Here is a 72,089-nt window from a genome sequence, read left to right on the forward strand (position 1 = left end):
TATAAAAAAACACTCACAAAATTTGAGTTTGCTATTCACAAGAAGCATTGCCTGATGTGAACCATGCCTCGAACAAAAGAGATCTCAGAAGACCTAAGCATAAGAATTGTTGACCTGCATAAAGCTGGAAAGGGTCATAAATGTATCTCTAAAAGCCTTGATGTTCATCAGTCCACGGTAAGACAAATTATCTTTAAATGGAGAAAGTTCAGCACTGTTGCTACTCTCCCTAGGAGTGGCCGTCCTGGCAAAATATGTGGACAGATGAAACTAAAGTTGAGTTGTTTGGAAGGAAGGAACACAACAATATGTGTGGAGAAAAAAAGGAACAGCACACCAACATCAGAACCTCATCCCAACTGTAAAGTATGGTGGAGGGAGCATCATAGTTTGGGGCTGCTTTGGTGCCTCAGGGCCTGGACAGCTTGCTATCCTCGACGGAAAAATGAATGACCAAGTTTGTCAATACATTTTGCAGAAGATTGTAAGGCTATCTGTTCGATCAACAGAAGTTGGGTGATGCAACAGGACAATGACCCAATACACAGAAGTAAATCAACAACATAATGGCTTCTACAGAAGAAAATACGCCTTCTGGAGTGGCCCAGTCAGAGACCTCGAGAGTGGTTCACAACAGACATCCCAAGAATATTGCTGAACTGAAACCGTTTTTTAAAGAGGAATGGTCCAAAGTTCCTCCTGACTGTTGTGCAGATCTGATCCACAACTATAGAAACGGTTTGGTTGAGGTTATTGCTGCCAAATGATGGTCAACCAGTTAGGGTTCACATACTTTTTTCACCCTGCAGTGTGCATTTTTACACAGTGTGTTCAATAAAGACATGAAAACATATATTTTTTGGTTGTGATATTAGTTTAAGCAGACTGTTTGTTTATTGTTGAGACTTAGATAAAGATAAGATCACATTTTATGACCAATTTATGCAGAAATCTAGGTAATTCTAAAGGGTTCTCGTACTTTGTCTTGCCACTGTATATCACAAACCCCAGAGGTTTATTATTGCTATTATAAACTAGTTAAGAATGTAATTAGAGTAGTAAAAACAAATGCTTTGTCATACCCGTGGTATACAGTCTGATATGCCACGGCTGTCAGCCAATCAGCATTCAGGGCTCAAACCACCCAGTTTATAATAAAAGTTAGCACATGGAATAGTGTAGTGCATAAGGGCAGTACAAAAACAGCTTGATATAGGGGAAGTGCATGCAAGCAGTTGAAGACATTTGACTAGGATGGAAGAAATTAGTAAAACCTGCAAAAGAGTGAATGTAAATCAGGGGAAAAACACACTGTCCAGTACAAAAACACAAAACCAAGCTGATTGATAGATAGGTAGTTCAAATCAAATTTTATTAGTCACATGCACCGAATACAACAGGTGTACAATGAAATGCTTACTTACGAGCCCCTAACCAACAATGCAGTTTTAAAAAATCCGGATAAGAATAAGAAACAAAAGTAACAAGTAATTAAAGATCAGCAGTAAAATAACAATAGCGAGACCATATACAGGGGGGTACCGGTACAGAGTCAATGTGCAGGGGCACCGGTTAGTCGAGGTAATATGTACATGTAGGTATAGTTATTAAAGTGACTATGAATAGATGATAACAACAGAGAGTAGCAGTGGTGTAAATGAGGGGGTGGGCAATGCAAATAGTCTAGGTAGCCATTTGATTAGATGTTCAGGAGTCTTATGGTTTGGGGGGTAGAAGCTGTTTAGAGGCCTCTTGCACCTAGACTTGGCGCTCTGGTACTGCTTGCCGTGCGGTATCAGACAAACCCATCCCCAAAGCACAAAAAGTGAATTACGATCTGTCCCTTTGGAGACTGAATGATTCTTGGACAGAACAAATTACCTTCAGGCTTAATTCAGTAAGATTAAAAAATAGATGTCTTTAGACTAGATTAATAAAAGGTAGACCCAAACAAATGGTGTAAAAGCTCAAGCAATACAATTCAGAAAATCAGTTCAACAACGCATCTGTATGGTGTCCCAGCAGTAGGCTTAATCAGAAACAAAACCAATCATTATGGTATCATGCTCGAGTACTGGTCTCTGTCTATGGCGGAGGTGACTGGCTAAGGTTAGCTAGCTAGCTTGTTCAAAACGTTTTTTTTTTCTTCCCATTATACAGCTACACGCAGCAGGTCTTCAGAATACAGCAATAGTCATAGCAGTCTGCCATAGACTGTTTTGAACAGCATTTTTCAGTCAATTTCAATTGTTGATATAGAATTTCGTTAGAACCTTAAGTCATTATTTAGAATAATGCTGTGTGTGTGTATATGTGTGTGTTTTTGCGCACGGCATTGGAAGAATTGTAAATCCATTGTGAAAGACTATGGAGTTTGTGTTGCAAACTATTCAGGTGAAAACTGTCCTCATACTGGTCTTTTAGACCACCTATTGGTTCTAATAGCTGGATGCCGTATTTGTCTATGGCAGAGCGGAGTTGAGCACTGTGTAATTTTGACAGCAAATGACCTCACTGTATCCTATACTGTTTATTTTCTATAAAGCATCTAAAATTGATTCAGAGATGTTTTGAACAATAAAACAAGATATTTCAATATATTTTAGAATATCTAATGAAGGGAAATACATTTCAATTGATTCAAGTTTAATTTAGTGCATTTTCTATTGCTGAAAAGGTCCCTGTTCCACGATTCAGGGGAAGTGGGACCTTACTATAAATCTGATTTTCATAAAATATATAGTAACTGTTTACAAGAATGGTTATTATATTTTAAAACACTACCAATAACTAGTTATGTTAACACCAAAAGCTAGATTGTGGAATTGCAATTGACAGAAGGAAAGCTTTATCATTCTAGAGCAAGGTGTCATTGGTACGGTGGTTTTTTATGCGTTTTAACGGGTCACCCCATCTAGGAAATCTAACCACACACACTACAATGTCCCACTAACCAAAACCATTTTTTTCATGCACCGAACACATTCAGCAACAACCCAATAACTTTTGTTGTGATTGGGTTGCAAAATTGCCAAAATACAGTAGTACCCTCAAACACAAATGTACCACTACAGCAGATGTCCCACATGCTGACATCGCCCTATCTATATCAGAACAGCAATGATGAAATGCTCTAATACATTTACAGAACTTCTGATCATTTTCTTGCCTTAGCACCTGACTTGCATATCTTAGAACACATTTAGCAACACTTTAAATACATAATGTCATCAGTGGATACAGAAGGAGAATGTGATGCAATTGTGTTCACTTTCTCTGAAATCAGGAAATACTACTGCTCAGAATTCTAAATTGCCCCATCAGTGTCATACCATGTACAATATACTGTATTTAAAGATCTAGGAAATGGGGACCTCCTAATTGTTAGGACTTTTTACAATATTTTGGACATGCAGAGAATGAAGTGGGGGTTACTTCTAAGTAACCTTTGGTTACTCCTAAGTCATCATCTTCAACATTGTGACCTTCAATTATAGAGCTTTGCTTTGGTGTGAATTAAGGCCTAAACTCGTAGAAAAAATGTGCTACAGTAGAACCTTAAGGGTTCTTTGGTCTTCCACATAGGAGAACCCTTTGAAGAACCCTTTTTGGTTACAGGTAGAACCCTTTTAAGTTCCATGTAGAACCCTTTACACAGAGGGTTCTTCATTGAACCAAAAAGAGTTCTACCTGGAACCAAAAAGGGTTCTTCAAAGGGTTCTCCAATGATGACAGCCGAAGAACCCTTCTTTTTTTTTTCTTTCTTTTTTCCCCTTCTATTATTATTATTATTTAAACGATACAAAACATACACATTCAAATGTCAACATACAGACACACAAAACATTCACAAAATCACCACAGCCCAGACCCACCTGTTCACACCCCCATCTCCCGCATCACTCACACTTTCAACATGAAGATAATAAAACATTTTGACCTTTCCATTGTGTTAACGGTGGAGAATTGGTTGATTTCCAGTTTCTAAGTATACGTTTTTTCAAGATGATTGACGAGAAAAGTATCGTCCAACCCATCGCGTATCTCACTGCACCCTCATATGCCATGTCTTGTAATATGCAGACAGATGGATTAAATGTTTGTTCTTTTTTTTACAAATGTTTGTTATTTAGCAGACGGTGTTATTCAGGAGAGAAATTAACATGAAGTGCCTTGCTCAAGGGCACATAGACAGATTTAATGGTAAACATAACATAAACTAAATTTCTTTGCAGATGATCTCCTAATATACCTGACCAATTGAAAACTAAATCCCCCCCTGTACCCCTTGTGCCCCTTTCCAAAGCATTATTTGTGTATATTTTTTGCTTTGGGTCATTTTGTAAATATTGTTATTAAATCTATTATTTCAGCTATAAATTGAATCCAATACGCAAAAAAAAACAAGATACAGATTTATCAATAATGGTTGTTGATATCAAAACAGCTTTTGACCATCTTGAATGGAATGTTCTCATCAAACCTTCAGAAGCTTGTAATTGTATTTGTTTGTAGATAGGAGAACCCTTAATTAACCCCCTGTTTAAGTGATATGTATTAAGTCTGATTGTTGTTATTTTATTATCACACTTTATTAAACTTATGGGTCTATAATCAACAGAGGACTCTCCAGATTTTCCTGGTTTTAATATAACCCTTTTTTTCCTGTGTAAACATTCATATCGGTTGTGTTCCTCCATTGTATTCACCTTTCCTTATTTCTATTGTGTTTTTGTGCACCAATGCAACGTCTACAAAACAATGAGCGAACCAGCCTTTGTATTGGAGACATGGAATTGGATTGTAATGACACCGGTGAATGAATCCTGCACACAATGTGCTTATTAAAAAATATATATAATATCAGGAGTAATATTTGATTTGATGTATGAAATTGTTTTTTGCGAAATATCAATAAAAGGAGAGTAATTGCCTATAATTCTGCACCTTTGGACAGTTGTACTTCCAATTTGGATAATCGTGAATTAGTGGCTGCAAAGAAAATATGTTGGTCTACTGGGATTTTTAAAAGACAGACTAACGTTCTGTTTTGTCTGCTTGGACTCGAGATAAGTATGGCTGTGTTAATCTTTTTTGCTCTTTTGATGAATGTATTTATGATTTGAGAAAGCAAATCTTTTTTTTTAAAGCATTTCCTATTTTGAATAAGGCAACATTGTTCCCAATTTTTTTTTTAAGTGATTTAGAAAATCTGTAATTTTTGGGGATCCTGTGCTGTTGTAAATCAACCAAATACACATGAACACCAAATGTTTTTTCAATTTCAACTTATTTTATGTAGCAGCAATCGTGAATCATGCAAGGGTGCCAATATATTCCGCCTGGTCTCATAGACCAGACGTAACATAGTAAATGTAAATCGGGGACACTCAAATTAGTATGATATGTTACTTTGGTATGATTACATAAGACAGATGGTTACTTAAAGTAGGGTAGTTGGTCGGTGTGAATGGGTGAATGTACAAGGCTAATGTCTAACAACCCAAAGGTTGTCAGTTTGGATCTCATCACAGACAACTTTAGCATTTTAACAAATGAGCACTTTTTCAACTACTTACTACTTTTTTGCTACTTTGCAACTACTTAGCATGTTAGCTAACCCTTCCCCTAACCCCAATCTTAACCCTTTTAGCTAACCCTTCCCCTAACCCTAACCTTAACCCTTTAACCTAACTCCTAAACTTAACCCTAACCTCTAGCCTAGCTAACTTTAGCCAGCTAGCTAACGTTAACAACCTAGCTAGAATTCGTAGCATATCATACTTTATGCAAAGTCGTAACATATAGTACATTTTGCTAATTCATAACATATTGCACGTTTTGCAAATTCGTAACATATCATACTAATTGTAAATCGTAACGTATCACAGGAAATTAATGATGGACATCCACAAATTAATACATACCATACTAAATGTAACATATCACACTAAATGGAGTGTCTCATATTTACATATAGAATTTCCTGGATGACCCCAGTGATGTACTAGGCCGTACGCACTACCCACCGCAAGTCACTACAGAGGGTAGAGCGTATGGCCCAGTACATCACTGGGGCCAAACTTCCTGCCATCCAGGACCTCTATACCAGTCGGTGTCAGAGGAAAACCCTAAAAATGGTCAAAGACTCCAGCCACCCTAGTCATAGACTCTCTCTGCTACCACATGGCAAGCGGTACCGGAGTGCCAAGTCTAGGTCCAAAAGGCTTCTGAACAGCTACTACCCCCAACTCATAAGACTCCCGAACAGCTAATCAAATGGCTACCCAGACTATTTGCATTGCCCCCCTCTTTTACACTGCTGCTATTCTCTGTTATTATTTGGTATTTTATTAGGATCCCCATTAGCTGTTGCATAAGCAGCAGCTACTCTTCCTGGGGTCCACACAAAACATGAAACTTAATACAGAATAACATAATACAGAACATCAATAGACGTGAACAGCTCAAGGACAGAACTTCATAAAACATTTTTGAAAGGCACACGTAGCCTACATATCACTGCATGCACAAAAACGATCTAGGTCTAATAGGGGAGAGGGGTTGTGTGCCACGAGGTGTTGCTTTATCTGTTTTTGAAACCAGATTTGCTGTTTATTTTAGCAATATGAGATGGAAGGAAGTTCCATGCAGTAAGGGCTCTATATAATACTGTGAGCTTTCTTGAATTTGTTCTGGATTTGGGGACTGTGAACAGACCCCTGGTGGCATGTCTGGTGGGATAAGTGTGTGTGTCAGAGCTGTGTGTAAGTTGACTATGCAAACATTTAGGGATTTTCAACACATTAATGTTTCTTATAAAAAAGAAGTGATGCAGTCAGCCTTTCCTCAACTCTTATTCAAGAGGGACTGGCTTGCATAGTATTTACATCAGCCTTCTGATTCCAATAAGAGCAAAACGTGCCACTCTGTTCTAGGCCAGCTGCAGCATAACTAGGTCTTTCCTTGCAGCACTGGACAACACGACTGGACAAGAATCAAGATTAGACAAAACTAGAGCCTGCAGAACTTGCTTTTTGGAGTGTGGTGTTAAAAACGCAGAGCATCTCTTTATTATGGCCAGACTTCTCCCCATCTTTACAACCATTGAATATATATGTTTTGACCATGACAGTTTACAATCTAAGGTAACGCCAAGTAATTTTAGTCTCCTCAATGTGTTCAACAGCCACACCATTCATTACCAGATTTAGCTGTGGTCTAGAACTTAAGGAATGATTTGTACCAAATACAATGCTCCTATTTTTAGACTGCAACTCTTTGTTAAGGGTTTCAGTGACTTCATTAGCTGTGTTTGCTGATGCGTATATGGTTGAATCATCAGCATACATGGACATACATGCTTTGTTTAATGCCAGTGGCAGGTCATGGGTAAAAATAGAAAATAGTTGAGGGCCTAGAGAGCTGCCCTGTGGTACACCACACTTTACATGTTTGACATTAGAGAACTTCCATTAAAGAAAACTATTTGAGTTCTATTAGATAGATAGCTCTGAATCCAAGATATGGCTGAGGTTGAAAAGCCATAACGCATACCGGTACCCCCTGTATACAGCCTCGCCATTGTTATTTTACTGCTGCTCTTCAATTATTTGTTACTTATATTTCTTATTTTTTACTTATCTATTTTTTTTACTTAACACTTATTTTTCTTCTACATTGTTGGTTAAGGGCTTGTAAGTAAGCATTTTACTCTATGGTGAACAACTGTTGTATTTGTCGCATGTGACAAACACGCTCTGATTTGATTTGAACAATACGAAACGCTCTGAGACAAGATTGATATATTGTGTGTGTGTGAGAGAGAGAGAGAGAGAGAGAGAGAGAGAGAGAGAGAGAGAGAAGAGAGAGAGAGAGACAAAGAGAGAGACAAAGAGAGAGAGAGAGAGAGGGAGAGGCTGAGATAAAGAGAAAGAGCATTTTAAATTCTACTCTATAGTATATACAGTACACTACTCTTACCCCATGACCCCATCAGAGAAATGTAGATAGAAAGCCTAGTGGAATAGAACTATGAATGGAACCCATTAGCGATCAATGAGCCCAAAGCATCGATTCCTCTTGTTGCTTTCCTCACGTGAAGCACGTTTATGTGGCCTTGTCGGACCTTGAAATCAATGTGGTATAATTTCTTCCCACCCAATTGAATATCTCCCTACCAGTTTCAAAGAGTTGTAAATTCCCACTATTCAAATAATTGTGTTTTTGCATTGATTGCTGATGTGACAGTACCCCTTTGGCTGGCCAATGGTTAGCCATGACCACAGCTTTTTCACAGGAAGAATGAACAGTATTATTCACTTCCTGCTATGAACTCTCCTCTAGTAACCTCTACCAGTCTCTCTCAGGTCCTATTTGTCAGGTTATTTTTCAGGTCATTTTCACGTGTCCTCATACTCCCTTTCATCACAGTGGAATTATTGCAGTGTTAAACTTGTTTGAATTAGCTACGGGTACAACATACTGGAGTCATATCCCTCCCAGCCCAAATGTCCTAAGATATATCAAAAGATAATATAGAAAAATTATGAACATAAGCATCTGAATTATAAGGCTTTGATTATTATTAATTACCCTTAAACCATGCCAATTTCACTAATTAGGTCAATGGTATCATTAAATGTTCATCTAGGCCAGAGTGAAACGACCTGAATATTACCCTCTACTACTTCAAGTATCATACGCTGACTGAATGTATTGTTTTCTATTGAGATTTAACAGGACTTTGTTGACCACCTCCCTCAAGCACACCATATCTTCTAACTTCTTGGTGAGAACCATCTTACAGCGATGTCAATAAGAGATAAAAGTCTGGGAGTCAACAACTCAGAGGTCGACTAAAAAAAGCCTGACTCCCATTTCCCAGCAGCTCCAGACTAGATTACAGCTTCTAGCAAATCTGCTCTCCGTGAGGAGCGCTGGTGCTCTGCTCTGGTTGCCATTTTTAGATGAGGATATGCTCTCACTTCACATCGGGGTTACCAGTGTCTGTTGTTGGCATGCTACGCAGCACTTGTGATCACAGCCTGGAGGTCAAGAACTCTAAGGCATGGGTGGTAGAGCACACACGGGTGGTCCCGCAGAGTTGATGGTTCAAGCCCTGCCCCAGGTGCTTTTCCACTACCTTATTATGTTTACATAATTTGATAAATAAGAATAAGAATACCTTGTCTAAATTACTCTGTAGCCTACCTTTTATGAAATATTATCCCACAATCTGGCTATTAGGTTATGATATAAGATAAAAAAGGACTTAAATAAACGTTATTCCGCATGTTTGCATAGCCTATACCATTACATAATCTACGTCTATTGAATTTCATTATTCAGCTTATATGAACAAGTGGTGTAAAGTACTTACGTAAAAATACTTTAAAGTAATATTTAAGTAGTTTTTTTGAGTATCTGTACTTTACATAACTATAGATTACATATTAACTTCTGACTACTTTTACTTCACTACATTCCTAAAGAAAACATTGTACTTTTTACTCCATACATTTTCCCTGACAACCAAAAGTACTAGTTGGCTGGCCTGGCGGACTGACTAAACACAAATGCTTCTTCTGTAAATAATGTCTAAGGGTTTTGCAGGAATTTGAAATTATTTATAATTTTACTTGTGATACTTAAGTATATTTAACCAATTACATGTACTTTTGATACTTAAGTATATTTTAAACCAAACACTTCTAGAATTTTACTCAAGTATTATTGTACTGGCTGACTTTCACTTTTACTTGAGTAACTTTCTATTAAGGTATCTACACTTTTACTCAAGTATGACAATTGGGTACTTTTTCCACCACTGATATTAACTACTTATTAATAGTAATTAACAGCCTATAAACTATTTGCTTAACACCGACATTTTTACAAAGGTCTCTTTTACAAGGAAGCACTGCAATGTACAAATACAACATAATACAAATGTATACAATATTTCAAACACATTCAACAGAAAGAGTTAGGCTACATTCCTCAGTAAAGAGATCCCCAATCAATCATTTGAATTGTACGAAATTCTTCCATTCTTGAAGAGGCGTTCATTATGACCATGCGGAGTTATCATACTGGGCGCTCTGGATTCTGCGAGAGGGGAGTGGATCGTTGATGTATGTATCAGTGCGAGTGCTAATCTGCTACATTAGGGATCCGCTCTTTGTCAAAAAGTCAGTCAGTTGTTATTTGGCGTAAACAGACACCGCTGCGACGATTTCAGCAACGTGAATGCCCCGGCTTCTAAATCGTTATGTAAAGGGCACAATTTTACGGAGGACATCCACAAAATGAAGGCTCAGGTGGTAGGCTTTTTGAAACTCTTTTGGAAAGATGGAAGTTATGGGAGAAAATAGACCTCTCGCCTACTGCTACTGTATCATGCTCCTAGTCTATTCTACTCTACTGTTTAAATAGTTTCGGCTCTATCTTTATGACAATGGGTTGGGTGATGGATTTAAAGATTATAATGTGAAGAGTGCACAGCCGTCAGTCTTTTTAAATCATAGAGCGCATCTGTTCCCACAGTGCAAAAAAACTGGTTGAGTCAATGTTGTTACCACGTAATTTCAACAACAAAGATCATATGTGATGAAGTTGAATCAACGTGGAAAACTGAGTCATCGGCATTATAGAATTTCCCTCAAGAAATTCCCCCAACTTGTAACCTAAATCAATTTTTTTGGGTGATTTTACGTTGAATTCACGGTAATTGACAACTCAACCAAATGTAAATCAAAACTAGACTGAACTGACATCTGTTCACAGTGGGTTGATTTGAGTGGTGGATTAGAGAATTGAATTGTGATTACAGAAAGAAGAGATGTGATATTATGTGTCATCTCACAACCATTATCATAAGCTGCTAACAGAGTTTTATAGTTCTAATTTGTCATTATATTCTAGAATAGAAATACTATACATAATTTATTATAGCTTACTGCAGATATAGGCTAATTTAGTTTTTTTTGCATATTTTATAAACCGGTTGAATATCTCATGATATAGCCTATTTTACCAATTTTCTCCTTATTATAGCGCCGTGGGGTTATCGTCATTATAGTTATTACCATGGGTACCAGTCTCATGGTTGTGTACAACAACAGCTTCACGGACACGTCAGGGACAGCGTATCCCACGGATGCTGCTGCTACTGGGCCGCAAATGGATAAACCCAGGAAAGCGCAGCCTAAACCAGGAAGAGCCCTGTCATCAACCCTACAGGGCTACACTGGAGTCATCGATCAAAAGGTAAGCGGTATACTGACTATAAGAACTCAACATCTGTAGAAATGTGTCAAGACATTTAAAACATGTATGGACAACCAATGCTGTCAACCAACAGTGGTTGTTTCCTGTGTCATTTATTCAAAAGGCTTTTTTAGATATTTATTCCAAAGGCTTTGTAGATATTTTGAAATTGTAAGTAGGTATTCGGCAAAAGTCTACAGTGTATTCCAAAGTACCATCAACAGCACTATCACTAGACTTTTCAATAACCCAAATGCCTTTGTTGCCACATATCTTCAGTCTGTCGCTTAAGGTTCAATCGTTTAGAACTAAGATGAGGGTTAATCGATTCAATGTCTTGTGAGTGTAATTGTAATCAGTGGCCACAGCCAATATGTTGGACATTAAGCACCTGAGAGGCACATTGACTGCTCTAGTGATGTTGTGCATGAATAACACGAGCTGCACCTCCTGATCTGTGTCCAGCTGTTATTCAGGTAAAGCTGACCGGCCAGCTCACAGACAAATATCCCAGGTAGGCTACACTCGAAGTGGCTTATTGATATAGCTCGGGAGATTTCTTCTTGAAACCACACGAGTGGGTGGGACTGAAATTGGCAACCGTTTGCAGTACCTTTGAATCCCTGTTCCAAAGACTGCAGCCAGTGAGGTTCCCAGGCAAGTTGATGGAAAGAGAGATAGGTAGTTGAAATCAAATCACATTTTATTTGTCACACGCTCCGAATACAACAGGTGTAGTAGACCTTACAGTGAAATGCTTTACTTGCAAGCCCTTAACCAACAATAAAGTTTTAAGAAAAATAACAACATTTTGTATTTATTTTTAAGTAACAAATAATGAAAGAGCAGCAGTAAAATAACAGGGGGTAACGGTATGGAGTCAATGTGCTGGGGTATCGGTTAGTTGAGGTAATTGAGGTAATATGTACATGTAGGTCGAGTTATTAAAGTGACATAGATATGCATAGATAATAACAGAGAGTAGCAGCAGCGTAATGGAAGGGGGGCAATGCAATTAGACTGGGTTGCCATTTGATTAGATGTTCAGGAGTCTTATGACTTGGGGGGTTGATTAGAAGCTGATTAGAAGCCTCTTGGACCTAGACATGGCGCTCCGGTACCGCTTTCCGTGCGGTAGCAGAGAGAGCAGTTGTTTTGGTACCTTTGAGATTTTGTTGGTTGTTATTCCTAAATAAGAGACACACACAGCGTGCTGGCTTCTGTATGGGCTGACTTTAGCAGCATGGCTCCAGAGTGGGAGAGATACGGGAGTAGAGAGCGGCAGCGTGGAAGGACACTGCGTCTCTCAGGTGGCACCGGACAAGAGAGGCCACAACGGAGAGGAGTTGAGAACAGGATTATATGGGGGTCTGTGTCTGGAGCGGTTCTGTTCACTGCTCACTGTTTAAAGACTATTAAAAGCGTCAGAGAGTTGTGTGATTTGTGGCCATTGTACTGTACATGCTCAGCACAACGAAGTTGTTTGTTCTTGCCCAGAACCAACCTTTTCAATAGATTCAGCAGCAATTTGAAGTCCCCTTCCAGCCAACAGCTAGAATATGATGATGAAAGAACTTAGTAACTCGGACCAAACAGGACACAAAGAGGTCTTTCTTTGTGTCCTATTTGGTCCCAGTCCAAGAAAAGGCAGCACAATGAACACATCTGGATTATATTTCCGTTCTCACCCCGTCCCCTGATATGAATCTTCTCTCCAGTCGTTCCCTGCCATCGTATTACTTCATTAATCCGCAAACTGCCCCATCTCAGGTCTGCTCTCCACCGTAGGGACTCTAAAGTACCGCTGTAGTGTAGCTGCCATTACACCCTGAAAATCACGATCTGGACTATCTGAATTCACAGACCATCCCAGTCAGTTGGTATCGGCTTTAGCTGCGGGGCCTCTTGACTCTGATCACTTAACATACACAAAGCATTCATGCATGCACGCCCCCCATGCACACACACACACACACACACACACACACACACACACACACACACACACACACACACACACACACACACACACACACACACCACCGTATTTACAGTATTTACTGCGCCTGAAGGATTCTGATTATGCCCCCCATTAACTTATGTGCATAACTTTCTCTTTCATGGACCATGATTCCACTGAGCTGGGTGTTGGACCTGTGAGTACCACCACTACTCCTCTAGCTGCTTTATGGCTCATACTGGGGGCTGAGAAAGGCCACACATTAATCATGGAGAATACACAGGAAAGGTCTGCCTCCACCTACATGCCATAAAAGGTTATTTGTTTGCTCACAAGCTACCCAAAGCAAACCCTTTCTACTTCGATACCTGGGAACATGTATCTCTTTCTAGTTTCATCTCAGCATTTGTGAATTGGGATGAGACATAAGATATACAGTACCTGACTGGTGGCCTTTGAATATTTCAGGACAAATCATTTATGTTAGCTGAAACGCTGCTGATACATGTAGCATAAAAGGAAATATATAAAAAAGGAAATAGGTGTATCTTAGATGTAATCATAGAATTTAGAATTAATCAGTGTGTCTCCCCCTTTGTGTTACTTTCTCCACTGTCCGTCACGGTGGTTTCTTTTCTGAGAATGTCCCTCCTCTATGGCTTTCTCACTTTTGACAATCTGATTACAGCTGCAGTCACACGCACGCGCGCGCACACGCACGCACGCACACACACACACACACACACACACACACACACACACACACACACACACACACACACACACACACACACACACACACACACACACACACACACACACACACACACACACACACACACACACACACGCCTGGTGGACTAGGTACAGTTAGTGACAATCCCCCCTCCTCTTATCCTTTACCGATTCCTATTAAAGAGATGTTGACCTTTAACACATGGCCATCAGCATCAATATGCACTGGCCTTTACACATGGTAATCACAAATCATGTATGTTCTGTAAATCTCCTCACTAAATATGTGTGTTTTCGCACCAGTGCTGAAATCCACCACTTTGCTTTCAAAGCCTTGCTTTTTGATGTAATCTCTGATGATTAGTTGGAACTAGAAATGAAAATGTAGATAACCGGAGAAAGTCACAAGTGCAGAAATGAGTTATTTGTGAGACTCCCTCTTTAATGATGCCCTTTACAAATCCCAGTTGTACAGAACACCGGACAAAGGATCCAGAAATCCCTTAAAAAAAACGACAACCTAAGACGAGAATCAGTGCATTCCTCCCGAACATCTAATATCTTTACCAGTATAGGCCTAGACAGAGACTAGAAGAACAACGCTTAACCGAACCACGGCTAACCTTATTGGACATCATCCTCTGGATGTCATTAACATAAGTAGCCCATTCGCTGTGCACCCACCGCACTTCCTCCTCACTGAGAGAACTTCTTCTAAAGGATCCAAGTCCTCATTAATCCAAGAGGACCTACTCCCTCATAAACGGATAGATAGACAGGGCTAATCAGAGCCTTGAGGAAAGCTGACAGGAAGCAATGAATATCATCATTTTGTAAGAGGCAGCTGTTGACTCCATCTTGGATCTAAGTAAGGAATTGACGGTTTTTAGATTTCACTGTTAAAGACGAACTTTGACATTTTTTAAAGAACAAAATGGCAGTGATATATACAGAAAATATTGCAGAGCTGTGAGAAGAATGCTGGTGCCCTCATCATTAAAAAGCAGTTGTAAATCAAACAAATACACGTGTGAACACCAAAGATGATTTCAATTTCTACTTATTTGAGAAGAAATTGTGAAAAGTGCAACGCTGCCAATATATTTGACCGCATCTGTTAATACAGTAACCCCCCCCCCCCAAGACAATTCCCCCATGTCCCTCAAATGCCTCAACACCCTCAATTCTGACATTTCCTCTGATATGTTGGCCTACTGTCTCTAGTCATCATAAAGGAAGGGCTCTGTGCGCCTGGTCTCACTGTCAAACCGTTGTTTTTGAAATATTACATTTACCAGAACTGCGAGACATGAAATCGAGGCTACTGTCCGCCTTGGGTGATGTGAGTATTCTGGGAGGTAGCTAGAGAGAAGCTGAATGGACGCGGCTGTCCTCAAAAGCAATTATGATCCTGCTTTCCTCTGGGGAGGAGTCTAAGCAGGATGATAGTGATGCGTCTGGAGATGCTGTGTGAATGGCGTAATTGACTGGGTTGAGGCACTACTCATAACTGTGTGTTGTGCTGTGAGCTCTGTGGTCTGTTTATCATGGCTCAGCTAATCTAATCTACTTCACATTAGAGGTCAATGAAGTCTGAACCTGCCAACGCGCCATTACTATACTAACTCTGGGACTACGTCCCAAATGGCACCGTCCCAAATGGCATTCCCTACATAGAGCCCTTTGGGCCCTGGTCAATAGTGGTGCAATGTATAGGGAGTAGGGTGCCATTTGGGATGCACAGTTTGAGTGGAATATGTATATTTTCGGTTTATGAATGATTTATGACACGGTGAGTCGTATTAGTCAAGTTCCTACTGCATAGGTAGGTGTGCTCATATTGAAATGAGTTCATAATAATATAAAACTATCAAACTATTTGGGTACAGGTGGATCCATGAAGACCTCTACCACAGACTACTTTCAAATGCATAGGCCTAATAAGGATCCTCCCAGTTATTATTGCTTTCAAGCAGGTCGCTTCCATAATGATGGAATATGTAATAACATGTGATTCAATTATGTGTTATTTGAGAATCCGTTTTGACAAGGGTTCTCCCCTAAAAGACTCGGTTTCAACCTTTTCCTCAAAATGAAGGTCGATAAGTCATTGCTATTTCTGCCTAGAAAGAAGCATTGAGCTGACAGAAGCTCTGGGCTCTGTCAAAGACAATTTAGTCTTCCTGTCAAAAACACTTATTACTGGTACTGGGAGAATTTCCCTGGTGCTCTAGGCCACAAGGAGGATCCAATAATAAAGTTGAAAGTTATTGCTTGGGTTCTAGGTCCGCGTTTTGCTGAGCGTTTTTTCAATTCCAAATATCAATCTTATCTCTTGACTCGTTAAAGGGGAAACGAATGTGCCGAGAAAATGTTCCCAGACAAACATAGTCCGTTCGGGTAAGAAAGCAGCAGAGATGAAAAGGAAAGAGCAAAATCTTCCAGGAATTAAACACCTGCAGTTCATTAGAAGAGACAGGCATGAAGACTAGCCAATAGAGGAAATGCAGAAACAAAACCGGCATGGTTTTCTTTTCTTGTATCGAACTGCATTAAGTAGGAAGTAGTAAGAAGAGCGGTTCGTATTGCCATGGGGAGTATGTGTTCCATATCTGCAGAAACGTAAAGAATACGAAAAATAAATAAGATTTATGTCCTCGCTAGGTATTTTTCGTAGCCTGGCAGGGGATTGTGTATAATCGTGGCGTGTCATTTTTTTCCTTGTCTACTTGTAGGATGTCTGGCTCGCGCGAGCAATTGACATATCCACACTATGTCGATGAAAGATGCTGTAGTTTGAAGTCGGGAAATTCAAAATTCTCAACCTGCTACCATGACGGAAGAACCCGGATCACTCATCACACACACTTCCCACACCGTGCCCATTCCCTTCTCCGTTTCCTGGCAGCTTCCCTTGTTAATTCATCTGTGTGTAATTACAGAGATTACAGGAAGACACATGTGAACAGTAGAGCGGGATCATGAGGCAGTGAAGTCTGTAATCTCACCCGTATGCACAGTATGTATTTGTGCACAGGCCACACGGGCCACAGTCAAGCATGAAGCTAAGAGTACAGCTCTGAATGCCAATGGGCCTCTGCATTAAGCCTTGGAATAATTCATGAGAGGGTCTCAGGATTTTCATTATTAGATATAGATGCCCTTTTGCCTGGCCTTCTACTCTATGCTGTAGCGGGTATTGATTGTGCTGTTGAATTTTGGGGAACACAGTTTTCCTCTTGGCAGGGAGATCTGAATCTGGTGCCATGGATCTCAACTCTCCGTGTGCCCATTGACATCGATGAGAGAGAGGGAGGATTACATTCTTTTTAAATGTTTTTACTTGTTTTGTTAACCTTTTACTTAGCGGGCTAAGTCAGGGTCACACATTCTTGGTAGTCTTAAACACATCGACTTTGAAACAAAAGTATACACCTGACACACATGGTTATAGGTTTAAACAAAATAAAACACCTGTACCATGTCAGATATAGAGTTGAAATGTGTTCAATTTTGAGTGTGCATCCTAATATTACACTTTATATAACTCACAGGAGACTGAAACATAACAAAACCGTTTGACATAGAAACCGGATTCTCGGCGTGTTATTGACGTAATGTTTATTAATGATGAAATTATGAAAAATATGAATAACATTCCACCCATGAGGCCACTAGGTCATTTGACTGCAGGAAAGGGCTACAGGCATCGTTACATACTCCAAAATGAATATGTGAATATGTCTCATATTTTATTGAATGATAATGGGTTGTGTGATTCCTGTAGAAGACCCTTTGGGCTTCAGTCAGCCCCAGAGAGCGCAGACTCTGTTTGAAAACTTCAAACATGCATCCTTCTTTCTTTTCTGCCTTCCGATAGGCTTGAGCAATGTGGTGGGTACCGTGGTTTCACTTGTCCAATGCTGTTAGCTACAGGTAACTGCCAAAATAAAGGAATAACCAACTTAAAGTGTCACATCCCTTTCCTACAGTCAATGACCAAAAGCACCCTCTTTGGCCTCATGGGTAGAATGTTTTTCATATTTTTAATTATTTCGTAATTAATAAAGATTATTCATAAAAAAATAGACAAAAATCCTGAATCAAACCTGATTTAGCCCACTGCAGTGTACGGTTGATAGGGTGTTGGGCCACCACAAGCCGCCAGAACCAGAACAGCTTCAATGCACCTTGGCATAGATTCTACAAGTGTCTGAAAGTCTATTGGAGGGATGCGACACCATTCTTCCACAGGACATTCCATAATTTGGTATTTTGTTGATGGTGGTGTAAAACGCTGTCTCAGGCATCGCTCTATAAGTATTCCATTGGGTTGAGATTTGGTGACTGAGACGGCTATGGCATATGGTTTACATAATTTTCCTTCTCATAAAACCATTTATTGACCATTCGTGCACTGTGGATGGGGGCATTGCCATACTTGAAAAGACCACAGACTAGAGGCCTTCATAGGTTAAAAAAGTTGGACCCGTTCCGCAATGGACCTGGGGCTTTCCCATCCGGACCCAATATGCATAAATCCATTTTTTAAATATAGAGATCCGTTTCAAACGTACCCGAGAACAACTAGACCAATTCCGTATAGAGCTGGTCGGATCCAGACCCGATCCAATCCGAGTGGGGGAAGCAGCAGAGAAGTACATTTTCAAGCTACTTTATTATCTGGAGCTGATAAAGCGCAAGGGAGATGAAGTAGAGAGAGGTAATACTCTAGCATAGGCCATGCTGTGTGTGTAGGCTACTGTGAGTGAGCAAGTGACACGGAACAGGGAGGTGGGCGGAAGAGATGAGAGACAGCAACCAACTAAGCCAACAAGTGCTGTAGTAGACTAATAGCTGCCTTAGCTAGGTTATTTATTATCCAATATAGGTAACCTGTCCTGACTGCATCAAACCAGGAGGAGCGTGTTAAGATAGCTAGCTAGCTGGGGCTAATAAAGGCTGCATGCGCATTCTCGTCCTACACAGTTACAAACAATAATTCCATTCAGAATATAAAGTAGTAGCCTACCGTTTGGCTCTTGGCCATTGTAACCTATCCTTCTCCTTGTTAACTTTTAATTCCATAATTTTAATTAAAAAATGTCCATTGATTAGATATCTCCTAACTTTTGCACCTAACAGAGGCTCTATGACTGTAGCCTATTGCTGTTTTGATGACTTATGATTGGCCAACAACAACAACAACAACAAGCTACATGCGCCACTCTCGTGGAAAGCAAAGAGAAGCTGTATAAATTGCAAATTTTCTCTCTCTTTCTACTGCAACAGTCACATTCGGATCAGTATGGATCCTTCCAGTAAAGTCTGTTAAAATGACACATACCCGAGACAATAATATCAGATCCGACCAGACCTGTGACATTATTTCGACTTATGGATCCGGACAGGTGGATCTGTGAAGACCTCTACCACAGACCACTCCCACCAGAATAGAAATGATTCCCATAGGTTGAAAGTAATCACTCGGAATGGCTGTGTATTTGTTGGTATCTGCCTTGCCATCTAAGGGGTTGAGAGGACCTAAACCATGCCAGGAAAATGCACCCCACACCATAACAGAGCCACCAGAACTCTCATTTAAAGTGTTTCCTTTATTTTGGCAGTTACCTGTACATAATTTCAGTGCAAGGAAATAAGGAAGCATGCATTTTTTATGTTGTTTAATGGCCACAGTTGAACTCCTGTAGCCTCTGACCTCACTTTACTATACCGTCTTTGACCTCTTGACTTTCCCCCCGAGCCTCTGAGGATGCACTGTAACTGCTGTGCCCTGGTGACCAGCTCTGGCCACCTTACCGGCAGCAACCGTGGGGACGAAATCGACAGCACTGAGTGCGTCATCCGCATGAACGACGCCCCGACTGGGGGTAGTTTCCAGCGGGATGTGGGCCAGCGTACCAGCCTGCGCGTCATCGCCCACTCCAGCATGCAGAGGGTACTGCGGAGCCGGCAGGAGCTGCTCAACGCCAGCCAGGACTCAGTCTTCCTCTTCTGGGGACCCAGCAGCTGTATGCGACGCGACGGCAAAGGCCTGGTCTTCAACAACCTGCGTATGGTCAACCAACTTCTGCCCAAACTGAAGGTCTACGTCATCTCCCAGCTCAAGATGCCGCAGTTCGATGAGCTCTTCAAGAAGGAGACAGGGAGAGACAGGTAGGGTTTTGACATTTTGACCCTTGGGTCAATGATGCCATTGGGTTTTGGCTTTGTGAGTCTGTCCGTCTGTCTAATTCTGGTCAAGAATGACTTCCGAAAAATACAGTCAGTGTGTTTGAGGACTTGAGCCACTTGAAGCAGGATTTGCCAGGGAAGTCGAATGCATTGTAGTCAGTGCTCTTGGGCATACACATTCTAATTCAAAAGCTGCTTTTGAGCATTTTTAACAAAAGAATAACAAAGAAATCCCAACAACCACCCAACCACTCACACTATCATTAATGGGATTTAGTTCAAAGCACTCTGAATATATGTTAGGAACTAAGAGGATTATTTGTAGACGGTGGGGTATGAGAATCTCATTGAATGGGACAATGCAGCTGGAGAGGGATTTTAACAATCTGTAAGTACAGAAACTCTGTCCCAAACAAAATGCTGGATCATGTTGTGAATGGAAGTGGTAGAAGAAGAAGAAACAAGAAGTTGTGTAATAACGTTGAGACAACCTAATGCCAACTACCAATTTTACATTACCAAGTGTTAGGTTCTAATTCTCAGAGTAAAAACTCTACGGACACTGTGAAAGCTCAAACCAAGTTTATTCTTCCCAGAGGGCCAGTACAGCTGCATTAGACAAAGACATGGTTTCAGCAGAGGTAGTATACATACCCCACTCTGGGTGGAGTCTCCTCCTTATCGCTAAACATTGCATCATTGTTGCCGGGCAGGTAGCCTAGTGGTTAGAGCATTGGGCCAGTAACCAGAAGGTTGCTAGATCTAATCACCGAGCTGTTAATCTAAAAATCTGCCATTCTCCCCCTGAAAAAGGCAGTTAACCCACTGTTCCGAAGACACCATTGTAAATAAGAATTTGTTCTTAACTGACTTGCCTGCTTAAATCAATGTGATATGGGCCTTAAATGGTTCCTTAGCAGCACTGCAACATGTGACTGTTCTCCCTGCAGTCACCCCTCGTGTGTCTTTGATAACTAATGATTAATAATATAACTAATCATTAATAATAGTTCAAGCTCAGAAATCCAAAACCCATCACACGGCATTGCAGGCAATGTTGCGACAAGCTAACCCATTGACCAAATGTTTCTGTGTTTCTGCGCAGGAAAATCTCTTCGACAACAGAGTGATCGAATTAAGATAGTACATCTGTACATGACAGTTACATATGCTACGATAATACGAGATAATTGGTGTCTTCATTAACTGTTGACAGGAAGTGACAAAAGCGCTACACAGCCTCACAAGATAATGTCACTGAGGCAAAGCTAGGAGCAGAAACCGATTGCAGGTCCTACCAGACTTTCACTGTCTGGCACTCTCGCTGGTACTCTCCCTGTGCCCTCCTGGCAGAGGCTGCCAACAGTAAACAGAATGAGCCCAGACAGAAGTGGCACCGCTGCCAGCTGGGATATCCCCCAGTGAGGGGCTGGTATGGCTGGCAGGTCCACCTCGACAAACTAGCCTTGACGGTTCAGTAGATGAAAGGGCTCCATTTTACAGGGGGCACTGCTTTGATGGCTGTTAAACAGCACTGAAATTGCGATTTCATGTCAAATCATGTAAATTAGGAATATGGCAGTGTGAAATCTTATGGTATTAAAAATTAAGTAATAAATTGAAGGCCTTGGGCAGAATGGATATCACTGCAAGCACCACATAGGGCCATTTTTTTTCTCTCTCACAATTTCTCTCATTTAAATCTGTTGAGTCATGGCAACACATTTGGTTGAACATATAGTATATATTGTGTCTTGTTTCCCCTCACCTTGTCATCCAGGAAGACCTCTAACTCATGGCTGAGCACTGGCTGGTTCACCATGGTCATTGCCCTGGAACTCTGTGATACGATCAATGTCTATGGCATGGTGGCTCCTGACTTTTGCAGGTGGGTTGGGTTCAGCACAGGGCACAGTGGTGTCAGACCCAAGAGTTTCAATGACGTATGCCATAAGGGATTATTATTAATAGGCAACTTATCACTTTTATTATTAATATTATTATTTCTGTTCTGGCAAATACAATATACCTGCTTGTGTCCTAAATATCTTGACTATGCATCTTAAATACATGAGAGGGGAAGGTCTAATAAAACAAAAGCTAGCTAGATGGAGGACAACAGGTGCTCCAGATATCGAGCTGATATCCACAGGCAGGGCCATGGGACCAGATCAAATGTCTGTGTTGTGTGAATTATGCATGCTGGCTCAAGCTCTCCTCTGGGGCCAGAGTGTACTGAGTCTAGGACTGAAGAATTATCACAGGGAAAGAAGTAGCTTTGATAAGCACATCTCGGGGCTAAGAAATATGATATGCTGGGCAATCAGAAAGTATTCAGAGCCCTTGACTTGTTCCTTGTTTTGTTACGTTACAGCCATATTCTAAAATTAAGAAAATAGATTTTTTCTCTCATCAGTCCAAACACAATACCCCATAACGACAAAGCAAAAAGTTTTTTAGACTTGTTTGCAAATGTATATATATGTATAAAAAAAAATACAATATCACATTTACATAAGTGTTCAGATCCTTTACTCAGTACTTTGTTGAAGCACCTTTGGCAGCGATTACAGCCTCACGTCTTCTTGGGTATGACGCTACAAGCTTGGCACACCTGTATTTGTGGAGTTTCTCCCATTCTTCTCTGCTGATCCTCAAGCTCTGTCAGGTTGGATGGGAAGCGTCGCTGCACAGCTATTTTCAGGTCTGTCCAGAGATGTTTGATTGGGATCAAGTCTATGCTCTGGCTGGACCACTCAAGGACATTCAGAGACTTGTCCCTGAAACCACTCCTGTATTGTCTTGGCTGTGTGCTTCGGGTTGTTGTCCTGTTGGGTGGTGAACCTTCGCCCCAATCTGAGGTACTGAGCGCTCTGGAGAAGGTTTTCATCAAGGATCACTCTGTACTTTGCGCCGCTCATCTTTCCCTCGATCCTGACTAGTCTCCCAGTCTCTGCCACTGAAAAACATCCCCACAGAATGATGCTTCCACCACCATGCATCACCGTAGGGATGGTGCCAGGTTTCCTCCAGATGTTTAATCAGACCAGAGAATCTTGTTTCTCATGGTCTGAGAGTCTTTAAGGGCCTTTTGGCAAACTCCAAGTGGGCTGACATGTGCCTTTTACTGAGGAGTGGCTTCTGTCTGGCCATTCTACCATGAATGCCTGATTGGTGGAGTGCTGCAGAGATAGTTGTCCTTCTGGAAGGTTCTCCCATCTCCACAGAGGAACTCTGTAGCCATGTAAGAGTGACCATCGGGTTCTTGGTCACATCCCTTACCAAGGCCCTTCTCCCCCAATTGCTCAGTTTGGCAGAGCGTCCAGCTCTAGGTTCCAAACTTCTTCCATTTAAGAATGAAGGAGGCCACTGTTTCCTTGGGGACCTTCAATACTGCAGAAATATTTTGGTACCCTTCCCCATATCTGTGTCTCGGCACAATCCTATCTCGGAGCTCTACGGACAATTCCTTCGACCTCATGGTTTGGTTTTTGCTCTGACATGCACTGTCAACAGGTGTGTGCCTTTCCAAATCATGTCCAATCAATTGAATTTACCACAGGTGGACTCTACAATAAAATTGTAGAAACATCTCAAAGATGATCAATGGAAACAGGATCCACCTGAGCTCAATTTCGAGTCTCATAGCAAAGGGTCTGAATACTTATGTAAATAAGATATTTCAGTTTTTTATGTTTTATACATTTTCAACCATTTCTAATGCTTTGTCATTATGGGGGTATTGTGTGTAGATTGATGGGGGAAATAAAATATTGAATTGATTTTAGAACAAGGCTGTAATATAACAAAATGTGGAAAAAGTCAACGGGTCTGAATACTTTCCGAATGCACTGTACTGCATCTCCACCATCTCTCCGTATTTTTCAATCCCTCTCTCTCTCCCTCCCCTCCCCATTCTCTATCTGTCTCTCGCATGCATGCACACACACTCTCTCTCTTTTTCTGTTGATCTCTCTCCTCTCCCATTCTCGCTCTCTCTACCCCCTCTTCCATTTCCCCCCTCAAACTTCTCTCCCCTTCATTTCCTCCTTTCTTCAGGGCTCCTTCCCATCTCTCGGTGCCGTATCATTACTACGAGCCTTCGGGGCCTGACGAGTGCGCCATGTATCTCTCCCACGAGCGGAACCGGCGCGGAAGCCACCATCGCTTCATCACAGAGAAGACAGTGTTCGCCAACTGGGCTCGGATGTTCGACATCCACTTCTACCAGCCAGACTGGACCCCGTCCTCTACTCTCAATGGAAACAGCTCACTCACACCAGCTTCAGATGGCTCTTGATACCAAACATAGACAGAAAGGTCCCCAGGACCTGGGAAAGATGTGACTGTGTGTTTGGACTCCAACATGCTGATTTTCCTCATCCTCCCCTTGGCTCCCTTATGGGAGTGTGTGGGGGGAGTGGAAAGGTACAAGGGTCATTCCACCAATTCAGTGCCCTTTGAGAAGTGTAATTTGGTAAAAAAAATACATATATGTTGGATTTAACATAATTTTAACATTCTGACATAAAGAGCACATGTTCAACTTCATCTCAGCAGGTTAAATAAAAAAAATGACTATAGTAAGTGCTAACTAAGTGGCAAAATAAAGTAACAGGGTTGACTGTTTTCTTAAATCAGCCAGAAATCCCCTTGTGACAGGGGGAATGGAAGCTCACTGTGTGCAACAGAGGGTGGCAATTGAATGTAAGCTTCACAAACATATTATAAAAATTGTTTAAAAAAAAAAAGAAAAAAAAGAAATGCCTGTCTATCTATGGGTAACAGGGTTGACATGTTATGTTCGACCCGCTCAGATTTCCACCACAAAACACCAGAACGTGGCAAAAAAAGAGTGGAACCAGCTCACCTGCTTTTACACTAGGATCTGACTATTAAATGAGAGTTCTGTTCGCGTAACGTGTTGACCTTCAAATGATGGACAGATGTAAATGAATCACTAATCACATGAAATAAATAATCATCTTCAGAAATGACTTAGTTATTTTGTTGCTTTGACAAAGGCTTTACAATGATGGTGATACTTTGAGAAATGTTGGGATTAAGTGGGTTAACATCTCCTTAGAAGTGACACAGGGCTGAGGGAGGGAAATGTCAAAATGCTGAATTTTGGCACTTTAGCAAGTGTCATAAAAAATCTGATTCATTGAATTATCCATATGGTCTATATTAAATATATTTTAGATTAATATGACAGGCGTTTAAAAAAATATTGGTGCACAATTCTTACTTAAAATATCAAAGGGACTCAAAAGGCATTATTTTTGTGGAATGACCCGCAAGCTGCAGTTGCTGGAGAAGCAGAAGTGGGTAGCTGCTCCTCAAAATAGTTGGCACAAACTTAGCTCCAACTTGAGGTGTTTGCTCAATTTGTGTTCATTCTACTATAAGATATTATTTGGGCAGCTTAACTAAAAAAGGCTGTGCAACTGGTTACACACACAAACATTGCTTTTAACACAAATTATTAAATTGTGCTTTTTAATTTATACATTCATTGTTATTCAACATGTCCTCACCTGGGATTTGAACTCACAACCTCTTGGTTCGTGGAATTCAGATCTTCATACTACACCACCATGTCTGTGTCAATTATCATTTAATCAGATTTTTCTCTCATTATTGATTTGATTGTCCTATTTCAGCAATTAGACTAATTTATAACTCTGCGATATACCAACTGAAATAATAATGACAGACGCAATATCTCCGTCACAATACTTAAAATTTATGATTTTGTTGAATTATTTACACATTCTGTAAGTAACTACATAGGGCCTATATAAAACCAACTGGGCACAATAAAAGGAGAGCTCAAATACAAGGAGAACTGGTTACCACTCTGTTTTTCCACACTGATACAAACTGGGAAGAGAGATTCTATGTAAAACTACATGATCGCATTGTGTCATCGTAGTGCCCTTTCCTTTATGTTTATGGAGACAACAGAGCTGGAAAAATATACATTCTTATCAACTGAGCCTGACTTGATCACCTAGATCACCTTGCCCCCCCCCAAAAAATAAAGTAACTAAGTAACAGATTACTTCAATTGAAAACTAATGCGGTAGGTTAGTTGTCACCACAACAAAAGTTATCTGAATACTTTAACATGTTACTTTTGAATCCTAATGCCAGTAGCTACCCTCCCAAACAGGACGGGGCCACAGCGGCAACCCTTCGGAATGATGGGATGTCATCTACACAGCGTCCACCTGAGACCTGGATCATGATGAGCATCCCGGAGGTGGACCTGGTTGGATTTAAGGGCTTCAAAGGACAAGCAGGGTTTAAAACAAGCTTGTTTTTTAATTACTTCAGTCCCTATAATCGCACTCTCGGGGCGACATGGTAATAACGTTTGACCTTACCTGGTAAAATAAAGATGAAAACAAAGGTTTGGAAATGCGGTGTAAATTTACAAGTAGGTTTTCGTGCTGACAAACTATTCGCCTACAGGACCAAAGTGCCAAGGTGGTGTACTTGGTATACACAAATAATAAGCAGTCTTGTCCGGACTTCATTTGGGTGAGGAATCCTGTTTCCAAAACCAACCTGACAAAACGGGCGTTAACAAAGGTTAAAAACAAATCATGAGCTATCCCCCCTTCCTCTTTCAACAGTGTTCAACTTTATCACCATTGACATCATACCGTTTGGGTGCATACCGTTTGCGGATGCAGGGCGTAGAGTACATTACAGTATGTGTCAGGATTTGACAACTCATTGAGCCGGAGGATGAACATTCAACGTTCCATATCATGGTCGGATCATTTCATCTTCTGAGCAGCAATTTTCATCATGACACATATCCCCATTCCTGACATAGATAAGCACTGGCGCTAAATTGCTGAAATTACAAATGTTTGATAGCCCCTGGTAGTGGGGAGATGGTCTTGGGATGTTTTGGTGGTGATTCTTGAATGGTTTTATCAGTAAAAAGTGGCATCGTTATCCAGTGGGACCAAACTGTTTCCTGCACATAGTTGAGATGAAGTATAAGATAAGTATAGGAAAAGATTGCATAGCCTAGGCACATCCAATACGGAGCAGGTGCTGGAGATCAAATGACATGATCAACAAAAGGTAAAAACAGAAGGCAGTGTACAGAGTCTGGTGATTTATGAGGTATTATAACTTGTCTTTTTCATCGGCCGTGAATAACTTTTAGATGACCAGAAGGTAGGCTTAAAACAGACGGTCATTTCTCTAAGTGTCAAAAGCTAGTGGAAATTCTTGGCAAATTTGAAATGTGAAGGTTATGAGGCGTTTGCCCTGACACCTAGTGGCTATTTGTGTCCTCCATCTGTATGGACTGGTCTGTGGGTGCGGGAGAATGAATTTCTTGTCGTCTATTACTGTTTTAACGTTGATTGTGGGCGTATCGGGGGAACTTTGCAGTGTGTGGGTGGTCTATATGGACAACAATTGTTCCAATCACCCGAGGAAAATTGCAATTGACACATTTTGCGCCTTTATGTGTTTTTCACCAGTAGAATACAGGCCCACCCTTTGTCTTTGGTGGATATTTCATTGTTCTAAATATGGGCCTTACAGTCTGTGAGGAACCTTTATTATAGATCCATCTGCGAGGCCCTTATTTAAACTGGCAAGCCTGAAATTAACCTTTACCATGATAGACCAGCCTGTAAGGCCCCTATTTGCTCTGATCAGCCTCTGAGGAGCCTTTATTATAAACCATTAGACCAGCATGTTAGGCCCGTATTTACTCTGACCCGCCTGAGAGGAAACTTTATTATCGATTAGCCTGTAAGGCCCCTATTTACTCAGATCAGCCTCAGAGGAGCCTGTATTGTATTAGTTGTATGAATAGATAGCTATATTTAACCAGCCAGCTAAGATACAGCTTTGCTATATTAGCTCATTGCTCAAGAGAAAATAGCTAGCTAAGAAGTTAGCAGTGGTGTAGTACTTATGTAAAAATACTTTAAAGTACTACTTTAGTCGTTTTTTGGGGGTATTTGTACTTTAATTTATTATTTTTGACCACTTTTACTTTTACTTCACTACATTCCTAAAGAAAATAATGTACTTTTTACTCCATACATTTTCCCTGACACCCAAAAGTACTTGATACATTTCGAATGCTTAGCAGGACAGGAAAATGGTCCAATTCACACACTTATCAAGAAAACGTCCCTGGCCATCCCTACTACCTGATCTGGCGGACTCCATAAACACAAATGTGTTGAGGTGTGCCACCAACTATCCGTAAATTTTAAAAAATGATTTAAAAAATGGTGTAGTCTGGTTTGCTTAATATAGGGAATTTGAAATGATTTATACGTTTACTTTTGATACTTAAGTATATCTAAAATCAAATACTTTTAGACTTTTACTCAAGTAGTATTTTACTGGGTGATTTTCACTTTCACTTGAGTCATTTTCTATTAATGCATCTTTACTTTTGCTGAAGCGTGACAATTGGGTACTTTTTCCACCACTGGCATTGGTAGCTCTAATTGCTGCATTATGTTGTCAGATGAAAAACATCAGCAAAATAGTCAACTAAGATGCAAGCTCCTTTAAAAAGATAACTAACCAGCTAAACAGCTTAGATTATATATATATCAGCCTGTATAATGTCTAAGTAGTCTTGCTATTTCAGTGGTTTATATGTTAGCCAGTATAATTTGAAAACAGTCCAGCCAGTTCAGTGTTTTTGGATCAGCCAGCTAGATTAAAGATTTCAAAATGGTTATTCTCGCTCTCCCCCTTTAACAATTTTAATTTGAATTGGCGGAGTTGCTTAAACATCAGCCTGTGAGGCAGCAGTGTGTAAACATCAGCCTGTGAGGCAGCAGTGTGTAAACATCAGCCTGTGAGGCAGCAGTTTGCAAACATAAGCCTGAGGGAGCAGTGCCTCACAGGCATAAGTCACTTGTGCTAGTAGTAGATTGTATTTGTTTTTCGCAGTTATAAACTAAATTGTCGGTGGCGTGCTAAAATACGCTATTCCTGCCGTTGACCTGCGATGTTGTGTTCTTCAACAAAAAATATACACATTTTCACCCTGTCTTTGTAATTCAGCTACTGTGTGACGTGTATCCGTTTAGAAATCATATGGAACTGAATAACATTTAAATGAATACATTTTTCTCATGTGGGACAATGTCTTTACATTTACATTTTAGAAGGATATGCATAGTTTATGTGTGGCCAAACAACTGGAGTGGAGATTTTGATACGAGTCTTAAGGAAATAACAGTGGTTGAAGTGTGCTTTTAAACCAGCAGATGGAAATACAGTCCCACCCTTGGGAAAAACTTCCATCCAAATACATTTTGAATGCTGGAAGCCCCCACCCTTGAATTTACACAACGACCTGTTTTTCCTCCCTTTTTTTTTGGTCATTATTGGGTTTAACCACACGGAAAGGAATCCTCAGAGAGGACAGAGCAAATCCTTTGGCTTACCACACCAGGATCAAGCTACAGAACAAGCTTCGCAGAGTTATTTCAGGAAAATGGACCCGAGGTCCTGATCCTGCGTTGACCATTATTTTAATGAACACATCATTTCAGTTTAATCGTATAATAACTGCACACAGATGTGTCATATTAAATGTAGCTCATCATCCCTATGCGAGTGAGTGCCCTCTCCCATCTCCGACAGAGCAGTGTAGCCTATGTCCCTTTGCAACATTTCTGCAATGGCCATGTAATGTTTCTGCAATGTCCCTGTAATGTTAATGCAAAGTCCCTGTAATGTTAATGCAATGTCCCTGTAATATCCCTGTAATGTTAATGCAAAGTCCCTGTAATATCCCTGTAATGTTAATGCAATGTCCCTGTAATATTTCTGCAATATCCCTGTAATATTTCTGCAATATCCCTGTAATATCCCTGTAATATTTCTGCAATATCCCTGTAATATTTCTGCAATATCCCTGTAATATTTCTGCAATATCCCTGTAATATTTCTGTAATATCCCTGTGATATTTCTGCAATATCCCTGTAATATTTCTGCAATATCCCTGTAATATTTCTGCAATATCCCTGTAATATTTCTGCAATATCCCTGTGATATTTCTGCAATATCCCTGTAATATTTCTGCAATATCCCTGTGATATTTCTGCAATATCCCTGCGATGTTTCTGCAATAACCATTTAATGTTTCTGCAATGTCCCTGTAATGTTGCTGCAATATTCCTGTAATGTTGCTGCAATATTCCTGTGTGTAAAGTTTCTGAAATGTCCCTGTAATGTTACTGCAATGTCCCTGTAATGTTTCTCGAATGTCCCTGTTAATGTTCCTACATCAAATAAAAGTGTATTGGTTGTGTGCACAGATTTGCAGATGTCATCGCAGGTGCAGCAAAATGCTGTTTTTCTAGCCCCCACAATGCAGTAATACCTAGCAATACAAAACAGTGCACACATAATCCAAAAAGTAACAAAGAAATATCAGAACGAGCAATGTAAGAGTCCGTAATATGTCTGTGTACCCCATTCACCCTCTGCAATGCTGCTGGGTTTTTCACGCTCAACAGGTTCCCTTGTGTATCAGAAATCGTCCCGAAGTGGATCAGAAAACCAGTCAGTATCTGGTGTGACCACCATTTGACTCATGCAGCCTGACACATCTCATGCGCATTGAGTTGGTCGGGTTGTTGATTGCGGCCTGTGGAAGGTTGTACCACTCCTCTTCAACGGCTGTGCGAAGTTGCTGGATATTGTCGGGAACTGGAACATGCTGTCGTATATGTCGATCCAGAGCCTCCCAAACAGGCTCAATGGGTGATATGTCTGGTGAGTACGTAGGCCATGGAAGAACTAGGACGTTTTCAGCTTCCAGGAATTTTGTTTCCGATCCTTGCGACATTAATGCATGCATTATCATGCTGAAACATGAGGTGATTGGCGGCGGATGAACGTCACGACAATGGGCCTCAGGATCTCGTCACGGTATCTCTGTGCATTCAAATTGCCATCGGTAAAATGCAATTGTGTTCATTGTCCGTAGGTTATGCTTGCTCATGCCATAACCCCACTGCCTGCATGGCGCACTCTGTTCACAACGTTGACATCAGCAAACCGCTCGCTCACACGAAGCCATCTGCTCTGTACAGTTGAAACCGGTATTCATTCGTGAAGAGTCCACTTCTCCAGCGTGCCAGAGGCCATCGAAGGTGAGCATTTGCCCACTGATGTAGGTTACAACGCTGAACTGTAATTAGGTCAAGACCCTGGTGAGGACGACAAACTACAAATGAGCTTCCCTGAACCAGTTTCTGACAGCTTGTCCAGAAATTCATTGGTTGTGCAAATCTACAGTTTCATCAGCTGCCAAGGTGGCTGATCTCAAGGAAGTTAATTCAGGGACTTGATCAATCAATCAATGTCAGATTTTTATTTTCACTGAATCTGCGTTTAGATATCGGTTAGGGTACAATTAGAGTGTGGAAATGTTGAGATGAGTGCTGCTCATGGTCATCTTTTCCAGTTGGCTCATTTATTACAACATGTGTCTGTTGAGATGAGTGCTGCTCATGGTCATCTTTTCCTGTTGGCTCATTTATTACAACATGTGTCTGTTGAGATGAGTGCTGCTCATGGTCATCTTTTCCAGTTGGCTCATTTATTACAACATGTGTCTGTTGAGATGAGTGCTGCTCATGGTCATCTTTTCCTGTTGGCTCATTTATTACAACATGTGCCTGCCTGTATGTTATATAGGCTAGGCCTAGTTTAACAAATGGATTATTTTGCTCTGTTTTAGAACATTTTGCCTGTATGTTATGTAGGACAGGCCTAGTTTAACTAATGGATTATTTTGCTCTGTTTTAGAACATTTTGCCTGTATGTTATGTAGGACAGGCCTAGTTTAACTAATGGATTATTTTGCTCTGTTTTAGAACATTTTGCCTGTATGTTATGTAGGACAGGCCTAGTTTAACAAATTGATTATTTTGCTCTGTTTTAGAACATTTTGCCTGTATGTTATGTAGGACAGGCCTAGTTTAACAAGTTGATTTATTTTTGCTCTGTTTTAAAATATCCCTTTTTATTTTTTGTGACGCAAGTTGAGTGGATAATTGTTTTTTGTTCTTTATTTTGTTCTTTTCCATTATATGATGAACATAAAATATATGGGTGTTGCCTGCGAGGTGTGTCTCGTCTGTTTAATTAACAAAATAACGATTGATTTGATTTGGATAGTGCAGCCATGGCTACACAGACCCATAACATAATTCAAATCAACATATGCCATTCCACTCTTTTTGAAAATACATTTCATTAGTGTTTCTTAGGACCTGCCTAAAACAAAGTAATAATGGATTTCTTTGTGATGGTGTATATTCAATGGATTTATTCAAATACTGTACATATCCACCCACCTCGGTCGAGGTCCTCTTAAACTCGCTGGCAGGTGCAAAGTAGATGTAACAGTCTTATCCAGGCAAGAATGTGGTAAAAATGGGACTGTATGAATTGGGTTCTAAAGAACATTTAGGGACACCGATCCTGTCAAGGTTTTAATAGTCTGATGGCCTGGAGATAGAAGCTGTTTATCAGTCTCTCGGTCCCCGCTTTGATGCACCTGTACTGTCTCCGCCTTCTAGGTGGTAGCGGGGTGAACAGGCCAGTGGCTCGGGTGGCTGAGGTCTTTTGATGATCTTCTTGGCCTTCCAGTTCTCGTTAATTATAGCCGTGTCCCCTGAGCAGAAGGTTCAGATCAGCGTGTTTGCTTATCTATAAGGTTCAGTCTGTTCCTTGTTAACATTTTAGAAATGCCTGACCGTCCTGACAGCTTAACATGCACCCTCTTCACACAGAGGTGGAACCATTGTGTACTTGAGTGCTTTTTTCCAATGTTTTTATTAGCAGCCATAGCGTTTTCTTCTGGGATCTCTTCATTACGAGTGTACTTTAAATGTAGAACTTAAACTTTCACCAAAGGTTTGAGTAGTCAGATTGGAATAGTTACTGTCGAAACAGACAGTGTATTTCAAGCAACTTTTTGACTACTTTTCACTCAATATTTATTCTCTGTATAAATATGTAAATGAATACACCAATCTCATATCTCATTTACCAAACAGTCCTTCGTCTGCTCTTTCTCAGTCTGATAATGCACTGTGATGGGTTGACATAGCCCCATCCCATCTGCTAGTCTCATTGACCTAGCTAAGTGCAGCCTGTGATGTTAATATTTGCCTCTCTGCCTGCAGATTGCCTCTTTCAGAGTAGCGGTAGTATTTTCAAGTTTAAAATGTTACGTTTTTATTGTCACGTGCACAAGTTACAGTGAAATGCCTTTCTTTCCCAACAATGCGCTGATCAATATCAGTTGTACTATAACTTTTTATAATATACAGGGTCAGTTCCAGGGTCAGTGCCAATACCATATTTACAATGTGCAGGGATACTGGAGTGGGAATGTTATATGTGTACAGGGGTAAGGAGACTAGGCATCAGGACATGTGATTAACAGAGCAACGGCAGCGTATATGATGATTGAGTGTGTGTGCGTGTGTGTAGAGTCAGTGTGAATCTGCGCGTTATGTGGGTGTGTTGGAGTGTCAGTGTGAGTGTGGATAGAGTCAGTGCAACATTTCTTATTAAATAGAAGGGTCCATGGAGAGAGTCCATGTAGCAATAGTATGGGAGAACAGGTGGGGAATTCAGAGTTCCCTGTGGGACAGCGGCAGCCTCTGCTAGCCAACAGGTGGCCTGAGTGTCTGTGAGAGAACACATAGTTCGAAACGGAGTGTGTTGGAGGTGGGGATGGAGGGATGATTGCAGATAGAGAGGAGAGACCTCTCCAAACCAATGTGACTAAATTGGCTTATAACCCAAGAAATATTGCCAAAGAGTGTCCATTTCTCTGCCAGGCCAACACTGACACTGACACTGACACTGCGTACTTTTATTACTAGTAGGCTTGATTATTGCAATGCTCTCCTGTCTGGTCCTTTCCCCAAAAAACATTAGCCAACTCCAAATAATTCCCGAATGCGGCAGCACGTGTGCTAACGAAGACCAGAAGGAGAGCACACATTACCCCTATTTTTAAAGTCCCTGCAATGGTTGCCTGATGGTTTTTCAATTGATTTTATAATTGCTTTATTGATTTTTAAAGCACTACGTGGCCTTGCAACCGAATACATGTCTGATATGCTTTTAGCACATGTGCCTGGTTGGTCCCTTCAGATCCTTTGGCACTGGTCTTTTAGTTGTCCCAAAGGTCAGAACCAAAACGTTTGGTCAGCCACTATGGTCCTGGTCTTTGGAACAGCCTGCTGGAGGATCTGAGGGCCTCAGAAACTGTAGAAATGTTTATGAAACAACCTGTTGGGGATAGGGCTGTTTACTGCCCCCTCTGGAGTAATTGCGTGCCCATAGTAAACAGAATTTTTTTTGGTCAAAAGTTGCTAATATATGCAAAAAAAAAATATTATTGAATAGAAAACACTCTAAAGCTTCTAAAACCATTTAAATTATGTCTGTATGTAAAGCTCTCAGGGCAGTCATTCTCCCAAACTCTCTCTTGTCATCAGAAAAGTTGGCCCAACTTTGACGTCATCGCCCCCACCCTTCCCAAGCACCTACAGGTCTGGGAACAGTCTCTTTGTCTTCAGCGCGATGTCTGCTTCCAATGGGGCTTCTCATTGTGAGAATCGCGCGCTCACGAGAGTTTTGGCGGGCCGAAACCTTTCGGTCATGCGAAAAAACAGGTTACTCTCATGCGTGCTCTGCTCCGGTCCTGTCTTTTTTCCAAGATCGATTAAACGGTGCCTGTGTTTCTGTTCATCCTCACAATTGATATACACCTTTATAACATGTTAAAGCTTGATTATGAACTTAGTTTGACAAGTTTAGTCGACATATAATATGTAATTTCAACGTTTTGGTGCGCATCCACTTGACTTTTGGCTGCATTTCAACCGAAATGTGTCGTGTTTGAGAACCCACAGACTGCAAAACTAAACGCTGTTTTTGGTAAGTATAATTCCTTCCAGGTCTTCTGATGGAAGAACAGCAAAGGTAAGGGAATATTTATGTGGTAAATTTGGGTTTCTGTGGACTCCAAGATAGAGGAGCCATAATGCTACTTTTTGAGCGCCGACTCATAGTATAGCCTAGTGAACGAAACCTGTAACGTTAAAAATAAATGTAACACAGCGATTGCATTCAGAAGAAGTATATCTTCCTATATATATGTAGAACATGCATATTTAGTCAAAGTTTATGATGTATATTCCTTGTTAGCTGACGTTATCTGCCGGAGCTATCGTCATTTCTCAGGACATTTGAGTAGCATTTTTTTAAACGATGCATCATTGTAAACAGAGATTTATGGATATATATAGCATATTATTGAAAAAAACATAAATGTACTGAGTAACATGTTATATTACTGTCATCTGATGAAGATTTCAAAAGGTTAGTGAAATTATTTTTCTTTTAATCCTGCGTTTGTTGATTGCATATTTTTTTCAACTTGGCTATGCAAATTAGCTGTGTCTTCGGTGGTGGTTTGACATAAATATGTGCTATGTTTTCGCCGTAAAACATTTTAGAAATCTGACTTGCTGGGTAGATAAACAAGGTGTTTATCTTTCATTTGAGCCATTGGACTTGTTAATGTGTGGAGGTTAAATATTTTTAGGAATATTTTTGCGTTCCATGCGCCACCTTCCAGCTGAACGTGGGGGGGGGGAGTTCCCAAATGGGAACCCTAACCCCCTTCTGGTTTTAAGACGTCTTTTTAGCCAAGCTTTTACATATGGTGCTTTTAGTCATACTATGTATTTCATGTATGTTATCCCATCCTACACGTCTTATTCATTTGGTATTTATTTTATACATTAGTCTCTCGTGTCCAAGGTAATTTTATTATTGTTTTACTATTTCGACTTGTCTCATTCTCTCACCTTTTATTATTTCATCTGCCAAACGCTTTGAAATGCATCCCCTGTAAGACATGAGCACCATAAATGAAGTTTTGTTTGATTTGAACAGTCTTGCTTTCAGAAACGACTTCAGGCAGGTGATGCTTCATTCAAAGACTCAATCATGGACACTCTCACTGACCGTTGTGGGATGTAATTGTTATCTCTGCCTTCTTTCCCTTTGTGCTGTTGTCTGGGCCCAATAAAGTGTGTACCATATGTTGTGCTGCTACCGTGTTGTGCTGCTACCATGTTGTGCTGCTGCCGTGTTGTGTTTCTACCATGTTGTTGTCATGTTGTGTTGCTACCGTTGCTGTGTTTTCATGTGTTGCTGCCATGGTATGTTGTTGTCTTATAGGTCTCTCTTTAGGTAGTGTTATGGTGTCTCTCTTGTTATGATGTGTGTTTTGTCCTATTTAAAAAAAAAAAATGTATCCCAGCCCCTGTCCACACAGGAGGCCTTCTGCCTTTTGGTAGGCCGTCATTGTAAATATGAATTTGTTCTTAACTGACTTGCCCAGTTAAATAAAGGATACATTTAAAAAATGTAAATTAATCATGGCTATTGGGTACATATTATCTGTACGTTTGTGTAATGATGTCAATGCCTCAATTGCTAATGATAAAACAGATTATAGAGATTATTTAGATATAGTGCAGCAAACTTTGCTGGAATATGTCATAACAAAACAGGAACAATGTAATAGTGTATTATTTCTGTCCATAAATGTACCTTTAAGCAATTTGTCATCAAAAATGTGTAATGAAAAGGCTTGGTGGCTATACTATCATGAACTTTGGCCCTACCACATGAAAGGGATTATGAGGTCATTTAGTGACGCTCACAGCAACTGATCTTGTAAGGATGAAGAAGTTCAAGAAATAGTAAAAGCACCAAACCTTTTCATTATCATTATACAGGTCTAGGTTCTTAATTATAATGAATGGACATTTTTGTTGGGGTTGATACATTTTTCACAAGGGGAAATCAAGTCTGAAATTTTAAAGTGGAAATGCCGAACGTCAGAAGCCTTTTTAAACCTCAAATACACCACAAGTTTAAAAAAAAAATTAAAAGTCCTGCATTGCAGGAATGTTCTCCTGCCACACTATGATCAAATTACGATACTACATATGTATAGGGAATAGGCTCCCATTTGGGACGCAGCCCATAAATCTATGCTAGGGCCACGATTACACGGGCGTCACGATAGACTCTGATATCAACATATTCAAGATTGATTGGATAATCAATCTTGAATATGTTGATATCAGAGTCTATAGTGATTTTGCTAACATGGGAGATCACATCAATCGTGAATATGATTACTTTAACGATCTGTCAGAAAATTATGAGGAGATGAGATTGAATATTCTGTCATTTACCTTACGTGGCTCACCTTCTAAAGCCTCCCTGAGTGAGGCCGTCTTTTCCATCACAACACCTTCGATAAAAGGCTTGTTTTTTAACATGTGAACGTTTTTTCGATATATCATTTTTGATTATTATTATAGCGTTTCCTTGTTTCAGGTCAACATCATAAGCAAATTGTACATACAGTATGTACATATATTTGAATTCCACAAGGTAACATAAAACCTAGCATCACCAACAAACACCAAAACAAAAACAATACGAATTATACATTCCCTTTCAGTTCTCTGCTCTTCGTTTTTCTGTACTTTAATATATTTTTTTCTCAATTTCATTCACATTATTATTTATATTTTCCGTACATGCCTTTATTAATTTGACTGTCGCAAAATGTGTGGCTGTAGTGTGTAAATATAAATTTAACAGAGTATAGAGCTCTGTATGACAAAATTATTATTTTATACAAGAAAGCGAACAGGGTCCAGCTGACCCATAGATTCATTGAATTCTTACATGGACACTTCTTAGATTATCTGCCAGATTAGGGGGAAGAGAGAAAAAAAAGGGTCCCATATTTTATAGAAATCTCCTTTCTTGCTATTATTTTCTCCAGTGGTAAGACTTTAAACATCTCACAATACAACTGATTTATTGTTGGTGGCTCGTCTTTTATTCCAAATCAAATCCAATGTTATTTGTCACATGCAACGAATACAACCGGTGTAGTAGACCTTACAGTGAAATGCTTACTTACAAGCCCTTTACTGCCGACACGGAGCCCCGCCGATCCATCACGACTGGTCCGCCGACATAATCGTCCGAGGTGGTTTCAACAGGCTTTTCGTTGCGACATCGCCAAAGATCCATCTGCTGGCCAAGGCCCGCGAGCTTTCTGAAACGCTGTGTCTCCAGCTCACCCAGCGTACTAGAGCTCCTGTAGCATACTCCTGGGCTACAATTACCCGGGCCCACGACCGGTCTGTCGATGTCACCGCAAGAAGAGGAATAAACAGACTCACCCCATCGCGACGTCCCCCAAAGGTTAGCTCTCTAGCCCTAGCTATCTCCCTGCTTGCTAATTCGGCCTGCTAACGGCTAGCTTGTCTAGCCCGGGCCTACGAACTGTTAGCTTGTTAACACATCTGACTCACCGCATCCCAAACACTCTGAACCCATTTACTTTCTATCTCTCTTTGATTTTTATTTTGTTTATACCTTCCGGAAACCTGCCTCACCCACTGTGATACGGAATCGCTATCACTTTTAATTTTTATTTTATTTTTATGACACACTCAAGAACCTCCAGACGCTAACCAGCTAACTAGCTTCAAGCTATTTAGTCATTGTTAGTTTTTTTTAAAAACCTGGATAACACTCGCCAGCCCAGCTTCCCTGCCCATCCACCGCTGCCCCCTGGACACTGATCTCTTGGCTACATAGCTGACGCACGCTGGACTGTCCATTAATCACGGTACCCCATTCTGCTTGTTTGTTTATCTGTCGGCCCAGTTGCCTAGTCAACGCCATTTTACCTGCTGTTTGTTGTGCTAGCTGATTAGCCTCGCCTACTGTTTTTAGCTAGCTTTCCCAATTCAACACCTGTGATTACTGTATGCCTCGCTGTATGTCTCTCCCAAATGTCAATATGCCTTGTATACTGTTGTTCAGGTTAGTTATCATTGTTTTAGTTCACAATGGAGCCCCTAGATCCACTCTGCATACCCCTGTTACCTCCTTTGTCCCACCCCCCACACATGCGGTGACCTCACCCATTACAACCAGCATGTCCAGAGATACAACCTCTCTCATCATCACCCAGTGCCTGGGCTTACCTCCGCTGTACCCGCACCCCACCATACCCCTGTCTGCGCATTATGCCCTGAATATATTCTACCATGCCCAGAAACCTGCTCCTCTTATCCTCTGCCCCCAACGCTCTAGGCGACCAGTTTTGATAGCCTTTAGCCGCACCCTCATACTACTCCTTCTCTGTTCCGCGGGTGATGTGGAGGTAAACCCAGGCCCTGCATGTCCCCAGGTACCCTCATTTGTTGACTTCTGTGATCGAAAAAGTCTTGGTTTTATGCATGTCAACATCAGAAGCCTCCTCCCTAAGTTTGTTTTACTCACTGCTTTAGCACACTCTGCTAACCCTGATATCCTTGCCGTGTCTGAATCCTGGCTCAGGAAGGCCACCAAAAATTCAGAGATTTCCATACCCAACTATAACATCTTCCGTCAAGATAGAACTGCCAAAGGGGGCGGAGTCGCAGTCTACTGCAGAGATAGCCTGCAAAGTAATGTCATACTTTCCAGGTCCATACCCAAACAGTTTGAACTACTAATTTTGAAAATTACTCTCTCCAGAAACAAGTCTCTCACTGTTGCCGCCTGCTACCGACCCCCGTCAGCTCCCAGCTGTGCCCTGGACACCATTTGTGAATTGATCGCTCCCCATCTAGCTTCAGAGTTTGTTCTGTTAGGTGACCTAAACTGGGATATGCTTAACACCCCGGCAGTCCTACAATCTAAGCTAGATGCCCTCAATCTCACTCAAATCATCAAGGAACCCACCAGGTACAACCCTAACTCTGTAAACAAGGGCACCCTCATAGACGTCATCCTGACCAACTGGCCCTCCAAATATACCTCCGCTGTCTTCAACCAGGATCTCAGCGATCACTGCCTCATCGCCTGTATCCGCCACGGAGCCGCAGTCAAACGACCACCCCTCATCACTGTCAAACGCTCCCTAAAACACTTCTGTGAGCAGGCCTTTCTAATCGACCTGGCCCGTGTATCCTGGAAGGACATTGACCTCATCCCGTCAGTTGAGGATGCCTGGTCATTCTTTAAAAGTAACTTCCTCACCATTTTAGATAAGCATGCTCCGTTCAAAAATGCAGAACCAAGAACAGGTACAGCCCTTGGTTCACTCCAGACCTGACTGCCCTCGACCAGCACAAAAACATCCTGTGGCGGACTGCAATAGCATCGAATAGCCCCGTGATATGCAACTGTTCAGGGAAGTCAGGAACCAATACACGCAGTCAGTCAGGAAAGCTAAGGCCAGCTTCTTCAGGCAGAAGTTTGCATCCTGTAGCTCCAACTCCAAAAAGTTCTGGGACACTGTGAAGTCCATGGAGAACAAGAGCACCTCCTCCCAGCTGCCCACTGCACTGAGGCTAGGAAACACGGTCTCCACCGATAAATCCATGATTATCGAAAACTTCAATAAGCACTTTCAACGGCTGGCCATGCCTTCCGCCTGGCTACTCCAACCTCGGCCAACAGCTCCACCCCCCGTAGTTCCTCACCCAAGCCTCTCCAGGTTCTCCTTTACCCAAATCCAGATAGCAGATGTTCTGAAAGAGCTGCAAAACCTGGACCCGTACAAATCAGCTGGGCTTGACAATCTGGACCCGCTATTTCTGAAACTATCTGCCGCCATTGTCGCAACCCCTATTACCAGCCTGTTCAACCTCTCTTTCATATCGTCTGAGATCCCCAAAGATTGAAAGCTGCCGCAGTCATCCCCCTCTTCAAAGGGGGAGACACCCTGGACCCAAACTGCTATAGACCTATATCCATCCTGCCCTGCCTATCTAAGGTCTTCGAAAGCCAAGTCAACAAACAGGTCACTGACCATCTCGAATCCCACCGTACCTTCTCCGCTGTGCAATCTGGTTTCCGAGCCGGTCACGGGTGCACCTCAGCCACACTCAAGGTACTAAATGATATCATAACCGCCATCGATAAAAGACAGTACTGTGCAGCCGTCTTCATCGACCTCGCCAAGGCTTTCGACTCTGTCAATCACCAAATTCTTATCGGCAGACTCAACAGCCTCGGTTTTTCGGATGACTGCCTTGCCTGGTTCACCAATTACTTTGCAGACAGAGTTCAGTGTGTCAAATCAGAGGGCATGCTGTCCGGTCCTCTGGCAGTCTCTATGGGGGTGCCACAGGGTTCAATTCTCGGGCCGACTCTTTTCTCTGTATATATCAATGATGTTGCTCTTGCTGCGGGCGATTCCCTGATCCACCTCTACGCAGACGACACCATTCTATATACTTTCGGCCCGTCATTGGACACTGTGCTATCAAACCTCCAAACGAGCTTCAATGCCATACAGCACTCCTTCCGTGGCCTCCAACTGCTCTTAAACGCGAGTAAAACCAAATGCATGCTTTTCAACCGATCGCTGCCTGCACCCGCATGCCCGACTAGCATCCTTGAATATGTGGACATCTATAAGTACCTAGGTGTCTGGCTAGACTGCAAACTCTCCTTCCAGACTCACATCAAACATCTCCAATCAAAAATCAAATCCAGAGTCGGCTTTCTATTCCGCAACAAAGCCTCCTTCACTCACGCTGCCAAGCTTACCCTAGTAAAACTGACTATCCTACCGATCCTCGACTTCGGCGATGTCATCTACAAAATGGCTTCCAACACTCTACTCAGCAAACTGGATGCAGTCTATCACAGTGCCATCCGTTTTGTCACTAAAGCACCTTATACCACCCACCACTGCGACTTGTATGCTCTAGTCGGCTGACCCTCACTACATATTCGTCGCCAGACCCACTGGCTCCAGGTCATCTACAAGTCCATGCTAGGTAAAGCTCCGCCTTATCTCAGTTCACTGGTCACGATGGCAACACCCATCCGTAGCACGCGCTCCAGCAGGTGTATCTCACTGATCATCCCTAAAGCCAACACCTCATGAGCCGCCTTTCGTTCCAGTACTCTGCTGCCTGTGACTGGAACGAATTGCAAAAATCGCTGAAGTTGGAGACTTTTATCTCCCTCACCAACTTCAAACATCAGCTATCCGAGCAGCTAACCGATCGCTGCAGCTGTACATAGTCTATAGGTAAATAGCTCACCCTTTTTCACCTACCTCATTCCCATACTGTTTTTATACTGTTTTTATTTATTTACTTTTCTGCTCTTTTGCACACCAATATCTCTACCTGTACATGCCCATCTGATCATTTATCACTCCAGTGTTAATCTGCAAAATTGTATTATCCGCCTACCTCCTCATGCCTTTTGCACACATTGTATATAGACTGCCCATTTTTTTCTACTGTGTTATTGACTTGCTAATTGTTTACTCCATGTGTCTCTCTGTGTTGTCTGTTCACACTGCTATGCTTTATCTTGGCCAGGTCGCAGTTGCAAATGAGAACTTGTTCTCAACTAGCCTACCTGGTTAAATAAAGGTGAAATAAAAATAAAAAAAACCAACAATGTGGCTAAGAATTTTTTCAGAAGATTTGTATTTGCATTTATTCGGGATTACCATTGCCTGCTGCCAAGGCAGCAGCTACTCTTCCTGGGGTTCAACCACATTAAGGCACTTACATCACATATAAAACAGAAGATAAAACAATACATCATACATTACAACATTATTACACCACTACATATATACAATACAAAATGTATAATACCACCACAGTATCACAGCTCAGAAAGCAGACCCAGATGCAGACAGTTCGAATAACGGACATTTATGTTAATTCAGAATGTTAAACTCAAACCTGTTAGGGAAGTCGAGAATTTAAGCAGCTTTTCGCAGCTTTTTGTTGAAAATCGCCCAACATTTCAGCGCCCTGCTATTTATGCCAGGAATATAGTATATGCATATGATTAGTATGTGTGGATAGAAAACACTCAGACGTTTCTAAAACTGGTTAAATCACGGCTGTGACTATAACAGAACGTGCGTTTCATCTAAAAGTGCAGGAAAATCTGATCACTGAAAATGGAAATAAATATCCATGCGCTACTTCCAGGAATTGTTCAAAGTGAACCGGATTAAATGAGGCCGAGGTTGCAGTGCCTACAGCTTCCACACGATGTCTAGAGTCTTGTCATTTGATTCGGCTTTGATTCTTGGTCAAACCGACACAAGGGAACCGATTCCCTCCGGTCACCGACCGGATGTTTTGGTTGAGATTTCTTCAAACATTATGTTCCGACGGACACCTATAGAATTTACATCGCCTCCTGATGAATTTTATCGCTTATTAACGTGTACTAATACCTAAAGTTGCATTACAAAAGTATTTCGAAGTGTTTTGTGAAAGTTTATCATCGACTTTTTTAATAATAAAAAAATGACGTGACGTTATGAAACGCAATTTTTTTTCGTTTATCACACAGTCTTCATAGATCGATATCTTGGCTATATATGGACCGATTTAATCGAAAAAAGACCCAAAATGATGTTTATGGGACATCTAGGAGTGCCAAGAAAGAAGCTCGTCAAAGGTAATGAATGTTTTATATTTTATTTCTGCGTTCTGAGTAGCCCCCGGCTATCGCAAAATCTGTCGTTAGGTGACGGTGCAGTATTTGGGGGATACATGCTATCAGATAATAGCTTCTCATGCTTTCGCCGAAAAGCATTTTACAAATCTGACTCGGTAACTAGATTCACAACGAGTGTAGCTTTAATTCAGTATATTGTATGTGCATTTTAATGAAAGTTTGAGTTTTATCAAAAACTATACGTGGCGTACTTGAAATTTCCGCTGATATATGTTCCCACAACGGGACCACTGCCTTAACAAGTTTTAAACTCATTCATTTAAAGTCAGGTGGTCATATTGTTAACAGAAATTGCTGTTTTAAGCAGAACTGGGAGTCTACACTGAGGAGTGAGGTGCTGAGCGAACACACACACACACACACACACACACACACACACACACCAGGGGTGGAAAAAGAGTACAGATACAGTGCATTCGGAAAGTATTCGGACTCCTTGACTTTTTCCACATTTTGTTACGTTACAGCCTTGTTCTAAAATTCATTAAATTGTTTTTTTCCCCTCATCAATCTACACACAATACCCCATAATGACATAGCAAAAACAGGTCTTTAGAAATGTTTTCTAATTCATTAAAAATAAAAAACTGAAATATCACATTTACATAAGTATTCAAACCCTTTCCTCAGTACTTTGTTGAAGCACCATTGGCAGCGATTACAGCCTTGAATCTTCTTGGGTATGACGCTACAAGCTTGGCACACCTGTATTTGGGGAGTTTCTCCCGTTCTTCTCTGCAGATCCTCCCAAACTCTGTCAGGTTGGATGGGGAGCGTCGCTGCACAGCTATTTTCAGGTCTTTCCAGAGATGTTCGATCGGTTTCAAGTCCGGTCTCTGGCTGGGCCACTCAAGGACATTCAGAGACTTGTGCCGAAGTCACTCCTGTGTTGTCTTGGCTGTGTGCTTAGGGTTGGTGTCCTGTTTGAAGGTGAACCTTCACCCCAGTCTAAGGTCCTGAGCGCACTGGAGCAGGTTTTCATCAAGGATCTCTCTGTACTTTGCTCCGTTCATCTTTCCCTCGATCCTGTCTCGTCTCCAAGTCCCTGCCACTGAAAAATATCCCCACAGCATGATGCTGCCAACACCATGCTTCACCGTAGGGATGGTGCCGGCTTTCCTCCAGACGTGACGCTTGGCATTCAGGCCAAAGAATTCAATCTTGGTTTCATCAGTCCAGAGAATCTTGTTCCTCATGGTCTGAGAGTCCTTTAGGAACTTTTTGGCAAACTCCAAGCGGGCTGTCATGTGCCTTTTACTGAGGAGTGGCTTCCATCAGCCACTCTACCATGAAGGCCTGATTGGTGGAGTGCTGCAGAGATGGTTGTCCTTCTGGAAGATTCTCCCATTTCCACAGAGGAACTCTGGAGCTCTGTCAGAGTGACCATCAGGTTCTTGGTCAACTCCCTGACCAAGGCCCGACTCCTCGATTGCTCAGTTTGGCAGGGCGGCCAGCTCTAGGAAGAGTCTTAGTGGTTCCAAACTTCATCTATTTAAGAATGATGGAGGCCACTGTGTTCTTGGTGACCTTCAATGCTGCAGAAATGTTTTGCGACCCTTCCCCAGATCTGTGCCTTGACACAATCCTGTCTCTGAGCTCTACAGACATTTCCTTCGATCTCGTGGCTTGGTTTTTGCTCTGACATATATTGTCAACCTCTCGCATTTGACTAGAATCCATAATGTGCTCAAACGGCTGCAGTTGCATGACCGTGTTTTAGAATCAGTTTCCACCTGTTATTGACAAACTGGACCTGATGTTACCGCTCAGATCTTCTGCTCTTTTCTGTACATTTGAGAAGTCGTGGTTAAATCAAGGTTTTTCATTGTTTTTGCTATTGCGATCTCTGCAAATTATTCAAATTCAATCATGAAGTTTGATTATCGCTTGCATTTGCATTGATGTCAGAGTGATGAGAAGGATAAGAGCGTCTGCTAAATGACTTAAATGTAAATGTAAATGTAAGGACAATATAGTGCTGAGTGCGAGGCCATTAGTGACTTGATGGCTGCCGGTGCTGCTTAATACGGTCACCGTAACAGCCCTGAATTGCTTGTTTTGTTGGCGTCATTTTAAAAGAAATAGAAAATGTACGCTCACCACTCTGCACCTTTGGTCTTCTTCCAGCAACATCCGTCACACAGAAGTTTACGTACACTCAATTAGTATTTGGTAGCATTACCTTTAAATTGTTTAACTTGGGTCAAACGCTTCGGGTAGCCTTCCACAAGCTTCCCACAATAAGTTGGGTGAATTTTGGCCCATTCCTCCTAACAGAGCTGGTGAAACTGAGTCAGGTTTGTAGGCCTCCTTGCTCACACATGCTTTTTCAGTTCTGCCCACAAATTCTCTATAGGATTGAGGTCAGGGCTTTGTGATGGCCACTCCAATACCTTGACTTTGGTTGTATGCTTTGGAAGTATGCTTGGGGTCATTGTCCATTTGGAAGACCCATTTGCAACCAAGCTTTAAATATCTGACTGATGTCTTGAGATGTTGCTTCAATATATCCACATCATTTTCCTACCTCATGATGCCATCTATTTTGTGAAGTGCACCAGACCCTCCTGCAGCAAAGCACCCCCACAACATGATGCTGCCACCCACATGCTTCAGGGTTGGGATGGTGTTCTTCGGGCTTGCAGTTCAATTTTGTTTCATCAGACCAGAGGACATTTCTCCAAAAAGTACGATTTTGGCACCCATGTGCAGTTGTAAACCATAGTCTGGCTGTTTTATGGCGAAATGGGAGCAGTGGCTTCTTCCTTGCTGAGCGGCCTTTCAGGCTGTGTCGATATAGGACTTGTTTTACTGTGGATATAGATACTTATGTTCCTGTTTCCTCCAGCATCTTCACAAGGTCCTTTGCTGTTGTTCTGGGATTGATTTGAACTTTTCGCACCAAAGTATGTTAATCTCTAGGAGACAGAATGCGTCTCCTTCCTGAGTGGTATGGCGGCTGCGTGGTCCCATGGTGTTAATACTTGCATACTATTGTTTGTACAGATGAACGTAGTACCTTCAGGTGTTTGGAAATTGCTCCCAAGGATGAACCAGACTTGTGTAGGTCTACAATTCTCTTTGATTTTCCCGTGATGTTAAACAAAGAGGCACTGAGTTTGTAGGTAGCCCTTGAAATACATCCACAGGTACAACTCATATTGACTCAAATGATGTCAATTAGCCTAACAGAAGCTTCTGAAGCATGACATTTTCTGGAATTTTCAAGGCTGTTCAAAGGCACAGTCAACTTAGTGTATGCAAACGTCTGACCCACTGGAATTGTGATACAGTGAATTATAAGTGATATAATCTGTCTGTAAACAATTGTTGGAAAAATTACTTGTGTCATGCACAAAGTAGATGTCCTAACCGACTTGCCAAAACTATAGTTTGCTAACAAGAAATTTGTGTAGTGGTTGAAAAATGAGTTAATAATGTATATACAGTTGAAGTCGGAAGTTTACATGCACCATAGCCAAATACATTTAAACTCCGTTTTTCACAACTCCTGACATTTAATATGTAGGTACTGTAACGGTTCTCTTCTTCCTCCTCTGAAGAGGAGGTGTAGCAAGGATCGGACCAAAATGCGGCGTAGTTGGTGTTCATGTTCTTTAATAAAGAAAAAACTCAAACATTAACATAATACAAAACAATAAACGTGCAAAACCGAAACAGTCCTCTCTGGTGCAACAAACACAAAGACAGGAACAATCACCCACAAAAGACCCTAAAGAATATGGCTGCCTAAATATGGTTCCCAATCAGAGACAACGATAAACAGCTGCCTCTGATTGAGAACCACTCTAGGCAACCATAGACTTACCCAGAGTACTACTCTAACCACAATCCCATACCTACAAACAACCCCAGACAAAACAAACCACATAAATCCCCATGTCACACCCTTGCCTAACCAAAATAATACCGAAAACACAGAATACTAAGGCCAGGGCGTGACGGGTACATTTTAGGTTCTGAATGAAAGGTGAGTATACGTCTTTTCCGGAAGTTTGAGATATTTATTTTCCTGATGTTGAAAATATGTTTTTCCGGACTTTAAAATCTGGTTCATTTTTTGGTTCTGAATGAATGTTGAAAAGACTTTCTCTATTTTTTTTCTGTAATATACTGCAGTTTGCTATTCTCTACTGCAGTGGTTCTCAAATCTCTTCTCAGGGACCCCGTGACTTTTCACAATTTTGCTGTAGATCTGATCTAGCTATTCAAGAGCTTGAGGATTAGTTGACAAGTTGAATTGGGTGTGCTAGCTATTAAATAGATGAATTACATGGAATGGTCTGGGTTCCCCATGGAGAGGTTTAAAAACCATTACTCTACTGTACTGTGCTGTTCAAACTTGTGAAACATAGATGTCTAGGATTGGTTCAGATTTGGTCAAGTCTCGATCGGACCAAATCTGAATCAATCCTAGATGTTTATGTTTGTGCCAAATCAAGGTTGGTCCGGATCAGACTGGACCAAATCTTAACCAATTATAGAGGTCAATGTTTGGACCAGACCTCTGTGGACTTTGAAATAAAGGCCAAATCAAGGCCAATCAAAGCCAGATGCAATGCCTTAGACCACTGCGCCACTCGGGAGTCCCCCTAACCCTAACTTTAAACCTTTTAGCTAACCCTTCCCCTAACATAACCCTAACCTTAACCATTTAACCTAACTGTCACATCTACACCCGCTCCCCCTCTCCGGTGCTCGACATCACCGGTCCTGAAAACCCATCATTATGCACACCTGGAAATCCTTATTACGCACACCTGCCCCACTTTATGAGGTACACCTGGACTCCATCGCTATCCTAATTACTCCCCCTTTATCTAGCACTCCCTAGCATCACTCTTCAGGCAGTATTGGTTTTGTTTCCTTGTCCTTCACCATCACCAGCTGGCAAAACTGGGAGCAGCTATGGATGAGGTCCTCCGCATTCTTCAAGGTTTTGACATTTCCGGAGTGGTGTCACCTCCAACAGGTGGAGGATTCTCTATCACATGTCGACCAGCCCAGCGAGCCAGCACCCCAGACCATCCAACAGTCCGCCAAGGTCAGTGATGCCCGTTTGTCACTCCCAGACAAATATGACGGGTCTCCATACAAATGACGTTGCTTCCTTCTCCAGTGCTCCCTATATTTCACTCACCAGATGTGAGCCCCCACCACCGAGAGGTCCAAGGTTGCCACGGTTATTTCCCTGCATTGGAGTGGGCTACGGCCATCTGGGAGAGAGGAGGAGAAGCTGAGTTCCTGTGAGGGGTTCATGGCTTTGTTCAGGGGGTCTTCGACCATCCACCGGAGGGCAGAGAGCAGGGTGAGTACCTACTACGACAGGATGGCCAGACAACGACGGAGTATGCCCTAACCTTTTGGACAGTGGCAGCATCCAGCGGATGGAATGAGCCGGCCCTCTGCACACTATTCTGTCTGGATAACCTTCTTCGGGAGCGTTGGCACCCCCATCGCCTCTCTCCCTCCTTCGTTGGCCGTCAGAGCCTGAACCCATGGAGGTAGGGGCCACACCTCCCCGCAGATGAGTGAGGCTGTTGGAGACAGTTTGGGCCCTGCTCCTATTGTGGCCAGGAGGGGCACCAGCTTCAACAGTGTCCGGAACGTCCCATCCCGGAATCCACGAGAGCAGAAGGACGGCCCCGTGATCATCCGTCTCCTGGGTTAAGCGTGAGTAATCCATCATCATCACTTACCGCCAAACCTTTTTTAGTATCGATTTCACTAGCTGTCTGTCAATCATCTATTTTTTTCTACAGCTCTAGTGGATTCTGATGCGGCAGGACATTTTATTGACTAGGCCCTTGCCTCCTCCCTGCATGTCACCTCATACCCGCTCTCCTCCCAGTTTTTGGTCCAAATTCCACCTGCTTCATCCGGACCGGCCCACTCCTCGCCCCCGGGGCCGTCCTCCTGTCCGGCGTCATTCTGTGTGTTGGGGGGAAGTACTGTCACATCTAAACTCACTAACTGCACCTGCTTCCTGACTCCCTGTGTCGACGTTACACTAATTCCTACACTTACCCTTAACCCTAGCCTAGTTAACATTAGCCAGCTGGGTAATGTTAGCCACCTAGCAACCTAGCTCAAATTCGTAACATATCATACTTTTTTCAAATTTGTACCATTTTGTCAATTTGTCACTTACAGGAACTGGTATGTGCTTAATGTAAAGCATGAATGCAAATAATCTTGTCTATGAAGTAATAGCCAGGGCCCACTTCCCGATAGAGATGGAACTAAAGCTCAGGAGTGTTTTAACGATGCGTCTCTTCAATAACGGCCGAAGGACTCACATGCGTTTCCCAAAACACCACGTAGGGAGAACTTTAAATCATTGCATGTGTAAATACTGATACAGTAGGGTCGAAAGAAAGTCACCACAACTCTCGGATCCACGTTCTCCATTCACATCTTACCTTAACATTAAATAGTGACGACGGATCAGCTCCTATAACTAAATTAACAGCTATGGCTGCTAATATTGAGGTGGCTTATTCTAATGCTTAGGCTATGCCACAAATTGAATATTTGGCATATCCTTGCTCACATGTTGTTAGGTCTGAAATTGAGGCCAAAATTTGCCAGTAGCCTTCAATTAGCAAACTAGAAGTCGATCGTATGAACGTGACATTTATTTCAATATGATTTAAATACAGTATATAGGCCTATGTAGCTTCATGTATTTGTCTTTTAAAGCAGTCATCTCGGTTTTAATTTGAAACATATTTTTACCCTTTGCTTGTTTATAACAATTGCAAAGACATTGGCAACTTTGTATTGTAATCAGCTTGGTTCTGAAGTTATCGGCAGTCACAGAAACAGATAGAATCAAGATGTTTATGTTTAGCGAATATCTTGTGTATGAAGTGACGCCGAAGGGCAAAAGAAGCATCTAACTACCCAGTTAGCTGTTTTACGAGTGATCTGAGGCAGTCGGCAAATAACTTGTGTTTTCAAGTGCAACTTGAGTAACAATGGTTTTGGGAAAGAGCTCTGAGATTTAACGATACGCCTATGAAGTTTCTAACGATGAACTTAGCCTTAAGATGCTTTTGGGAAACCGGGCCCCGGACCATAAATTATTTGAGACAAAACACATTTTCCATGTGGAAATTTTGTATAAATCACCTTGAAGTCAAGAATACTTGGTAGCAACAGACTTGCACAATCACTGTCTTAGTCTTCATCATAGGATCAGTAAGTTAAAAATGAATGTGCCACCAGTCAAGAAGAGAAAAACAAGAGGACATACACTACCGTTCAATGGTTGGGGTCACTTAGAAATGTCCTTGTTTTTGAAAGAAAATAAGAAGAAAAATGTCCATTAAAATAACATCAAATTGGTCAGAAATACAGTGGTGACATTGTTAATGTTGTAAATGACTATTGTAGCTGGAAACGGCAGATGTTTAATGGAATATCTACATAGGCGTACATTATCAGCAACCATCACTCCTGTGTTCCAATGGCACATTGTGTTAGCTAATCCAAGTTTATAATTTTAAAAGCCTAATTGATCATTAGAAAACCCTTTTGCAATTATGTTAGCACAGCTGAAAACTGTTGGGCTGATTTAAAGAAGCAATAAAACTGGCCTTCTTTAGACTAGTTGAGTATCTGGAGCGTCAGCATTTGTGGGTTCTATTACAGGCTCAAAATGGCCAGAAACAAAGAACTTTCTTCTGAAACTCATCAGTCTATTCTTGTTCTGAGAAATGAAGGCTATTCCGACAAATTGCCAAGAAACTGAAGATCTCGTACAACGCTGTGTACTACTCCCTTCACAGGACAGTGTAAACTGGCCCTAACCAGAATTGAAAGAGGAGTGGGAAGCCCCGGTGCACAACTGAGCAAGAGGACAAGTACATTAGAGTGTCTAGTTTGAGAAACAAATGCCTCACAAGTCCTCAACTGGCAGCTTCATTAAATAGTCCCCGCAAAACACCAGACTCAACAGTGAAGAGGCAACTCCGGGATGCTTTGCCTTCTAGGCAGAGTTGCAAAGAAAAAGCCATCTCTCAGACTGGCCATTAAAAATAAAAGAACACAGACACTGGACAGAGGAACCCTGTGGGGGGTGCATGCCAGCAAAGCTACTACACAACACTAAACTATACATTAATTGCACTGTAACGGTCACAAACCTTGCCCACAAACTGTTAGGGACTACATAAAACTGTCCCAAAAGCAGTCCCAACACCTTACCACTGCTACACCTGGCTATCAGCGGAGCCTTGTCTGTCAGCCTCATTTACTGCCTTTAAAAAAACATGGCTGACCTGCTTAATCAAATGTGGTTTCTTCTAACAATTGAGATGTACAAACTATGGCATAAGGGGATGACCAGCGGATAAGAAACAATCCGTAATTTCGATTAAGACATGAGTGAGCTAGGATGGATGTAGTCAATATAACTATTTGCACTTTTGAAATGTACAGCAACAAAATTCAGTACATGGGCAGTTCTTAGTGTTCTCCCTGTACACCAAGTCAGACCAATATGATAAATAAAGGGGGCATATAAGCAGACATTGAAAGCTCTTACAATATTCGATGATTACATTTCTCTAAAACAGGTAATAGGCTACATGTGCACCACCAAGTTAGAACAGTATATGCAATTAAGAGGTGAAAATAGATCAAATTATTAGGGTAAGGCACATTGAACGCCATTTGGGTCTGTGTGTGTCAAAAAAGATACATGTCATATAACACTATTTGAGGCGTTGAATAAGCTTTTAATTTGACACGTCAAAATATCACAATTCTATTATAGAGTGTTGTGTGTGCTGAATTTGAACGTGCAAGCCAAGCGCAACCACTACTATTTGTAGCACTGTCAAATCTGTACAAAAAAAGTTAGTAACAAGCACACACCGGCCAGGAACGATGTGTTTACAATACCACATTGGTGAAAATAGTCAAAATTTTGTTATCAATGAATGACCATTCAAAACATATTTTCCCAGTTTGAGCTGTTTATTCCCGACTTCCCAGTTGCAATGCTTGCAGTTAGCCACTGTCACCGATTCCTTACAAACCACTCATTGTTGAATTTGTGATCTCCAAATTGTTGTGTAACGTTTATGTCCAATGGCCGATGAGCAGCAATACGTTTTAAAAAAAATTTTCTCCTCATTCTTTCTCTTCATATGACAAGGATTAAAAAGGATTTGCCAGTAGACTTGATTCAAGATGACTGCTAGCTAAAATTGTGAAAGTAAGATGTTGACATGATCAGTCCAATCAAAGCTACTGTACATATAATGTGATTTGACGTAATTTCAGTGGCCAATGACCTTGAGCCTTCTTGGAAAGGAACTTGTAATATAACTCTATGGCGGGACCCAAAGGGATGAAATTTTGGATGTCCACCCTTTCTAAGGACTTAAGCTTGGCGATTGCGTAAGGTCCCCATGAGTGACAGAGCACTGAGCCAATCACGGCGCAATGCTCCTATTTTCTGCTGGCTTGCCCCACCACCACAGAAAACACCGAGCTCGGCTGAAACACCTGCATTTTGGAGCTGCCTTACTCAAGAAAACAAAAAAGAGACCGTGTTTGTATGCAGCTTTATTAACTCAATCAAATATATATATATTTTTTCACATTGTTTGCAAACTGATATGTGACATGAATCAATGCCAAAATAGCATGCAAAACAGGCAAGCCCCCCTCCCCCACACACACATTTTTATGGGGCTCAGTCCATCCTGCCCTGAATGACGGGTTGCCACTGAGTGTTTCCCAACTGCAGTACTCGACTACCCACAACCGCACACATTTTTGTTGTAGCCCCAGACAAACACCTGGTTCAACTCATTTAGGACTTGATGATTTGTTAAAATGTTGGAACAGATGTGCTTGTCCGGGGCTACAAAACAATGTGTGCTGTTGGGGTATTTGAGGACTGGAGTTGAGAAACACTTTATTAGACTTACATTCTGTCTCACATAATGTCCTATATTTACCACCGTAGGTCATTGTCATCATAATGAGCACCCGCATCCCTGCTATGGCCACCTGGAACCAGATCCTAGGACCCCTGGGTCTACATCCTTCTGAAGAAGGCCATCATCTAGAAGCTTTTCCTGGTGGACACAGCTGCTAGGGCACCAACGCCCACTCTCACATCCTCCACCACTGGAAATGCAGCACACTGAAGGGCTCTGGTAAGATCAGCAGCACCTCCATCAGCAGTAAGCCAGACTGCTTCTGCCTTGTGGAGACATTGGAGTCCTACCGAACACCATGATCAAGCCCATCACCTGAACTCCTTGATGGGGCATCTGATCAGAGAGAGCCTTGGTCCTGGGTGAAGGGTGGTTTGGAGGTTGCAGCAGCAGCACATTGATGTATAGGTGTTAAAGCTAAGGAACCAGACAAGTTTGGTTTTTGGATGAGCATAGCAAGTACACTGCGTGCACAATTATTAGGCAAGTGAGTATTCTGATCTTCTCATTATTTCTATGCACATTTTCCAACTCCAAACCATATAAACTTATTGGATTGAATCATTTAGGTGATATGTATTTGTGTAATGGGGGAGGGTGTGGTGAAAGTGAATAACACCTTACATCAAGGTGTGCATAATTATTAGGCAGCTTTATTACCTCAAGTAAAATGGGCCAAAAAAGAGGTTTAACTGACACTGAAAAGTCAAAAATTGTAAAATGCCTTTCAGACGGATGCAACACTCTTGAAATAGCTAAACTATTGAGACGTGACCACCGGACAATAAAATGTTTTGTTGCGAATAGTCAACTGGGGCGCCAAAAAAACGCATAGAGAAGAAAAGGTGCAAATTAACTGCAAAAGACTTGAGGAGAATTAAACGTCAAGCTACCAGGAACCCATTATCCTCCAGTGCCACCATATTCCAGAACTGAGAAGAATTAAATCTCAAGCTACCAGGAACCCATTATCCTCCAGTGCCACCATATTCCAGAACAGAGAAGAATTAAACATCAAGCTACCAGGATCCCATTATCCTCCAGTGCCACCAGATTCCAGAACTGAGAAGAATTAAACATCAAGCTACCAGGAACCCATTATCCTCCAGTGCCACCAGATTCCAGAACTGAGAAGAATTAAACGTCAAGCTACCAGGAACCCATTATCCTCCAGTGCCACCATGTTCCAGAACTGCAACCTACCTGGAGTGTCCATAAGTACAAGGTGTCAAGTGCTCAGAGACATGGCCAAGGTCAAAAAGGCTGAAACACCACCACCACTGAATAAGATTCACAAGTTGAAGCGTCAAGATTGGGCAAAGAAATACCTGAACACAGATTTTTCAAAGGTTTTATGGACAGATGAAATGAGAGTGACTCTTGATGGACCAGATGGATGGAACTGTGGCTGGATCAGTAATGGACACAGAGCACCACTTTGAGTCAGGCGCTAGCAAGGTGGAGGAGGGGTACTGGTATGGGGTGCTATCATTAAAGATGAGGTAGTTGGACCTTTTCAGGTTGAAGATGTACTGAAACTTAACTCCCAAACCTACTGCCAGTTTCTGGAATATTCTTTCAAGCCGTGGTACAGGAAGAAGTCCTCAGCATTCAAGAAGGCTGTGATCTATATGCAGGACAATGCTCCATCACATGGATCCAAGTACTCCACTGCTTGGCTAGCCAGCAAGGGCCTCAAAGATTGCCGAATAATGACCTGGCCCACTTCCTCACCTGACTTAAATCCTATTGAGAACTTGTGGGCCCTTCTCAAACATGAGATTTACAGTGACGGAAGACAATACAACTCTTTGAACAGCATTTAGGAAGCTGTGGTTGCTGCTTCAGCGAAAGTTGATTGTGAACAGATCAAGAAACTGACAGGTTCCATGGACGGAAGGCTCATGGCAGTTATTGAAAAGATGGGTGGCTATATTGGTTACGTAATATTTTTGAAAGGCCAAAAATGTTATTTAATTGTCATTTTTTTCTTAATTATTTGTTACACTTACTCTAAAAATTGGGAATAATCAAGTGAGTTGGGAGAAATTATTTTTGTTATTTAGTTTCCTAATAATTCTGCACACTAATAGTTACCTAATAATTGTGCCCACTTAAAAACAACTTAGATTTCCTTTGTTAAACATTCAGGTTAGAGGTTCAATAACATTTTGGATTGACTAAGAGCGATGTGTTTGTTCAACAATAAAATGAATACTGAGGAATTCAATTTGCCTAATAATTGTGCACACAGTGTATTGCACATTCATGAGGCACACAGAACCTAGCAACAGGCATGTTGCTTATCATTGACACACAATTAATGCCTGGACGAATATGGACCTCTGAGTTAGCCTCATTGACTGTTGTTTCTAGCTAACCTATTACTGTACAGCACCACCTGACCTTGAAAGGATGAACTCTGCAATCCGCACCAGCTGGTTGTTTTCTTGAGTCTTCACTGTGATTTTCAGCAGTATTATGATAGATGCAGGTGCTCAGAACTATAGACATCTGCTACTCTCGAGGTCCCCAGAGCCCTTAGAGCCTGTGCAGAATGACAAGGCCAATTGATTGTTTCAAGCTCAAGCTCGCTATCAGTCAGTGAGAGAGTGCCAGGCAATCTGAAACATCAACTCAGCGGGTGTTCCTCCGTTGAAGCTAATAGTTCTGTTTCACAGTCTTCTGGAATCCCAATATGGCAGCTATGCCATTGTTACCATGTGAAAATATGGGTTTTGAATTCTTAAGAGACTTTTCTGGCTGGCCAAGCCATTGAGGTTGCTGTTGTGTCTTGCAGATGGTTGGCCTATCTCTTTGACCTGCTGCGGTACTGTGGACTGATGAAAAATGTGTTTTTGACACATTTGAAATTCATGTGTCTGTCTGTTCTAATTGAGAGTACTCCGTTCTGCTACCTCGAGTCTATTGGCCCTACCCGCCCCTACGGGAGGGCAGCTCCCTCTCAGGCCAGTCCAACACTTCCTCTGTCCTGGCAACCCAATGGTGGAACCAGCTTCTTCCTGAAGCTAGGACAGAAGAGTCCCTGCCCATCTTTTGAAAACATCTGAAACCCTACCACTTCAAACAGTATCTTAAATAATCCTCCTATGCCTGTGTTATGTGGATGTCCCATCTAGCTATCTTAAGACAACTTTTTGTACAACACATTTTCTGTATTAAGACATTTTTAGAAGGGATTCTCTCACCATGGGTGCTCAGCCAGCTTACCACTTACAACGCAGTCAGTTTAGCTCATCTGATGATGAGTAGATCACCTCTATCCTTTCAGTGGTTTTAAAAGGATTTAATTTAACGTAACAGTGTTTACTTAAACCGTGTTGACATCACATTACGTATATATATGGACTATGTATACCGCTGAAACGGAATGCGCAAAGGTATCCAATGAATGTCACATCGGTGAAGTGTAACATATATCAAGTCACTGCAGTATAACTTGTCTGTAAATGCCTCATCTGTGTTGAAACATGGCCTGGAAGTGTTTTCCGATCCCAAGGCTCAAAGTGGTTTGAGATTTGTGATTAACAAATTCATTATGTGTTCTTGAGTAAAAAATAAAATGTGCAGATGTTGTGTTAACCATCACGCCAGCAATATACATGCCAAAGATCGGCATTGGTGAAAAACGTATGGAAATTAAAACACATTCATTGTATTGTTGAAACTTTGTACTGCTCTTTCCTACTTGAAAAACAATATAGGCTACAAGTTCAATGATCCCTTTAGTATAAACTAAATTATATACATTTTTCTACAAATTGCCTTTTATGTTCAAACTGTGAATTTGAAGTGTTTTGGAAGTAGGCCTAGACTATGTTGACAGGTAATAAAAATTAAGTTCAAATGAATTTGCCGTTATGAGGAAGTGATTTATAGAGACTTGTTAGAATAGTTCTGTTTGATTGTGTTTTAACACACAAAGCTTTTCAAAAAGTTATTTTTCTTCTGACAGGTTCCCCTGTATATCACTCCCATATGGTAGGACATATGGGACATATGGGACATATGTGAACATATGTGAAATGCACTTTTCAAACTGTGAAAGACAGCAATAACTCCAAAAAATGTATAAATATAGGCTAAAACTGCTTTTCCAATAGAAATCCCCAATCACACTTGTAGGCAATGTCTTGGAGACATTGGCTGCATTCCAAACTCAAAATTGACAGCCCTTGGCCCTAAACCCTCAGCCCTTGGGGGAATCCCCGCAGCCGTCGGTTCAAATGATTAGACAAGCAAGGGAAATTTGCAACGTAAGCCCTCAGCCCTCGTTTTTAATGGAGTTTGCGAGTGTACAATTTACGTTCACTTCGGGTCCTTAAAGGAAAGTCTGCCAAACCTTTAAACCTCAACGTCAATATGGAGTCAACATACATAAGTTCAAAGGAATGTAAATAAGTTAGAAACTGTGCTACTAATGCACAAACACATCCTGTAAAAGTGTTGATGTTTTTGTTTGGTTATCTTTTGGAAATTGTAGAAATAAAACATTTTCTTTCTTCAGAACTTCCAGCTAGGCAGGCTAACGCTAGTTAGTTAATTTGCTAGCTATCATACAGTAGGCATATATTAATCATTATATAGTTAATATAAGTAGACATGCAATCATAATTGACTGTAGCGCATATAAATATTCTGATGGCTGATAACACAATCGTCGCGGGATGAAGGAATTTCTGCCCCGCAAGCATAAACTCCTCAGACGTCAAGACACATCATCAGAAGTGTCCAGTGTTGCCAACTAATTTTCAGGGTATGTTGCTAGAGGCAGGTTGATTTGTTGCTGAATGACGTTGTGATGTCATTGTGTGATAACATAAAAACTGTGTCATTTACGTAGAATACACAATAACGCTACTCAAATTGACTGGCCATCTCGGCAAAAAATATGATTTGACATTTGTTCAGGTACAGACTCCCACTCTTTTCTGTACTTCTGGCTGTACAATTGTGATTGAGACATGTTGATTGATGTTGTAAGTTCTGTTCAAGATCAAACATTCATGACCAACTATATTCATTGGGTTTGGCTCGTCGAACCCGTACTACTGCTGCTGCAGTCTGCCAACAATGATTTGCAATTTACTGAAATTGCTGCTGGCCTGCTGCTGCTGTGAACGAGCTGAGCGCCTGCTGCTGACATCACTCACAATGCACTTTTGCAGCCAGGCACGTGTGTTGTGACTGAGTGTGTGACAGACAAAATCATTTTTTGGTAATTTAGAGGGAAAATGCGTGCATTTTAGCATTTGAGTCACTTTTCAAAAGTTGCTAAAATTTCCAAAAACGTTTTAAAAGTATCTCAATTTGTTGCTAGGTGCTGTTTGAAAAAAAAAGTTGCCAGGTAGTCTGAAAAGTTGCTGAATCTAGCAACAAAATTGCTAAATTTGCAGCACTGGAAGTGTCCACATAATTTGAAGCGAGAGGGTGTGTCTTTTCAGTGTTTGGAATGCAGCCATTGGCTAGATAAGCTATTGCGTGGCCACACGTCATCAGCTCTAACGGTCGTCTCGCCCCGAACTGCGAATGTGCAAGCACTCCTTCAATATAAAGTTATTTTTGAGGAAAACGAAAACGTGTCAGTTTGTCACTTTCACAAGGTTGGAGTAATAACATGTTCAACTACTTAGGCCGTTTGCTCGAACCTAGGTTGTACTCCTCAAACACCGGCTTGGATATTTGGTCTATTTTCGCAAGCTGTTTCCCGGAAGTCTTCGAATGTTGCGCTTCTGGGTTTAGAAACTCAATGCCAATACGCAACAAAGCGTCCAGGCGGCTGGAAAACCACTCGAAGAATAAGGTGGCAACTGAGCTGCACTTCCTAACCTCCTGCCCAATGTATGACCATATTAGAGAGACATATTTCCCCCAGATTACACAGATCCACAAAGAATTCGAAAACAAATCCAATTTTGAAAAACTCCCATATCTTTTGGGTGAAATTCCACAGTGTGCCATCACAGCAGCAATATTTGTGACCTGTTGCCACGAGAAAAGGGCAACCAGTGAAGAACAAACACCATTGTAAATACAACCCATATTTATGCTTATTCATTTTATCTTGTGTCCTTTAACTATTTGTACATTGTATATATATATATAATATGACATTTGTAATGTCTTTACTGTTTTGAAACTTCTGTATGTGTAATGTTTACTGTTAATTTTTGTTGTTTTTCACTTTATATATTCACTTTGTATGTTGTCTACCTCACTTGCTTTGGCAATGTTAACACATGTTTCCCATGCCAATAAAGCCCTTGAATTGAATTGAATTGAATAAGAAATGGGTCAGTCGAAGACCGCGGATTGGATGATGAGTTCGAATCAAGCAGCGCGTCGGGCAAAGTTTGTGAAGATGAATGTTATGAATGGACAACACTAGTGTAGAAAATTGGAACCGGTGTAGGTTTTTTTTGTGATTTAGTTCAGTTTATTTTAGTCGTTTATTTTTGTATTTTGTTACATTTTTGGGAACCCTGTTTCCATCCCGCACAGTAGGTGGCGGAATGCACATTACATTGTGCGATCGCCAATATACCATAGAAGAAGATCTTCGTCATATCCTCTTATCTTTCGTTGCCGCATGTTTCCTCTGATATTTGTGGATCAGGTCTGGTATATTGTTTTTACGTCCATTTTAGAGTGGTTTTATGGTAAACAATTACGCGTGTGTTTGATATTTGACTGGGATTGATGTACCTTAGATGAAAAGAGGCAATGACACTTCATATGATACCCAGCAAATCCACTGTTTTCATTTTTGTTAACTGGCTCGAGTTAGCGTGCTAGTCTGTCTGGTTAGCCTGGCTATATCTGGATATTTGTTTGCGTCTTCAACATACACCATCCCTTTTGTGAAAGATGTCGCATGTGGATTAGGCTCGTTATTGAAATTGTAGCTATGTTCTTTGTTTCACTGTTCTCCGTGGGTAGTTAAAGTTCGATAGCTAGTAACAACGCCCTCTTGACAAATGTGGTTAACTAGCTCGCATATTGAGGTTCTCTAGCGTGTACAGTTGTTAGCTGGCTATCTTAGCTAGCAGCTAGTTAAGTGAGGAATGCTGAACTCCATTCTCTGAGCGTTTCTCGGCTAGTTGGATTGGCAGCAAATGTATGTTGACGCAATCCATAATGCTTCCAGTCAAATTATGGATGAAACTGGTCATCTGGAGCAAATTGTTCTGATACTAGTGTAGATGATTGACAAGATAACAACCCATATGCCTCCACTTGAAAACAGTTCAGTTGCTTGTTTACATGTTTTAGTTGAACTTCTACTCATCTGTCATTTTTCCAGGTAGAAATATGAACCAAGAAAAATTAGCAAAACTTCAAGCCCAGGTCCGGATAGGAGGAAAGGTAAGCTCATTTCCCTGTTTAGAGATTAAACAGGAAGTACATAGGGTGCGTTCAGCAGGACAGAATGGTGTGCCATGTTTAAAGGTAGTCAGTGATATGACGTAGATGCGCTAAGTAAACAACATAGTGGGTCAATTGCCGCAACAACGAAGTGCATTGGAGCGCAAGGCTAAACTTATCCACTGTTTGTTCCATGCCTACCTATAGAAGTTTGAAGAGAGCCCGTGCACATGTGCATATACTGTTTGAGAGTGAAGTCTTGCATCATGCTCTTCGCAATATTTGTGGTGCTGCTTGTGCAACGTAATTTTGCTGACTCTATTTCAATAGAAACTACTATTTTGTATGAAAAGTTGAAAAACGTTGTGATTATGGGGTGTGCTGCACAATTCTGTCATGGTCTCAACTACTCTTGGGTTCAAATTCGAAGTTTGGTTATGCATCAGCAGTCTTTCTCTTGTCAGTCACTCAATTAGCCCAAGGTGGCCACTCAATTTCGCTTAGGGCCCCCAAAAGGCTAGGGCCGGCTCTGTCTGCATGTGTGGGTATGGATGTGGGTACATGGACACGTGAGCCACCCTGGCCCCTCATGGGGTGTTTTTTTTTTGGTTTTGTCCCATCCCCCACCCCCATCAAAGTTTCACATCCTTTTTCTACATGTTGGAGGCATGTTATACATTAACGTGTCTGTCTGAACATTCCAAAAACATTGTGTCCTGTTGAACGTGCCTCTGAAATGTGTATTAGATCAAGTCAATCTTGATGAGTTAGACCTATATCAAGTTTTTAAATCAAATTACAATATAGACTAAAAGTTGTTTAAAATGGCACATTATTTTAGTCATTTAAGGTGACATGTTTAAAGTGAAAAATATATATATATATATATATATATATATATATATATATATATATATATATATATATATATATAACTCCTATGTTATATATTTGCAAATGTTTTATTTTTGATCATCAGCCGTATGGTTTCCGATACTCCTGATAGGTTGGTAGAGCACTGGGCACACCACTGCTTTATTTAACCTCTATTGATGTACATTCTTACATCTCCCTGTGTTGTTTTCAGGGCTCTGCACGTAGGAAGAAGAAGGTCGTACACAGGACGGCAACAGCCGATGACAAAAAACTTCAGAGTTCGTTAAAGAAATTAGCTGTCAACAACATTGCTGGTATTGAGGAGGTAAACACAGCTACCATTATACATTTTGTCATCTTAAGTTCTTAAATGTTGTATTTTGTTTCATGCCTCCCTTATACAGTGCCTTCAGAAAGTATTCATACCCCTTATTCCACACTTTTTTTTGTTACAACCTGAATTCAATATGGATTCAATTAGGTCAATCACCCATCTACACAAAATGGCCCATAACGACGAAGTGAAAACCATGCTGTTGGAAATATATTGAAAATTAAAAAAAAAAAATCCTATACATAAGTATTCACACCCCTGACTCAATACTTTGTAGAAGCACCTTTTGCTGTAAGTCTAAGAGCTTTCCACTCCTGGATTGAGTAACATTTGCGTACTATTATTTTCAAAATTCTTCAAGCTCTGTCAGATTGGTTGTTGATCATTGCTAGACAACCATTTTCAGGTCTTGCCATACATTTTCATGTAGAGTTAAATCAACTATAACTTGGCCACTCATGAACATTCACTGTCTTCTTGGTAAGCAACTACAGTATAGATTTGGCCTTGTGATTTAGGTTATTGTCCTGTTGAACGGTGTCTGGTGGAAAGCAGACTGAACCAGGTTTTCCCTCTAGGATTTTGCCTGTGCTTAGCTCTATTCTGTTTTTTTTTGTGGGGGTTTTCGTCCTGAACGATCATACCCATCACATGATGCAGCCACCACTATATGGAGAGTGGTACTCGGTAATGTATTGGAATAGTTTATATTCAGGATAAAAAGTGACTTGCTTTGCCATATTCTTTTAAGTATTACTTTAGTACCTTGTTGCAAACAGGATGCATGTTTTGGAATATAAAAAAATAAAAATAATCTGTACAGGCTTTCTTTTCACTCTGTCAATTAGGTTAGTACTGTGGAGTGACTACGATGTTTTATCCATCCTCAGTTCTCCCCTATCACAGCCACTAAACTCTGTAACTGTTTTAAAGTCACCATTAATTAGCCTCATAGTGAAATCCCTGAACGCCTTTCTTCCTTACCGTCAACTGAGTTAGGAAGGACGCCTGTATCTTTGTCGTGACTGGGTGTATTGATACAAAGAACTTCACCATGCTCAAAGGGATAGTCAATGTCTTTGTGGTTGAATCTGTTTGAAACTCACTGCTTGACTGAGGCACCGTACAATTATCTGTATGTGTGGGGTACAGAGATGAGTCATTCAGAAATCATGTTTAACCTTTTTATTGCACACAGTGAGTCCATGCAATTTATGTGACTTGTTAAGCAAATCGTTACTCCTTAACTTATTTAGGCTTGCTATAACTGAGGTTGAATACTTATTGACTCAAGACATTTCAGCTTTTCATTTTTAATACAGTTGTAAACTGTTTCTAAAAACACAGTTCCACTTTGACATTATGCGGTATAGTGTTTTTAAGTGAGCAACCCCCTCCCCTCTTACTGTCACCAGGTAAACATGATCAAGGATGATGGCTCAGTGATCCACTTCAACAACCCCAAAGTGCAGGCATCTCTGTCTGCCAACACTTTCGCTATCACCGGCCATGCCGAGACCAAGCAGCTCACGGAGATGCTGCCGGGCATCCTCAGCCAGCTGGGCGCCGACAGCCTCACCAGCCTGCGCAAACTAGCAGAGCAGTTCCCTCGACAAGGTGGGTTGGCCCTCATGTAAAATCATTAGGTTAGGGCTGGGGTATATTCACAAGGAACCAACTGGGACAAAACGGGGAGGGACCAAGCAAAATGTGTCAAATAGAAGCTCTCGATTTTTTTTGCAAAAGGAAATTCTGTTACGGTGTGCACTGGGGATTATTTTGAGACCTGAGGAGTGTCTTGATGCTTACTATATATACAATTGAAGTCGGAAGTTTACATACACTTAGGTTGGAGTCATTAAATATCACTTTTCAACCCCTCCACAAATTTCTTGTTAACAGACTATGGTTTTGGCAAGTCAGTTGGGACATCTACTTGGTGCATGACACAAGTAATTTTCCCAACAATTGTTTACAGACAGATTATTTCATTTATAATTCACTGTCACAAATCCAGTGGGTCAGAAGTTTACATACACTAAGTTGACTGTGCCTTTAAACAGCTTTTGAAATTCCAGAACATGATGTCATGACTTTAGAAGCTTCTGTTAGGCTAATAGACATCATTTGGATCAATTGGAGGTGTACTTGTGGATGTATTTCAAGGCCTACCTTCAAACTCAGTGCCTCTTTGCTTGACATCATGAGAAAATCAAAAGAAATCAGCGAAGACCTCAGGAAAAATTATCTATACCCACAGTAAAACGAGTCCTATATCGACATAACCTGAAAGGCCGCTCAACAAGGAAGAAGTCACTGCTCTAAAACCGCCATTAAAAAGCTAGACTACGGTTTGCAACTGCACATGGGGACCAAGAGTGTACTTTTTGGAGAAATGTCTTCTGGTCTGATGAAACAAATTACCATTATGTTTGGAGGGAAAAGGGGGAGGCTTGCATGCCGAAGAACACCATCCCAACTGTGAAGCATGGGGGGTGGCAGCATGTTGTGGGGGTGCTTTGCTGCAGGAGGGACTGGTGCACTTCACAAAATACATGGTATCATGAGGAATGAAATGTATGTGGATATTTTGAAGCAACATCTCAAGACATCAGTCAGGAAGTTAAAGCTTGGTCGCAAATGGGTCTTCCAAATGGACAATGACCCCAAGCATACTTCCAAAGTTGTGGCAAAATTGCTCAAGGACAACAAAGACAAGGTTTTGGAGTGGCAATCACAAAGTCCTGACCTCAATCCTATAGAGAATTTGTGGGCAGAACTGAAAATGCATGTGTGAGCAAGGAGGCCTACAAACCTGACTCAGTTACACCAGCTCTGTCAGGAGGAATAGGCCAAAATTCACCCAACTTATTGCGGGAAGCTTGTGGAAGGCTACCAGAAACATTTGACCCAAGATAAACAATTTAAAGGCAATGCTACCAAATACTAATTGAGTATATGTGAACTTCTGACACACTGGGAATGTGATAAAAGAAATAAAAGCTTAAATAAATCATTCTCTACTATTATTCTGACATTTCACATTCTTAAAATAAAGTGATCCTAGCTAACCTAAGACAGGGAATGTTTACTAAGATTAAATTCCAGGAATTGTGAAAAAATGAAAAATTTGGCTAAGGTATATGTAAACTTCTGTATTTTTTAAATGTATTGCAGTGCTTGACAGCAAAACCCCTAAAGCAGAAGATATTGAAGAAGAAGACGACGATGTCCCAGGTAAGGATGATTCCATTTGCAAGGGAAGTATTTCAGACACTTCAGAGGAAACATGACATAATTTCAACCTGTAAAACCATCCTTTTGTTTTTCTCTTCTCTTCAGACCTGGTGGAGAATTTTGACGAAGCATCAAAGAATGAGGCAAACTGATTGATCTTCCCCTTGAGACCCCATACAAGGATTGGAACTGCATTTAAGAAACTAAGGCGACTTCTCTGATGTTTTAACTTCTAGCTACGAAGACCTATCATTTCAAACACTATCCCGTCAACCAGAGACTTGTGTATTTTGAAATGTCCCAAGGATGCAGTCCTTATCAGACTTGCTTGCTCACTTAAACTCTCAACACATTGGTCAACGGTTCAGTACTTTTCACCACATTGTTAGTCTCGGAACAGGATTGCGGTGGTCGTTTTAATTAAAGCTAGTCTTAATAATCATTTTGTTTTTACGAAACAAAATAAAGGTGATTAACATTTTCTACATAGTGCTGTGGTCTTTCTGTCTGTTGAAAGGGGATATTTTCTTTTTTGAAGAATTGTCACAACAGCTGCCACCCTGGCCATCATTGTGTCAAGATGCATAACTATTCAGTCACGATTTAATTTCAATCTGCCTTGCAGCGATGATGACATCCAATGTGATATTACACTGACATGGATGATATCAAAGTTGGTCGTAAAGACTTTTGTGGTATTTTTTTAGATCCATATGTTTTCTGTGGTTTCATTTACACAGGTCATAATACCCAAGTCATAACACTTAAACCACATAAAGAAATGAAAATGCAATGCCATATGTGCAGTAGACACATTTTTGGCTAGAAATAAGAGTATATTTTCTGTAATGGAATGATCTCATTAAGTAAACATATATTCTAATACAGTGTAGAAAAGGACATTTAAGGACATCCTTGAGTTTACTTAAGACCTGCAGTGAGAGAGAGAGAGGGGGGTGGGGGACGCTGAAGGAGAGAGGGGAATAGTGGGAGGGAAATCGTCCCTCTGCTAGTGAGCAGGACTGCTTTTCTTGTCTTCTTCGCCACTAATGTTGCAATATGTTGAAGTTCTTCAGTGCCCGGGACGATGAGAATGAAAGCCTATTGGGTTCATTGACAGAAGGTACGTTTGTAATTCTATTCCAAAATAAAATCCTAGAGATAGAACTACATCATCTGGCGCTATCGTAGGGGAAATTGTAGCTGATCTGTGCAATCATGCGTCTTGCCGCGTGCGACACATTCATAGAAGGGCAGAAGCACACGAGAATATTCCTTCAGCCTATATGAATTAATGGGAAACTACGACTTGAATTATATGGAAATAACGCGATAAAGGGAATAATGCTGCGATATTAACCTGCAACGATTAATGAATCGGGATGGGGAGCAAATGTCGCATTGCCGTGTTCACTGGTTGAGGGGATTTAAACTGTTGCACGTGTGCTGGATGCGTCACCGTCCCGCGAAGCAAACGCTCAGTCAGCTGTACTGGTTGAGCCCTATTGTAGTTTATATGCGCCGTAATAAAGATTATATATTTACCAGTAATCTGTGATCGTCAGCATGAATGGTTGGGGTGCAATAACGGGGGGTGGGGTGGGGGGGGTAAAGCTGCAATGCAGTTTTACCCCGACAAGAATTCACCAACGCTAAAGGGTAGGCCTATCTGAAATTGTGCAATAGGCAATAACCAACCAAGGCTCAATCACAGCATAATGCAACCCCAAATCTGAATTATGAATTTTTCCTCCTCACAGTCGTAACATTTTGTCTTATTTCAGTCGAAAGCGGAGTATAATATTTAAAAAAATATATAGAATGAAATGTATAAATATCTTTATTTGTGTTATTGACATTATCCCTCAATTCTCGAAAATTCCAAACTAATTGTATGCACCTTTATTAATAATGTAACTTTTATAATAATAATAGTAATGTACATAATCTAACATCCAGATTTGCCACTGAAGCCTGTATTTTTTTAATGCTGGTGTGTCACTACAGCCCTATTCCCCAGAGAATGAGTCAGCTTTACCTGGCTCTCTGGACCTGTCTCCCTTTGAAATGGCACCCTATTTCCTATATAGAGCATTACTTTTGACCAGACCACTATGGGCCTGTAGTGCACTACAAAGGGAATAGGCTGCCAAAAGTAGTGCACTTCATAGGGAAAAGGCTACCATTTGGGACGTATCCTAGCTCTCTCAAGGATGACAGTGCACATATGTTTGCCTCGGTGGACGATTTAACTTATCCAAAGCAATGAGATAAATGGCCTCCCATTTATTGGACCCATTACCACCTAGGAACACAGACTGTCCCATCATGGGATCATGGGCGTGAGTGAGTGCTTAGGTGCTCTTGTGGACTAAATGTCACATTCTTCGTTAATATGCCTGTTTGTTCTCTTAGTGAAGTAAAATGTCTGCGTCAGGTTCATGTCACATATACCTTTACATAGTTTTGATCTGTTCCCGCGTCTTTGTATGAACAGATGAATCAGATGCTCCGTCTCTGATGGATGCTAAGCACCACTGGCTCCACAGACCCTGTCTGCTGATGCTCAAAGATGGGGATGTCACAAAGCCAGGACAGCTGGGCTGTGGACACATCGGATCAGATTCCCCTGCAAAACCCAAAGTCCATTCAGAGGGGGTCCTGAGCCCAGGGGTGGCTCCTGTTTCCCAACTGGAGACCCCCGCTCAGAGACTGATGAGACAGCTGGAGGAGGGAAACTGCACTGTGACCACTCTTTCAACATGGGGAGAGAGGAATTTTGGGGAGGCTTCTACCCCCCTAATGCTCAGCCCCTCCAAAGCTGCTGGGCCAGAGGTGGAGGTGGAGGTGGAAGAGGAAGTGAAGAACAAGCCCCAGCCATCCTCCTCCAAGGAGGACTCTGTGGTTGAGGAAAAGGAGCTGGAGGAGAGTGGACTTGAGCTGCAGGACCCCCCCAGTGGCTCAGATGCCCTAGGCCCTTACATTGACGACCCGTCTGGTCCCCCTGTGGAGGAGCCCTATGGAGGCGGCCATGATGCCCAAGTCCAAGAGCCTAGACTGGGGCTTCAAAGCCAGACCAAAGCCAACGGACTAGCTAATGATGAGACCAACGCCAACGGAGTTCAAGCAGATAGTGAAGAGGGAGCTGTGGGGGACTGCACACCTTCCCCTATGTCTCCATTGGTGGATCCAGACAATGAGCTACAGGCCGGCCCCGCGGGCATTCTGTCCAGGGAGCGAGGCACTATTCTCGGGGAGGTGGCCCCCGTGTGGGTCCCTGACGCCCAGGCGCTGGTCTGTATGATGTGTGAAGTCAGGTTCACCTTCACCAAGAGAAGGCACCACTGTCGCGCCTGTGGCAAGGTGAGGGTCTTGCACCACTATTTTGCGTGTGTGTGTGTGTGTGTGTGTAGGTTGTATTTAAAGTAAGAAGGGATTGGATGTTATCCCTGAGAAATTAGGCTGACCATTTGTGATCGTGTGTCTGTGCTACAGGTATTCTGTTCAGTGTGCTCCGGTCTGAAGTTTCGACTAACACACCTGGATGGGAAGGAGGGGCGTGTCTGTGTCTCCTGTCACTCAACTCTAGTGAAACGTGAGTATCACATGACAACACTGTTACCATGACACTACAGGGTAAATCCATTTAAATTCAATCACTTTTTGACAGGAACCCTTTTGATTTAAACAAAACCTTCCATACATATTTGCCCATTGTAGAAGTGCTCATAAAGTGATTTGGAGTCGAATGCCAAAACATGAGATTGATATAATTTAAAAGCTTACAAACAGGGTTGTCAAACTATTTCATAATTTCTGGGAATAAAAAAGAAATAATAATATGTGCCTTTTTAACCTTTAATGTAAATGACCTACAATAAAAACTAAACCCAGATGTTTTTCATATTTGCATATGTTGTTGCTTATACCCTATTTTACATTGTCGGAGGTTTTTGTCTTGTTCCCGCTATCAGTTGAGACACAACATGTTCCTGAATACAGGGTAGATGTCATGTTTTGGCTGATGAATGCACTAAAATGGGAATAAAATACAGATTTCTACTTTCAAATGGTACCACAAACACCAGAGAATGTTGACTTGAATGGGAATATCTGTTGTTTGAAATTACAGTGCATTTGGAAGTATTCAGACCTCTTGACTTTTTCCACATTTTGTTACATTACAGCCTTATTCTAAAATTGATTAAATTGTTTTTTTTCCCCCTTCATCAATCTACATATATTTCCCCATAATGACAAAGCAAAAATTGTTTTTAGACATTTTAGAAAAAACAGAAATATCACATTTACATTAGTATTCAGACCCTTTATGCGGTACTTGTTGAAACAACTTGTACTTGTTGAAACAACTTTGGCAGCGATTACAGCATTGAGTCTTCTTGGGTGTGATGCTATAAGCTTGGCACACCTGTATTTGGCGGAGTTTCTCCCATTGTTCTCTGCAGTTCCTCTAAAGCTCTGTCAGGTTGGATAGGGAGTGTCGCTTCAAACCTATTATCTGGTCTCTCTAGAGGTGTTCGATCGTGTTCAAGTCTGGGCTCTGGCTGGGCCACTCAAGGACATTCAGAGACTTGTCCAGAAGCCACTCCTGCGTTGTCTTGACTGTGTGCTTAGGGTCATTGTCCTAATGGAAGGTGAACCTTCGCCCCAGTCTGAGGTCCTGAGAGCTCTGGAGCAGGTTTTCATCAATGATCTCTCTGTACTTTGCTCCATTCATCTTTCCCTCGATCCTGACTAGTTTCCCAGTCCCTGCCTCTGAAAAACATCCCCACTGCACAATTCTGCCAGCTTCATCGTAGGGATGGTGCCAGGTTTCCTCCAGACGTGAAGCTTGGCATTCAGGCCAATGAGTTCAATCTTTGTTTCATCAGACCAGAGAATCTTGTTTCTCATGGTTTGAGAGTCCTTTAGTTGCCTTTTGGCTAACTCTAAGCAGGCTGTTATGTGCCTTTTATTGAGGAGTGGTTTCGGATCTCTATGGACAATTCCTTCGACCCCATGGCTTGGTGTTTGCCCTGACATGCACTGTCAACTGTGGGACTTTATATAGGCAGGTGTGTTCCTTTCCAAATCATGTCCAATCAATTGAATTTACCACAGGTGGACTCCAATCAAGTTGTAGAAACGTCTCAAGGATGATCAATGGTACACCAATTTTTGTGGTGTACCAGCTAAATTACAGTCTTCTGAAGGGATAGGTCCATTCTATGAGTTATATTTCTATGATTGAAATGACACCCACCCTGTATTCAAGAGCATGTTGTGTCTCAACCGATGGTGGGCACGACACAAAAACCTCGAATGATGTTAAGTAGGTTCTAAGCTACCACATATGCAAATATGAGTTTACACGTTGTTCTATAATTGATGTTAAGGGTTAAAAAATGACGAGAATTCAAAAAAACGTTGTTTGACAACACTGTCTGTAAGCTGGTAAATTGATCAAACTCAACCGTTAATCTTTTCCAGTGATGAAGACATGGATGTCTCATGGTGGGGTATGCAAGACGGGTCAACTTTGAGCACCGTTATCTCCTGAATGTTTGGCATTCATTGTCCAAAAAGTCACTTTCTGACCACTTCTACCATAGGCGAACGTGTATGGAACGTTTTTTTTTTTTCAATCAAAAGGGATGCTGTCAAAAAGTGATTGAGGCAATAAATGTCTTATAAAGTTAATTGGTGCAATATGTAGACATTTGTTCCCGTCTATATTATTGACTATCTCTCATGTTTGTTGTTCTTTAGGAACCCCTCCAAGGGGGAGGAGGAAGGTGTGGTTTGCCGATGAGATCCTATCCAATGAGAAATCAGACTCTGCACCTTGTACTCCAATCAGAGGCCCCACCTTTTCACCGCTGTTATTGAGGAGAAGTATAGCTGCTACAATCAGAAGCGCCACTGGCTCACCACAGACCAGCAGGAGGGCCCCAATAGCACAGGAGATGCCCCTGCTCAATGTATGTATAAAAAAAATACTTATCAGACCGGACTGATTTGCTGCAATTTATACAATTCAAATATAATAAAGGTTCTAAGGATGTGGTAACATGCTTTCTGTTGGTATCTTTGATATCCATAACCCCACAGTATTCCACAAGCTCTCTCTTTTTGACTATCTTTCTGCCTCACTATCTCCCTCCTAGTCCTCCTTCCCCTCCTCCCTCCACCTAGGGGCAGTAGGTAGCCGAGAGGCTTCCGGTTTCTGGTTGGAATCCTATGTCTGGTGGGAAAATCTGTCTGGGACTGTCCTCGATGCTTTCACCTGCCGTTAGGCCCTTGAGCAAGGCACTTAACCCCTAAACTGCTCACCCGGCGCCGTGTGTGTGTCAGAGTGGACCAATTTCTGCCTTAATCAAGTGTTCGCCTCCTCAATCCTTCTTCTCCCTTCTCCATATAGCCTCTGCAGGAGGCGTGTGGGCCCTGTGGCTG

The 72,089-nt window shown here is 41.5% G+C and overlaps 3 protein-coding genes across 8 annotated transcripts in view; all 3 read left to right on the forward strand.

Moving 5' to 3' along the window:
• Window positions 1–10,126: 10,126 nt before the first annotated feature.
• Window positions 10,127–31,735, forward strand: LOC118387350 (alpha-N-acetylgalactosaminide alpha-2,6-sialyltransferase 5-like). 3 transcript variants are annotated; one of them, XR_008144654.1, is made up of 6 exons: window positions 10,127–10,325; window positions 11,059–11,271; window positions 19,731–20,143; window positions 21,942–22,049; window positions 24,221–30,956; window positions 31,171–31,735. XR_008144654.1 is itself a non-coding variant. In XM_035775615.2 (5 exons), the coding sequence occupies exons 1-5, from the start codon at window positions 10,311–10,313 to the stop codon at window positions 24,459–24,461; spliced, it is 990 nt and encodes a 329-aa protein (XP_035631508.1). In that variant the 5' UTR covers window positions 10,127–10,310; the 3' UTR covers window positions 24,462–31,735. The 3 variants fall into 3 exon arrangements, 1 of the variants encoding a protein (XP_035631508.1); XR_008144655.1 differs by having other exon boundaries at window positions 10,127–10,322; XM_035775615.2 differs by having other exon boundaries at window positions 24,221–31,735.
• Window positions 31,736–60,320: 28,585 nt separating this feature from the next.
• On the forward strand, window positions 60,321–66,117 carry LOC118387357 (transcription factor BTF3 homolog 4-like). 2 transcript variants are annotated; one of them, XM_035775645.2, is made up of 6 exons: window positions 60,321–60,440; window positions 61,128–61,189; window positions 62,277–62,390; window positions 63,815–64,016; window positions 65,577–65,636; window positions 65,742–66,117. In XM_035775645.2, the coding sequence occupies exons 2-6, from the start codon at window positions 61,136–61,138 to the stop codon at window positions 65,786–65,788; spliced, it is 477 nt and encodes a 158-aa protein (XP_035631538.1). In that variant the 5' UTR covers window positions 60,321–60,440; window positions 61,128–61,135; the 3' UTR covers window positions 65,789–66,117. The 2 variants fall into 2 exon arrangements, with proteins under 2 accessions (XP_035631538.1, XP_035631531.1); XM_035775638.2 differs by lacking the exon at window positions 60,321–60,440 and adding an exon at window positions 60,520–60,544.
• Window positions 66,118–66,597: 480 nt separating this feature from the next.
• LOC118390187 (zinc finger FYVE domain-containing protein 9-like) overlaps window positions 66,598–72,089 on the forward strand; it is a 12,133-nt gene continuing 6,641 nt past the window's right edge. For all 3 annotated transcript variants that reach the window (XM_052527290.1, XM_052527291.1, XM_052527295.1), the window contains exons 1-5: window positions 66,598–66,759; window positions 68,134–68,999; window positions 69,132–69,231; window positions 71,406–71,617; window positions 72,058–72,089. The exon at window positions 72,058–72,089 is cut by the window's right edge and continues 101 nt beyond it. In XM_052527290.1, the coding sequence (XP_052383250.1) occupies window positions 66,696–66,759; window positions 68,134–68,999; window positions 69,132–69,231; window positions 71,406–71,617; window positions 72,058–72,089 (1,274 nt within the window). In that variant the 5' untranslated portion in view covers window positions 66,598–66,695. The remainder of the gene's footprint in view (window positions 66,760–68,133; window positions 69,000–69,131; window positions 69,232–71,405; window positions 71,618–72,057) is intronic.

This window comes from Oncorhynchus keta, chromosome 1, assembly GCF_023373465.1.
Source record: "Oncorhynchus keta strain PuntledgeMale-10-30-2019 chromosome 1, Oket_V2, whole genome shotgun sequence".
In the NCBI taxonomy this organism is placed as follows: Eukaryota; Metazoa; Chordata; class Actinopteri; order Salmoniformes; family Salmonidae; genus Oncorhynchus; species Oncorhynchus keta.

Excerpts from the sequence above, each read along its gene's own strand:
- LOC118387350 (XM_035775615.2), top strand. Across the intron at positions 11,272-19,730 it reads CTGGAGTCATCGATCAAAAG|CCTCTGAGGATGCACTGTAA; the intron begins GTAAGCGGTATA and ends TTTCCCCCCGAG. Across the intron at positions 20,144-21,941 it reads AAGGAGACAGGGAGAGACAG|GAAGACCTCTAACTCATGGC; the intron begins GTAGGGTTTTGA and ends CTTGTCATCCAG.
- LOC118387357 (XM_035775638.2), top strand. Across the intron at positions 61,190-62,276 it reads AGGTCCGGATAGGAGGAAAG|GGCTCTGCACGTAGGAAGAA; the intron begins GTAAGCTCATTT and ends TGTTGTTTTCAG. Across the intron at positions 64,017-65,576 it reads AGAGCAGTTCCCTCGACAAG|TGCTTGACAGCAAAACCCCT; the intron begins GTGGGTTGGCCC and ends AATGTATTGCAG.